At 36.5% G+C, this 72,089-nt stretch overlaps 1 protein-coding gene across 2 annotated transcripts; it reads left to right on the top strand.

Annotated features, from left to right (window-relative positions):
* Positions 1-7,874: 7,874 nt before the first annotated feature.
* Positions 7,875-54,598, top strand: PI15 (peptidase inhibitor 15). Of its 2 annotated transcripts, none has more exons than XM_072604911.1 (6): positions 7,875-8,075; positions 8,658-8,970; positions 39,316-39,434; positions 43,108-43,240; positions 43,355-43,470; positions 53,605-54,598. In XM_072604911.1, exons 1-6 carry the CDS (start codon positions 7,885-7,887, stop codon positions 53,738-53,740), a joined length of 1,008 nt encoding a protein of 335 aa, XP_072461012.1. In that variant the 5' UTR covers positions 7,875-7,884; the 3' UTR covers positions 53,741-54,598. The 2 variants fall into 2 exon arrangements, with proteins under 2 accessions (XP_072461012.1, XP_072461013.1); XM_072604912.1 differs by having other exon boundaries at positions 8,661-8,970.
* Positions 54,599-72,089: the final 17,491 nt, after the last annotated feature.

The following is a 72,089-nucleotide window of genomic DNA, read 5'->3' on the forward strand; positions in this document are numbered from 1 at the left end:
GCACAGAGTGAATGGGATCATATCTTAAAAAAAAAATGAAATCAAGCAGTGAGAGAGAAATATTGGGAGGAGAAAGGGAGAAGTTGAATGGGGCAAATTATCTCTCATAAAAGAGGCAAGCAAAAGACTTATTAGTGGAGGGATAAAGAGGGGAGGCAAGAGAAAAACATGAGGTCTACTCTCATCACATTCCACTAAAGGAAAGAATAAAATGCACACTCATTTTGATAGGAAAACCTATCTCATAATACAGGAGAGTGGGGGACAGGGGCACAAGCAGGGTGGGGGGGAGGATGGAGGGGAGGGCATGGGGAGGAGAATGCAATCCGAGGTTGACACTCATGGGGAGGGAAAGGATCATAAGAGAATAGAAGTAATGGGGGACAGGATAGGATGGAGGGAAATATAGTTAGTCCTATACAACACAACTAGTATGGAAATCATTTGCAAAACTAAACAGATATGGCCTATATTGAATTGCCTGTCTTCCAAGGGGAAGGGGTGGAGAGGGAGGGAGCTAAAGAAGTTGGAACTCAAAGTGTTAGGATCAAATGTAATGTTCTTACCACTGGGAAATAAGAAATACAGGTTAAGGGGTAAAGAAAGCTATCTGGCCCTACAGGACAAAAGAGAAGATGGAGACAAGGGCAGGGAGGGAGGATAGAGGAGAGAGCAGATTGGTCACAGGGGCAACTAGAATGCTTGGGTTTGGGGGGGGAGGGGATAAAAGGGGAGAAAATTTGTAACCCAAAATTGTGTGAAAATAAATGTTAAAAGTTCGATAAAAAACAACAACAACAACAACATGCATTTGTAAAGATATTTAAAACTTGTACAGCACTTAATATGCATTTTTAACAGGGGAACTAACCAATGGCACTCCATCTCTGAAGCATGTGCAGGGCTCTGCCTGTTGCTAGCTCAAGCAGAAAAAGCTGAGGAATTGACTGCTAGAAAGTCATGATGGCATGGCACGAAATGACTCTGCTTCCTAACTCAGAACACACACAGGTTTTCTGATGGTTTTAGGTCTTCTCACCTTTGGTGAAGAGGGAGCTTTAGTATGGTCTGTTGTACCTGAACTGAGAGGCAGGTAAAAAATTCCCATGGACTTGACTCACTCTCTGTATCCTTACTAGATTGTTTGCGTAAAGCACGCATGCTATGAGCCTCTGGTTGAGGAGAAGCCTCAGGACCTTCACACCCAGGCTAGCATGTGCCCCCTGAACATAGGCCTATATTACAGGGTTCTTCACATTCATTTCTCCTGCCCTTAAGTAAAGGTATATAGGGGATGGAAGGGATTAAGCACCAACTTTGTGAGCATCAAAAGGTTAGGAGAGCCCCAGAATCCAGGACAAAGTTTACATAGCAAGGAGGAACAACCCATGTGACCCAGCTTATCAGTAGAATGGACCCAACACCTGCAATCTTGTTTTCTGGAATGATTTCATCCATTAGGCTTGGTGCCTTTAAGTTTGATCCCATTCTCCTCAGGGATCAAGGTGGTATGGGAAATGTGTGCCTTGGTTTGGCATAATTCCTTATACTTCTGTTCTTGCTGTATCTTCTCAGTAAATATACTTTTATAAAAGCTAGTACGTGTTATTTGATTAAGTGGAACAGGTACACTAATAACTGTAAATTTATGCTGTGGAGAACTCACTGGAATGGCAATAATATTAGAGAAGTTTACCCCACCTCTCAGGGATGCTTGAGGTGAGGCATCTAGATCAGGGCTGGGGAACCTGCATCCCTAGGGTCACATGTGGCCTTCAATAAAAGGATTTGTTCTGTAAAACCTGGACTCAGTTAAAAGGCCACACCCAAGCACCTAGAGGGTCACATGCAGTCTCAAGGCTACAGGTTCCCCACCTCTGTCCTAGATTTTCTCTGACCTGATTTATCAATTGGAGTAAAATTGGAAGTAAACTCCTATTTCGTTCACTGACAAAAATCAATTTGGTCTAGTAACAAGACCCTTGAGTTTGAATTCAGAGTACCTTGGTTTGAAATCTGCCTCTGTTACTTATCTATTGTCTGACACTGGACAAGTTACTTCACCTTCCCAGCCTTCAGTGTCCATAAGAGTAAAATAAGAAAATTGAACCAGGGTGGTAGCTTGAAAGTGCTGAGGAAAGACTCTATGGTCCCTTCTCACCTGGGCTATTGAAATGGCCTCCTAGTTGGTCTTCCTTCCTCTAGTAAGTCACCTTCTCAGTGGATCCTCCTCACCTTGCCAAAGAAATTTACCCAACATACAAGTCACTCCTCTACTCAATAAACCAATATTTCCCAATTACTTACAAGATCAAAGAAACTCCAATTTGGCATTGAAAATGCTTCACATGACTTGCCCCAACCCACCTTGACACCTTATTGCATACACTTCCCTTCTCACACTTTGAGGTTCAGTTAAACTGGGACTGTACTGATCCTCATAGATGCCCCGTCTTTGCACCATGTATATTGCCCCAGTCTGCAACGCCTCCTTCTACCTTTTAGAATCTGTAATCTCTTTCCAAACCAAGTCCAAGCGCCACTTTCTAGAGGGAGTCTGTCCTGATCACCCAGCTTCGAATGTCTCTCCCCTCACAATTTGTTGCTCTTCATTCATGTCTGACTCTTCACGATCCCATATGGAATTTTCTTAGCAAAGCTACTGCACTGGCTTGCCATTTCCTTCTCCAGTGGATTGAGGCAATTAAATAACTTGCTCAGGGTCACAGCGCTAGTGAGTGTCTAAGGTTACATTTGAACTCAGGCCTTCCTGATTAGGCCCAGTGCTTTATCTGCTGAGCAATCCAGCAACCTCAACAATCCCCCAAATTACTTTGTGTTTATTTTATGTCTCCTCTGACTATACTTCTATATGTACACTTTGTTTTCCTTAATTGAAGCTACTTAAGAGGAAGCACTATTTCAGTTTTTATCTTTCCATCCCTAGCACCTTGTACAATACCTGGAATGTAATATGGACGTAATAAATATTTGTTGATTGACTGATTAAATTCTAAGATCTTAAACATTATATTAAGAGCTCTGAAATGAATCGGGCACTTTTAAAAATTCTCTCAGTCACTCACTGAGGAAAATTAACTTTGCAGCTACTTGTGGTTGACTCCTTTTCAAAGGGACACATTTTAACTGAAACCCTTGAGGTAAAACTGATTACCAAAAGGCTCATGAGCTCACTAATTCCATTCCCTCTCAGTGAAACCACTGCAAAAACTCCCTAGCAAAAGTACACTGAGGACTCGTATGAATAATCAGTTTTGAGGTAATTTTCCTTTTTTTGTTGCTGTTGAGTTGTTTTTCATTCACTTATGACACTTCGTGACCTCATTCAGGGTTCTCTTGGCAAAGATACTAGATTGGTTTGTCATTTCTTTCTCCAACTTATTTTACAGATGAGGAAACTGAGGCAAAGAGAGGTTAAGTAATTTACCCAGGGTCATTAATAGGTGTCTGAGCCTGGATCTGAACTCAGGAAGAAAGTCTTCTAGATTCTGGGCAATGCACTCTATCTACTATGCCATCTAGCTGCCCTTATGTTCAGTGGGAGTATCAGGTAACCTATAGGCATTACTATGGCTGGGACAGAAGAAGGAAGGCTGTTTCCTCTGTACCCAGGTTGCATCTATGGAGCTCTATAGATTTCTCTGACACAGACCTACAAGTAGCCAGAAACTATGGATGCTTCAAGCCAGTAGCATGAGGCTGATAGTCACTATTTCCTCAATACATCCCAGGAATTAATTAGGGCCTCTCTTTGCTTCCTAACTCCTGTCATTCCTCATCCCACCCCCAGCTCATCTGCATTTATTGAAACTCTACTCATGCTTTAGTTCCCGGATCAAAAGCAACCTCTTCTATGAAGCGTTTCCTTATTCAGCCTGACAAGAAATCATCTCTTCCTGTCTTGTGCTTCCATCTTTGTTTTATTTGTCCCTATCTCCGAATACTTCTCTGGGCACCATGGTTTGCATTCCCTACTGAATGTGAAGGTCCATTAGAGTAGGGAAAGTGCATCCAAGTGGTGGGGAAAGAGAACTGAATGGAGGCACAGAGACAAAGAACAGCTTAAAGTAGTTACACAAAGCCACAGAATGGCTTCCAACTCTAAGCCCAGAGCTGCCATATCTAACATGATTGATAGAGACAGAGACTGGAAACAGAGCTGGTTGATTCTTGGGAGACCTGACTGTGGTATTCTGTAGATTACACAGACTGAGAAAGGGAATAGCCCAGAGTAGTTTGCATGTGTGCCTAGACAGCACAACATATAGACGCAGGAGGTAGAGGCCCTGGTTTTTAGCTTATTGTATTACATGTTGTAATGCCAAGGCAATATCTGCAGCACCAACAGGGCTGTGTATATGCTGGTGCAGTTCTGAATCACAAAGTATAACAGACTCTCCATGTAGAAGGCAGAAGAAAAACATTTATTCAGACACCAGAAAGCTGAACCCCAACACCAGAAAGCCAAATTTGCCATATTAACTAAGAAGTCAATACATATTGGCACTGCAGGGAGCAAAGGCATTCCCAAGTATTTCCCCTTCCCCCGTGCTGGGGCCTTCCCACAAGCAAACAACCCTAGTAGTTTACTTGCCTGTGTCCCCTTCTCCACCCTAACTGCTCTCACTTACTTCTTCTCAGCTCTGCTCCACCCTTCCTGTTCTATCCATTCAGTAAGTGCCTCCTACCACTTGTGACTTAGGCTTCCTTGAAATTTAAGCAGGTCACATGGGTCTATTTATGGGTGGGAAAGATCTTCATATTAAGCAAAAGTACATTAGCAATACATATGTATGAGCTGTCTTAATTTAATTAATTTCTGATCATTTTTAAAGAACTTCCTTTATGCAGAGCATCAGTTTGGGCGCAGGCGAAGTTGGCATTTATATAGCTGGTATTTATGTAGCTCTGCTAAGTGCGTGATGAATGTTATTATATTTGATCCTCACAATAGCCCTGGGAAGTAGGTACTATTTTTGTCTCAATTTTACCGATGAGGAAAATGAAGAAGACAGAGATTAAATGACTTACTTTATTCGATGAAGCTATTTAATGAGTATTTGAGGCTGGATCTGAACTGAAGTCTTCCTGACCAAGTCCAGTATTCTGCCTAGTGTGCAACCTCAAAGACACCAAAGGCTATCTAGCTTAATCCCCATTTCTTAGAGATATGGAAAGTTAGGGGGATTAAGTGACTTGTCCAGTACTTAATGGTGTCCAGCGTAATACCTGGCACATAGTGAGTGTTTAATGAATGTTGATTGATTGACTGTCAATCACATAGGTAACATCACATAGGTAGTGAGCATCAGAGGTAGAATTTGGCGTAATATATAGAGTGCTAGAGCTGGAGTCAAGAACACCTGGGATTGAGTAACAGCTAAAACACAGATTAGTTATGAGATCCCAGAGAAATCAAAGCTGTGAGCCTCAGCATCCAGATGATAGTGTATAAAGTACAGGATTTGGAGTCAGGAAGACCTGAGTTCAAATCCTGCATCAGTCACTTACAATGTCTGTGACCCAGGGCCAATTACTTAACTTCTCTGTGCCTCAGTTTCCTCATCTGTAAAAAAAGGGTATAATAATAGTACCTACCCCTCAGAGTTGTTATCAGGATCACAGGAGACAATTTACATGCATATATTTTTTAAACTTTGAATGATTATGTGAATATTATTATTTAATAGCTGATGGTCATCTTTCTGGTGATGAACTTCTGATTTAGCTATCCTCCAGTATAAAGTTTGTTGCTAGGCCAATACTCAAAATCTTTTCAGCTTGGTAATGTAGCATCTTATGGGGGGCAGGGCAAATATATGCCTAAGATTAGGCAAATTCCAGAGTGGTGGCGAAGATAATTCCACCAGGCACTGAGAAAGTCAGGTCCAAGTTAAGAGAACGGGCGTAAATAGAAAAGCTAGGCCAGGTAGTACCAAAGTATGTGTGGAATGCTTATATCCAAGAGGCCAAAACAAAAACAAGGCTCAATATTACAAGAGGGATTAGAGGACTCCTAATTAAAATAGGCTGCTCCCCATTCTTCAAAGCCTTCATTCCCTGCCTCTTCCCTAGTCCTGGGCAGAATCTGCTGAACCTCTGACTCAACTGCTAAGCACACGTAGGTCCTCCAAGAACTTTTATTCCACTGGCAAAAACTTGGAGAACCTAGGACCGTCTCATAGCTACAATGATGCTAAAGAGGAAGGCTTTAGAATTAGCTTAAAAATATAAGAAATAACTTTGTTCATACTTCCCTTAACTTTTTAACCCTATAAAAGATGATTTTTAAAATATTTTTACTGCCTTTGATTTAAAGTATTTTAGTGGTATTTTGTCAATTAACCAATGAATGTTTAAAAGCATTTCTTATGTTCCATATATTGCGTATATACTTTTTTTTTTCCTTCACAGGAAATAATGATGAATTAAGAGGGTGTGGCTTGTGTCAAACATAGGGATGGCGGTACGACTGGAAATCAGCTCCTTTTCCTCCTTATCTCTAGCAGTATGGTCATTATTCCTTATGAACATAGATTCAGATATTCTGCAATTGAAATGTAGTGAAGATCGTTGCATCAGCAAACTGGATGTATGATAGTGTATCTTAAGTCAGTTTATAAACTTGCAAATAGTACCCGTTTCCCGGATTCCTTTTTCCAGCCACTGCATTAGACTATATTTTGTTGGTGACATCATAACATACATTGGCTGCATTTTTGCGGATCCACTCCTTACAGATTGCTCCAGAATTCCTATTCCTGGTTCTCTCCCAGCCTGACCCTGAATAAGTTCCAATGTGCATCCTCCTAATATGGGACTTCTGGCTGCTGGCCACCACTGCTGCTGTTGGATTCCTCCTAGCCTGTGTACTGTGCCCTCCACTCTGCTGCTCCAGTGGCTGAGCCATTCTCTGCTTTAAATAATTTCAGCTATAGGCTTCTAAACCCGAAACAGATGTTTGTCTGGCTGTTCTTCATTCTGTCATGCTGATTCTTGAGTGTCTCAAAATTAGTCAGGTACCGGACTTTAATGCTGCATTATGATCCATGTATCCTTTCTTTAGGCAGAGGTGTGCATGGGGAGGGCAGAAGAGACGTATTGCTTGTTTGGTGGGAACGTGTGTATTGGTGTGTGTGGGGGGGTGGGAAGTAAGGAGGAGGCTGAAGAAAAAAATGTATGTGGGAAAAAGGGAGTTAGGCACAGAGTGAGAGACAGAGAGACAGAGGAAAAGATAGAAATACAGAGAAACACACACAGAGGTAGATCGATGGACAGGCAGGCAAATAGAGGGGAGGATAGGAGAGAGAAAGACAGAGAAAGAGAGACACGGAGAGAGACAGAGACAGAGAGAGAGAAAGAAAAAAGACAGAGACAGAAAGAGACAGAGTCATTGCCAGACCCGCAGCAGTCACTTAAGCATCTCTGCTTATCTGCCACTACGCCTCTTTCCTTTTTTTTTTCTTCTGAATGTTCTTTCCCCCCTTCCCAATACACCTGGACATACCATTCACTAGACTCCCCTGATTCAGCTCGCAGGTCATTCATTGCCTCTGTAACACATTCTGCTTGCTACCCAAGCAGCTGCATTTCCTCCTCTAAAGCTAACGCCTCTCAAGAGCCGTCCTCTTTGTGCTCGGGAACCAGTGTTCCGTGAGCCAGCCACAGAAAAGGTGGGAAGCCCTGTCGGAAAAGGGGCTCCTCTTTTAGAGTTTGCACTTTGCAAGCTGTGGGTGTGACTTCATTTCCTCACCACCCACATGAAAAAGGTCGCCACCCAATCAGTGTGTTTTCTTTCCAAAAGCCCCTCCTCTTTCAGTTTGGCTCGGGAGAGACCCTTCGAAAGCCTGCCCTTTCTCTACTATGCAGCCTGTGGCATATAAAAGCTGTGAGCAGCTCCCGGGGCCAGCCGCGTCAAAACTACCAAGAGTTTTTGCTCTTAGACGGTTTATAATAAGACACACTCCTCCTTACAAGGGTTTATGCCACAACATAGCAAAGAACTTTTTTAAAAAATTGGAAGGACAATATATTCATTTTGGCATTGTTCAGAGGTAAGCCATTTAGCTGAATGGGTCTGTTTGCATGCATTTATACTAAAGTAACTCACATTTGTTTTTCTTGAATGAAATTGAGGTAGAGTTATAACTTTTGTATATATTTTGTCACTCTCTGTGCGTGTGTCTGTGACACAGCATCCATACATTTACTGCAGGGAGCAGAAGCTGTTTCCTGAGATGTATTTCTTCTCCTCAATGTCTAGATGAGGTTGAGTTCCTTACAGACTGCCCACTTACAACCAAGTGCCCACTTGGGGGCATGTGTAATATGTTCAGACGCCGTGAGCAAATGGTTAGCAACACATCTAAGGGTTAGGGCTTGTGATATGCTATTTTATTCATCTCCATCTCTGGAGAGTTCATCTTAGGTCTTCTTCATCCATTAAAGCAACATGGGCAGTAATACAGGCTTTCTCATAACATTGATTTGAAAAAAGTCTTTTGGACTTCAGAATATAAACAAGTCAAGGAAAGCTCTCAGAGGAGACATTGGTGTGTAAAATCATACACTGCGGCACATTTTTAAAAAATTTGCCCTTTCTAGATTGACCCTAACTCTGCCTTCCTGTTCCAAAGCAGAGTAAACCCAGTGGCTTCTCCCCTCCTCCATCCCAAGATGATAGCAATCTCTGCTGTCAGTGGTGTGCTCTTGTTTTCCCTTCTCTGTGAAACAAGTGCAGTCGTCTTACTCAACGCCACTGACTCATCCTCGCCAACCAATAACTTCACTGATACTGAAGCCGCACTAAAAGCACATCTGGACTCAGCGGATATCCCCAAAGCCAGGAGGAAGCGCTACATCTCGCAGAATGACATGATTGCCATCCTCGATTATCACAACCAAATTCGGGGCAAGGTGTTTCCACCTGCTGCCAACATGGAATATATGGTAAGAGGGGTTCTCTTGTGGGCATAGGGAGGGGATTCTTAGTAGAAATGCCCAGTTTTAATGATCGGACTCTAAGAGGACCAAAACATCAAGCCAAGGTGGTGTTTTTAAGTGGGGAAGAGAAGTGTGGGTACAGGGTGGTTCTTGGCTGGTAATGATGCCATAGAATTACAAGTGCAGATATTACTGGGGCATCCTATGATTGTTGATAATTAATGAAAATGGCTTTGAAGATAAAGAGATAGAGAATTGTCAGTAAGCTTCTTGAATTTGTCAAAGGAAGAGCTATGAAAACAAACCTGGAACTTTTACGTGAAACATTTGTAAGTGTTGTCTTCATAATGAGTTTATTTCTCTCTCAGTTGCAGTCTTAATTTGAAAAGTTTCCTTAACAACAACATTTCAGTAGATTCCAGTGTGCTTGTCTTGCCTTTCTTGGCTAAAGCTCTTTCTGGAGAGACTCTATTGCTCTGCTAACAGACCGTGCCTGATATTTCCTCATTATGGCTTAATGCTTTGTCGTTCAGATAACAGCTCAGTGAGTGAACTTGTAGATTGTTCCAACCTGCAGTGAATAAATACTTTGGTACTCTCCCGTTAAAAATAGACTGTCTATGTTTAAATTGTTTTACCTAGCAAGTAAAAAATTCAAGTTGTTTTTAAAAGGATACTCACATTTCTTTTTTTGGTTTTGAATGAATAATATTTAAAAACAATGTTTAACATCATCTTAGATGAGAGCAGCAGGGAGGCAGCTTTGGGCACTAAAGACCACCAACCTGATGACCAGAAGTTAACTATTGGGGGCAATGATAATGATAACCGTCCTCAACCTAATCCTTTGGGAGTCTTTCAGATCCGGTCTTCATCTATGCAATTTCAAATAAACTTTTATACTTGATCAACTGAAGAGGTCAGTGGGGGGGAAAATGTCACCTTTCAAATATATAGAATCTCTCTGTTCGTTTAAGTTTCTTAAGGCCAATTAAGTTTCTGTCCAAATAAACTCTCCTGTGATTTCTAAGAAAGGGTAATCTGTGGTCATATTGGTCTGGGTTACTGCCTTTTCAAAGACTTAATAGGAAAGGTACCAAAATGAGAATGATGCTAATTCAGTCAACAAGTATCTAGGGCAGATAGGTGGTGCAGTGGATAGAGCACCAGTGCAGGAGTCAGAAGAACCTGAGTTCAAATCTCATGTCAGACACTTGACACTTACTAGCTGTGTGACCTTAGGCAAGTCAATTAACCCCAATTGCCTCATCCTGGGTCACCTCCAGTCATCCTGATGAATATCTGGTCACTGGATTCAGATGGCTTTGAGGCTGGTGAGAAGTGAGGCTGGTGACCTGCACAGACCTCCCTCAATTAAAACAAAGTCAAGTGCAAGTCATGTCATTATTTCTCTGATGGCATGGTCTTCTTTGGCAATGAAGGATGAATAGACACAGAAATAAGGGAGGACAAATTAATTCATTTAATTATTTTATTTAATTGTTTTTTTTCTTTAAAGGGTGGAGTGTTTAGATTATGTTAGAGCCATAGTGGAGCTCCATTAACTTTAAAAGATTATGAGTCATCAAGTGCAATGTATTAATTTTGACGGTGAAGAAATGAAGAGCTTGAGAGGTTAAGTGACTTGCCTAAAGTCATACAGTTAGTAATAGAAGAGCCAGGATTTGAACCCAGGTCCTCTGACTCCAAGTTCAGCACTCTTTCACTGAACCATCCTACTTTTTTTCTTTCTCTAAAAGGCATGTCAACAACTTCATTTTTAATGAAGAATGGAAATTCTTGAGAACAGGTTCAACTGAAGAGATTATACATTCCATAAAGCATTTTATTATCAGACTATTTACATATAATCATATTTTACATGCATTGCCTAATTAACTCTACAATAACTCTGTTAAGTACAAAATGCTAATATTTTATTCCACTTTTACAGACAGAGAAAATAATGCTCAAGTAGATTAACTAAATTGCCCAAGTTCACACAGCGGTAAAGTATGGGACTTGAACTCAATATTTATGACTCTCAATGCAGTGTCTTTTCCAATACATCATAATTCTTCTTATCTTGTTTTAAGATAATGAAAGAATAATCTAATTTTTATTTTTATAAGATTTAGTGATACTCAGCTACCTGTGTATTTGGGGAACAATTTCAAAATTAAGAATCAGTAGACCCTCAACAAATAAGTGGTGCAGTGGATAAAATGCATATTTGGAGTCAATTAGTCCTGAGCTCAAATTCTTTATTAGATGCTTATTTAACTATGTGACCCTGGACAAGTCACTTAAGCTTTCTTAGCTTCAGTATCTGAATCTGGGAAATGAGAATGATAATAGCTCCTACCTTCCATAGCTATGGTGAGAATCAAATGAGATCACAAGTGAGAAGTTCTTTGCAAACCTTGAAGTGCCATATAAATGTTGGTATTGTTTTTATTTTATTATTATTGCTAAGGCTGTTCTTTGTTGTTCTCTATGAAAGGGGACTAAGAAAATAGCTTAACTGCCTTGAGGAAACTACTTTATGAAAGATTTAGGAGTTGTTGAGGGAAAGACCATACTCAGTTGGCTTCACTTTTTGCCCTACTGTCCCAGGATGTGGAATGTCCCTGACCTTGGGAAGCACAGTCCTTTTTCATGTAATGTACCTCAGCATCAATGGACTGATTGTTGGACTGATCAATGCCCTATTGTTTTATTCATCCTCTTTGCAACTTCCCAGACCAAACCACCTTTCCCAGACTACCACTTATCTGTATGTACTCATTCTCACAACTAGGATGTAAGCTCCTTGAGGACAAGGACTGTCTTCATTTTCTATTTTAGCATTTAGATCAGTGCTTGGAACACAGCATTACATGGATGGTTTTCATTCATTTATTTTTACATTTATGGAATTCTGGAGATCATTCAAGCTCTACGACATGGATTTTCAGTCTCTCTTGACATGATGATACTTTGAAGTGATAGGCCTTGTTTTAAATTTTCTTTGATTGCATTATAGATAGTTATTTAGGTGTAAAATTTCCATTCTAAATCCTATATCAAAAGCATAATGTCTAAAACACTGGCCTAAAAGAGGCAAGTTCTAAATCATATGATATTTAAGGTATTTGTAAAAGGAATTATAAAGTTGTGTACTGTAAATTTAAAGGAAAGTGATTCAACAATCTCTAGGACCTCTTTGCAAAATAATGCATCATATTGCACTGCTTAAACACAAAAGGCTGGTGTTAATACTACCTACAGAGAATCAAGTCACTGATGCCTATACACTTCCTTTATCAAAGCTGGTAGATAAAATCACCAAATCACAGATATAAAGATTATAAGCTGAGAATGGCCTTAGGCATCTCCTGTTATAGCTCTTCTATTTCCTAGATGAGGAAAGTGACAAATAGCTTGTCACAAAGAGCAACTGACAGAGCACCACATGTGAGAAGAGATAGGATTCAAATACACATCCTTTCAATATAAAATTTGACATGCTTTTCACTATTCTACATTGCTTCTTGAAATACTGAACTCCAGTTGGATTTTCTACCATTATTCGCTCTTGGGTAGGGAAAGGAAGGAGATGGGGGGAGTAGATTGGCCTTATGTGATCCTTATATATTTCTCAGAGCCCCAAGCACAATGTTAGTCATGCCTAGATACTCAGCAAATTATTGTGACTCACTGTTTTCTGCCAAAACTGAACAAAGCCAGAATAAGCTGAAATAGGTAAGACATGGACCTCTCCTTTAAATAATATAGGAAACACAAACTTAAGGAATCTCCCTAGATTGAAACCTTCTCTGCAAAGAGTAGCTCACTTTAAGTAAGCCTTTAAATGAATTATCCAGGGTCCTGGCCAGTATGTCTTGCTAGCTCCAGGGTCACTTCTCAATACATTACACCACGTAGTTGAGGTGATGTTATGAAGTAATACAACAGCAGCCAAGAAGACCACATGAAAGTTCAACCCGTTATAAAGATTTATACTTAAAAAGCTTTAGTAAATTGATCCAATAATTCAATCAAAACACAGACTGTTCCATTATACCCTTTTATAGATTTTGGCTTCATTTAGGCAAAGACAAAGTCTGCAGAAAGTGTAAAAGACTAATCCATCTGTAGTAGACTGGTGAGGACCAGCTCCTTTAGGATATGGATAATCTCTACCATGCTGCCTTCCAATTCAAGGGTCAACTTAAGATTCCAGTCTTTATTTCAACTCGTTAAAAAAAATAGCATACTATGAGCAATGTGATGGTCTGATCTGTTTCTAAGTACTCCAAGAGTTTACAACAAAGTCTGGCTCCCTGGGGATGCTTTATAAATATTTGTTGAATGATTCACTGACCCCTTCCTCAACTTCCTTCTACAAGAAGTAGAAGGTTCTTTTTAGTCAAGAACTTAATATATTGCCAACTAGATAAATTGAATTAGTTTGAGATTAAATGTCACCAACTTTAACCACTTTCCTCTGAAGCTTTTAGCATCATTCATGATGGACATTAAGATGCTTAAAAATATATATATAAACCCCATTTCCTTATAATGGATGTAAATCACCCTTGAGTGAATCAAAACTACATGTTAAAAAAAAAAGTGGAGCAATTCACAGGTTAAAACGAAAGCTATTATTCTCGTGTATTCTAGTGCCTTTGAAACTAAGACAGTGGGAATTTTTGTTTCTATTTATTTCTTGGCATTAAGGTACTCGTAAATTCTACTATTTATTAGCTTGATGTCAAAAGAACCTGAAGAATATAGACTCTAATCTACAGGTGAGGAACAAGTCCAGATTTTGATTTATTTGGAATCTTTTCAAGATAATTAGATCTAATATGGCTATAGCATTTCTTTCTCAGCAAGTTTTATTGGAAATTATTGAGTTTCTTCAAAAAGTGGGAATAAAACAAAATGTTTACTCAGGTGTCATGTTTTGTTTTAGCTTTCTCATCAAAATTTCATTAAAGTAAAATATTTTTAAAAATAGACTAGGTATCTACTCTTTTCCAGGTAGTGTGGGGAGGTGAAGGTAAATACAAAAAAAATAGTTATAAGGCACTTACATTGTGCTAGGGGAAAATAGATTTTGCATACAAAAACAAATAAAAATGTATACAGAATAAATATGAAGTCATATGGCTGGAAGCACTAGCAAGGATGAGGCAGAATCAGGAAGGTCATGTAAAGGAAAAGGTCCTTGAGTTGAATCCTGAATAGAGTGAGGAATCCACACAGAGATGGGGATGGAGAAATAGTGGATATTCTGTGCAAAAGCCTAGAAGGAGAAGGTAGAATATTATACGGAGAGAAGAATAAATAATTCAAGTTAGTGAGGATGTAATGTCAGTCATATGAACTGATGTTAATATTCACTATATGCTGCACATCTGCTCTCACCTCTTGTGAAGGTCTGGCTTGTGGTTTGGTTTTGTTTATTTTATGTTAGTTTAGTAAAGTGGTATCAAGAATTCAGGGATTTGACTAAAGTCTGAAATCAGTATGATATGTGCCAATGGATGGAATGACCACAATGGTCTTTCAAAATATTGAGAATTTTATTCACAGATATGGGTATAAAATCTATGCTTATGCTAACAATGTCTGACTTCTCATACCAACGTTATGGTTGGTAAGAAGGTTCAACCCCCTTCTGCCTACTTTCAAAAATTATGTGGGTGATCTATGGTTGGGATTCTTCTCAGTGTGGCAACTTGGTTCATAACCCTGTATTATCACTTGAAGAATACGAAGAAGAAGGAAGAGAAAAAAGGAAAGGGGGGACGAGGAAGAAGAAGAATTATCCACATTTTACAGAGAGAGAAAGTGAGGTTGTTTGCTTAGGGTCACACATTTATTCGTGTCACATGGAGAAGCTGAACATCAGTCCCTTCGCTCCAAATTCAGCTTTCTTTCCACTATACTACACTACCTCTACTGACCACATCCCAGTAATCTGAGACAATAGCTATTTCTCTTTCTTCTCAAGAGATGCAGTTTACACCACATATTCAACTGCAGAAATCAGACTAGTTGGGACAGTGGATAGAGTGTTAGTCTTGGAGTTGGGGAGACTTAAGTTCAAATCCTACCTCGGGCACTTCCTAGCTGTATGACATTGGACAAGTCTTAACTGCTGTTTACCTCTTGACTCAGTTTCTTCATTTGTGAAATAGAGATAATAATAACACTTACCTCCCAGGGTTGCTGTGAGTGTAAGAAATAATAATTATAAGATCCTTAGCCCAGTGCTGGGCATATGGGAAGCACTATATAAATATTAGTGGATAAAGTGCTAAACCTTTTAATGCACACCTGCAAAGTATTTAGAAATACTATCTTATTTTATCATCATAACAACCTTGGGGGAAGGTGATATTTACCTCCACACCCCCATTTTAGAGATGGAGAAAATGAGGTAGACTGTAGATAAGTGATTTCTCCAGAGATAAGTCTTCCTTATTCTAGATCCAGCACTCTATCCACTCGGCCACCCATCTTCCTGTAAGTTTCATATTCTGCTTTTGACCTTTAACTAGTTATGTACCCAAGGTCAAGACACTTATCCTCTTTGATCATCAATGTCCTCATCTATAAAATTGTAATAATGATGCTTGTAGAGTCTACTTCATAAGGTTATTGTGAGTGTTATCTGAAAAAAACTTTATGCAGACTTTAAAGCAAATTTTAAGCCAGCTACTATCTGAAAAGTCTTCATGTAAATCTGCCCATATATTTCATATAACTTATTACATAGGCATGTGCAAAAGAGACATTTGTAATTGGTCCAAGCTACCAGTTTATTTTTTGTGAATTATCACCCACACAGTCTAATTGGATCTTACTTCTCATGGCATCTTGTGAGAAAGGGAAAGGAAAAGGAAGGGGAAGAAGGCAAACCATCAATTTATATCAAATCACCTGAAAGTGTGATTTGAATGATTGAGTGAATAAATGAGTGAAAAATATTTAAAATAACCTTGGAAATAACCACTCTGATCTACTTGACAAGGATGAGTAGTAATAAGTTATAATTTATGACCAAGTAGAATTACTTACGTACTAACTTCCACCACTCCCTATATTTCCCTAGGATGGCAAGAAAGCTGTACTATCATAATAGTTCAGTCGTAGGCATCATTCATTGACACAAGGCTCATCAACTACCTTATTCCTGTGCTAGGTAAGGCAATATGGTAAAATGGAAAGGACACTAGATTATTAATTTGGAGACTGGGGTTCTAGTCCTCACTTTTTCTCTATGTGGTCAAGTCATTTCATATTTCTGGGACTAAATTTCCAGATGTATAAGAAGGTTAGACTAGAAGATTTCAGTATGTCATAGTCACATAGTTAGAATAAATGCCAAAGTCAATCTAGCCAAACCCATGAGTCCCAGACTGACGTTCATCAAGCCTCTGCTTCAAAATCACATAGAACTGACTGCCTCCTTTGAAAGCCCATTCAATTTTTTTGACAACTGTATATTACAAATGTTGATTCAACCTTTATACTGTGTCAAAATTTGCCTTGTTCAAATTGCTACCCACATATCCTTATCCTGCTCTCTGGGACCCAGTAGAGAATACCTAGTCCCTCTTCCATATGATATTTGAAATATTTGCACTCACCTTAACTCTCTTCAGTCTCTTTTCTCCAGACTAACCATCCTCAGATCTTTCAATAATTCCTAAAGAAGCATGGCTACTTTAAAATTCCATCCTGCCCTAATGACCTGTGACCCCATAGAACTGAGGAGAAATAATCCTGCCTTTATTTTAATGTGGAAGAGAATTTTGAGAGTCTTTATAGAGTGTGAAATGTTTTATAATTGATATATAAACACCAACCCAAAACAGCCCCCTTCTGGAAGATATCCATCCTTATACAAATTCAGACAAAATAATAGAATGTCCACAAACCAGGCGTTTACACTTACTTGGGTGAGAGAATGCTTAGAAATTTAAAGTGTCAACTCTGAAGTCTTTCCATAAATGTTTTCATGACCACTAGAAAGTCTCCCGAGACTTTTTGCCAAAGAGCAATGAACCCAGCGGGATCTCTGACAGGAAGGCATTTCTCCAGCACATTCAGAGCTCCACATTCCTGTTGTACATAATGAAGAACCTTTTCAATGCCTTGGCTAGAAATAGAGACAGGGCACATTTTTCAAGAATTTTCATCCAAGGTACACATTACTTTGACTAACTTGTACATGAATGGAGAAGGTAGTAACCTTGAAAACTCTGTGCTTTTAGTCAGCTTTCCACACACAAAGCCAAAAGGAGGCAAGGTTGTACTATTTTTTCCAGCTGTGAAATGGATGCTAAAAAGGTAAAAGGTGCAAGTAAATTCTAGGGATCAGTGTAAGCTCATGGTTTCACTGAAGACACAAAAAAACAGCAAATAAAAAGTGCCCCCAAATACATGAGATCCATAGCTATGAATTAATTACCTTTATGACTTTAAGTTTTAGTGGTAAATTCCACATTTGATTTCCACAAAGTTGCCAAAGTGTTTTCCTTAAGTGCAGGCCTAAACCATATCATTCCTCTCAGTAAACTCCATGGACTCCCTGTTACTTCTAAGATCAAATAGAAATTATTTTTCTTGTATTTCTATTTAAATTTATCAGTGATCTCTTAATTGCTAAATCAAATAACCTTTACTCCAATCTTATTCTTCTTGTCCCCTTTGAGCACTGCTGAATATCTTTTCCTGTACATTCTTTCTTCTCTAGACTTTCATTACAATCTTCTCTCCTAGTTCTCTCTATGTAAGAGCTTCTTTTTAGTCTCCTTTGCTGAATCTTCAGCCCTGTCACTTACCTTGAGTCTCCCCCCAAATTCTGGCCTTTTCTATTTTCCCTCTATACCATCTCACTTGGTAATCTCAACTCTCATGGGATCGATCAACTATTATTTCCATGCAGATTATTCCCACATCTATAGACCCAATCTTAATATCTCTCCTAAGCTCCAGTTTTATATTAACAATTGCCTTTTAAAATTCAAAGTCTTACATGCATCTCAACTTTGCCATGCCCAAAATGGAACGCATCTTTCCATGCAAACTCTATCCTCTTCCCAGTTTTCTTATTTCTATAGAGGGTACCACTATACTCTCACTCAGTGAGGCTCACAATCTTTGTTTCATCCTCAAATCTTCACTTACACCAACCTCAAACATCCAACCTCTTGTTAAATCTTGCCATTGTTGCTTTCACAATATTTCCTGTATAAGCCCCCTTCTTCTCCCTCATGCAACCAAATATAGACTTTAATGACATCTCTAGCCTGAAACTTTTCAGGAGCCTTGGTCTCCTTGCCTGAAGCCTCTCTCCATTCCAATTCATTCTCCATTCAGCTGCCAATGTGATATCCTATAGCAAAGATCTTACCGTGCCACACCTCTCACTCAAAAACCTTTAATAGGCTGCCTATTACCACCATGATGGAACAGAAAATCTTCTTTTTCTCATTTAAAGCCTGGCCTCTTTCCTTTCTAGTCCATGCCTTCTGACCCAACTACAGTGAGTTACTTGCTGGTTCTCTGTCTTTCAACTCCATGCATTTTTACTAACTATCCCACCTGCCTAGAATGTTCTATTTCCTCACCTCCAACTTCTGCCTTCTCTTACTTCCTTCGAAACTCAGTTCAACTCCTATCTTACAGGAGGCTTTCCCAAGTCTCTTTCTTCTGCAATTACTTTTAGTTTACACTATATATTTGTTGGATAAATTATTTCTAGCTATAATCCTATATTTTCTTTTTTGCTTTTCAGAATATCATATTCCCAAGTTGTCCATTTTTTCATAGTAGAAGCTGCTAAGTTGTGTGTGAATCTAGACTTTCACTCCATAGTACCTGAATTCATTCATTCATTCATTCATTCATTCTTCCTTCCTTCCTTGTTTCTTTCCTTTCTTTTTTTTGACTAGGTAAAAGAGGCCATTCTCTGCCTTATTTCTTACCTAGCCTTTATCACAGAATGAGGCATTACCTCAGTTAAACTGAAACACGTTAAAGACCTTAGCTTAAAAAGGCCAAAGTTTTCCCATTGCATTCAGGACTATCTCCAGTCATCCTGATCTATATCTTGCCACTGGACCCTGATAGCTCTGGAGGAAAAGATGAGGCTGGTGACTTTGCACAGCCCTGCCTCACTTAAATCCAATTCACTTGCATGTCATGGCATCACCCTTCTGATGTCATGGTCCTCTTTGAGAATGGAGGAAAAACAACAACAAAACACACATACACACATATGAATGATTTCATTATTTGTATGTTGTCTTCCCAATTAGAATGTGAGGTCATTCCAAGCAGGGATCACGTTTTTACCCTTTTCTAAATACATCTCTAGCATTTTGCACATTTGTCAGATAGTAAGGGCTTAATAAGCACACACATACACATGCACACACATATGCACACATACACATGCACACACACATGTACATATACACACACAAGATATTATATCCCAATTCTCACCCAGAACATTCCATTACCCAACTCCATGCTTTTCTACAAGCTGCCTGGAATGTATTTATTTCTCACGGCTGCCTTTTAACAAATCTAACTTTCTTCAAAGAGCACTTAGTTGGCACAAAGGATAGAGTGCCAGGCCTGCAAGCAGGATGACATCTTTCTGAGTTCAAATCAGGCCTCAGACAGTTACTAGCTGTATGACCCTGGGCAAGTCACTTAAACTCATTTGCCTTAGTTTTCTCAGTTGTAAAATGAGCTGGAGAAGAAAGTGGCAAAACACTCTAGTGTCTTTGCCAAGAAAAACCTAAATGGACTCCCAAAGAATCAGACACGAATGAAACAACTCAGCAACAACAACAAATTTCCTTCAAAGCCTAATTCAGAAAACTTTCTACATAAAGTCTTTTCTGATTCCACTAGCATTTATCTAGCCTAAAATTATTTGATTTTATATAGATATTGCATTTTACTTACGGCCATGTCACCTCACACGAAACAACAAAGACCCTCGAAGGCAAGGTCTGTTTCGTTTCCTACTTTGCATCGGGAGTGCCTAGCATGTTGCTTGGCACATATTAGACCCACAACAAATGCATGTTTGATTGGCATAAAATGTTCAATCCGAAGGTCTTTGTTTATTTATTTAGCATATTGGGGAGAAATTGCATTATATTCCAGAAAGCCCATATTGTGTTAAAGAAAAATGGGCTTGGAATCAGATTTCCTGATTGTCTATAGCAGCTAACCTTTCTGAGCCTCAATTCAGTTATCTTGAAAATTCAAATGATAATTATACATGTAAAACATGCATATATATGCTTATAGATAGGCATTTGGTAAGGTAAAGTACCCTATAAATGTAAAATACTATTATTGATATGAATAATTATCTAGAAATCCTCGTATTTGTGCAAGTAACTTTTTGGTGCTTTGGTCTAGAAATGGGCTCAGCTGATAGGTTACTATGCTGGGCAGAAAAATCATGGAAACCATCCAGTTTGTTTCACATCTTAGAATGCCTTCTACCTGGGTGTGGGAAAGCAAGCTGACTGTGTTGTGGTAATTCACTGGAGAACCTTAGTTGATGAAGCAACCTCAATCCATCATATAGAATGCTGAGTAAGGAAGGCACAAGTGAGGGTCATGAGGGAAGATACTACTCTTGGAAAGATATTATTAAAAGAGAAGGGATATTTCAGATGAGTAAACTTCACCTGAGGCCTGTGGGACTAGAGCCCTAGGATTGTAGAAAATTTTCATTTACATGTTCCGTATAATAAAGGTAGATACATGAAAAAATACATGAATCTTTTATGGTTAACCAGAATCTCAACCTGGCCCAAAGGTCATATTTTGAGATGCCATACTATGTATACCCTTAGAGACAAGAATTTTCTAGAAATAATCTTAGGATTCTACAAATAGGAACTGGCTCCATGGGGACCCTGGCCTAGGCTAGCATGAATTCTAAACTTTTTTTTAGCCATGATCAGAATGACATACATAATCCAGCATATCTAACATATATTCAATGATATTTTGTTTGTGACTCTTCCTGAAGTGTTGGAGGCAGCATGAAAGATTCAAAAACTTTGAAACTTAAAGACAATTAATGAAAATTGGCTTAGTTTTAGGGAGACAAGGTTCTTTTCTCACTGACCCAGATTGGCTCAATATTTCTAAATACATAAGCCAAAGATTTTTTTGACGTGGATGTGGCTGGTTGCCCAGCAAGTTATACGTTTAGTATTCAGACTATATTTTTTCTTTATCTTTAATTTAAGTTCATAAAATTTCATACAACATAAACCAAAGTGAAACTTTTAAAGAAGATGTCACTTGGACACAAACTTAGATGCTGAATGCAGGTATTTCCTAACCTAATTAAATGTGAATCTAGTACTAAATCTACATTCCTTTCTGCAATCTTAAGCGATCATATGTCTTCCCCAGGCGGTAGGTAGAAGTAAAGATATTTGGGCTGTATTGCCCATGGTGGTTAAATATGCTTTTGCCAAAATGTTGTTGTTATTCAGTTGTTTTAGTCTTGTCTGACTCTTGGGTTTTTCTTGGCAAAGATATTGGGGTGGTTTGCCATTTCCACCTCTAGTTCATTTTACAGATGAGGAAAGTGAGGCAAACCAGAGTCACACAGCTGGTGTGAATTTGAACTCAGGAAGATGAGTCTTCCTGACTCCAGGCCTGACACTCTATCTACTATGGCATCTAACTGACCTTTTTTCAAAATCAGTAACAGCAAGATGTGGTCTCCATTTAAAAACACAACACACACTCCAGATATATTTTAATTTTTTGTTAGATCATAACTTAGCTCATTGTAGTTTTGTAAAATTTAATATTTTTAAAAGTTTGTGGGGGAAATTAATGAAAAATTAGTCTCTCGTTCCTAGTAGCACCATTATATATTAAAACCTAATCTTCCTTAGAAAGAGGGAGCATGGCTAGGATCCATTAATGCATTAGAAATGGTCTTTCAGTGTAGAAGAGAAGGGCCTTAACCACAAATAAACAGAGGAAGGGAGAGAAAACATCTCTGTAAATGGTACCACCATTCTCATAGCCACCCTCATGACATATTTGACTCTTCCCTTTCCATTGACTTCCATAACCAATTAACTATGAAGTATAGTCAGTATGTTCACAATATCTGCCAATAGCCCTCCCTCCTTTTTATCTACTACCACTGTAGTACAACACATCCGTACCTTCTCATGGACTATTACAATTGCCTTTAGTCTCACCCCTCCCCGACTTGTCACCCTAGATCCTTTACACTGTCACCAGAGTAATCTTGTTATGTATAAATTTGGTCAGACAATCCTCAATAGTGCTTGCCTGAGATATGAAATTCAAATTGTTTAGCTGAGCATTCAAGACCCTTTTCAAAATGGCACCCACTTACCTTTATGGTCTTAGTTCACACAATTCTCTTTTATGTACTCTATTTTACAAACAAATTGAACTGGGAATTTTCCATAATTGTGCTCCTTTGCTCAAAGTATTCCCTAACCATAGGAATGAGAGGGGCAATTATCATCCTGTAAGAGAGAATTGAGGTTCAAAAAGAACTTGTCAAACAAGAACATTGGACTGAGAGAAATAATATTAAATTTAATACAGATAAACTTAAAATATTACACTTGAGATTTTAAAAATAACCTTTACAAAATGATAATGAGGGAAATGATGGCTTAGCAGTTCATCTGCAAACTATATGAAGGGTTTTAGCAGAATGAAGACTCATTATAGATCAAAACCCTATCTTAAAAACCAAGAACACTAAGGCATTAAGAGTTCTACTGTAGACTTTCTTGGTCAGAATACATCTGGACTATTATGTTCAACTCTGAGCATCACATTTTAGGAAAGACTTTGATTGATAAGCTGGAAAACATCTAGAGGAATGAAAATAATCTGGTGAAAGGCCATAAATATGTGTTGTATTAGAATCAGTGGAAGAAACTGGTCATGTCTATTTTGGAGAACAGAAGACTTATCAGGAACATGATAGCTACCTCAAAGTATTTGAAGGGCTATTACACAGAAGAATGATTTCACTTTTTCTGCTTGGGCCCAGAGAAGTAGGAGTAATGGGTAAAAGTTAGAAAGAGGGAAATTTAGGCTGAGTACAAGAAGATACTTCCTGACAATTTTATTGCTGTCCAAAAGAAGACTGGTCTGTTTCATGAGGGAGAAGTAAAAATTGGAGATCTTCAGGCAAAGGCTAGAAAAACCACTTGTTGGGTATGAGGGTTTTTCTTTCAGGTATAGGTTGATTTAGATGGCTTCTGAGAACCATTGCCTCTAGTGGCATGATGAAAGGGATATTGTCTCTGAACTCAGAAAATCTGATTCAAATCCTGGATCTGCCATTAATTGCTTGTATGACCTTTGTGCAAATCACTTCCTCTTTCCAATTCTCAGTTTGCTCATCTGTAAAATGAGAGGGTTGGACTAAAAGACCTCTATGGTCCTTTCTGGCTCTTAACCATCAATTCTGTGATCCCTTTCAACCAAGGGCATGCTGGAATTCCTTGAACTAGCTCTCCAGTACTGATCGTTCAATTTTAAGTGTTAGCATTTACATTTCTGAAGTTGGTAAATATTACAAATCAGGGATGGACTTACTGTTTTGTTGATTGTTTAGACTTAAGAAAATCATGGAGAAAATGTTAATAAGTCAAATTAAACTTAAAAGTTTGTTGTGCATTTTCAGAGAGCAAGTTGTTAAACATATAGCATGCCACTGCTTCCAGCTATCACATCCTGTGAATGTATGATATGGAATGTCATTTCTACCAGTTTTTCACAATCTAGAGGCAATAATTCATAAGTTTCTTAATTTCAGTATACTTTCTCAAGAAATTTTATCATGATAGAAAAGCTAGAGAGCTTGCTCCAAGTCAAGAAGACCTACATTCCAGTCTTATGTTTGACATTTACTAGATATGTAACCTTGGACTACTCAGTCTCTCAGTGCCCTAGGAAATGCTCTGAATTAGAAATTACAAAGGAATTGCTATATCCATTTATTGAGGTAGATATTCCACCAGGAGATCACAGCTTGGACCCAAAATATTTTTTTCTAAAATTTAAAAAATGCCATGTCCTCCACAAAGTCTCCCTTCCTATTCTCAATCTGAGAAATAATCTTTTCTTAATGAGACTTCATAGTATTTTGTACCTCCTATACTGTTATCTTAACACATTTCAAGGTGTAGATATTTCTGTATCAGAATGGATTGAAACTTCCTGAAGTCAGTGAGGATCTTTCACTCTTCATAGATCCCCCCTCAAAGATGTTCTCTACCCCTGGATTTCCAAGTGTGGATATTCCCTTCATCATATGCAAATCAGACACTCATTTGTAATCTAAAGTCTTAGAGTGTTAGCTAGGAAACTGAGAGGGTAATTCCCTTATGGGCCATATAGCTAGGATATGCCAGAGATAGAATCTGAACTCACATACCTTCCTGACTTTAAGATGATTCCTTTATCCACTATATCCACTGCCCTTTGTTCCTTGTACACATCAGGTACTTAATAAATAAATTCTGACCTAATCAATGAATCCCTTAATCACTGTTTAAATACTGCTGAAGCTCCTAAAGGAGTTTCCTTGTTGTTGCTAATTTTTGTCTTCTCCATCTGGTGCTGTTTTTCTCATTTCTAAGCACACAGTTACTAATACAAGATGTCCTGCTTATGGTTATGTAGCAGTTTACATTGTTCCAATGAAAAGGAAAAAAAATCCTCTATTTGGGTTTCTATCTGATTGCTTACTTAGCTTGGATTAGAGCTTGAAGCCACATTAATGCCAAATTGCATTACTAATGTGACCCAAACTATACACTAACATTTTTTCCATGGTTTTCTAGATACTTGCTCTATAAGTCTGCCATATGAGAGTATGCGATTACAGTAACACAGTGGGAGTTCGAGTTTCGTGCTCTTGTGTTGCCTAGGGAAATTGGGGGTTATATGACTGCTTTATCTAGTTCATGATGACAAGTGATCTTAGTTGTGCTTAGTAGATTTGTTGTGTATTTGTGTATTATCCAAAATGCACTGAATTTTCTTCAGAACTGTCTTGAACTTCTGGGTCTTTGCTGTTTCTGGAAAATGACCCTTCATCTACCACAAGGAACCTAGGAGAGGCTATCGATAGAGAACATTTGAGAGTGTCACTTCTCAGACAAAGTAGACCAATGGGGCCTGTGATAATAAAAAGATTTCCTGGGTAGTTAGAAATACATCTAGCTTCTTCACACAAAAGCTCAGTGTGATGAAGAAGTGACTTGGTGCATACCTGGCAATAGTTGTTAGAGGAGATTGGGCAAAAATGGACAACCAAATGAAATCACAAATCAATTTGGTCCACTAGAAGCATGTATTAAACAACTATCTAGTAGGTACCATGCTAAGCTCTGGGACACACTGAATGGGAACACAGTCAACTTGACTGATACCTCTAGTAAATGGTCCAATTTGGTTTTTTTGGTAAAATGTCAGTTGCCATTTAACCCTGGTATTTCTGGTTATTAGGTAAGAAAATGCCTTTCAGCCATTCATTCAATATTTAATAGCTCCAGCTCTGCGATGGTTGATATGGCCACTGTTTTAGGGCTGGATGGCACCTTAGAAGATTTCTAAGACACAAGCCCCTTAAAAGATGAGCAAATAAGGCCTTAGGTGATAATTATTGGAGCAGGAACTCAAACTCAGAGGTCAAAATCCAATACAACACATTGCTTCTTGTTTGAGGGTCCTTAGTGACAGGTCTCATGGCATAACTTGACACTTTGATAAATTTCTCAAGTGACCTGAGTGCCATTAGAGGTTGGTTTTCTGATTCAATTCCATAAGCATTTTTATATCAAATGTCTCTTATGTGAAGAACATTGTGTGAAATGCTAGGGAAACAAAGATGGGAAATGGCACTGTCAATGAACCTGCCTTCAAGGAGTTTATGTCAATTAAGGATGATATAGTGTCTACATAAATACGTGCAATACAAGGTAGGCAATGACAGAGGCAAAAACATTGACAATCTGAGAGGTTCTCATCAGGAACGTGAAAGCAAAGGATGTTATCATCAAGGCAGAATATTGTTTCTGTCAGTTCTTCTTCTTCTTTTTTTGATAGTATGTCTGAAGTCCTTCAGCTGTATGAATTCCAAAACCACATTTATAACATCCAGAGACAAATCCTGGATGCATAAACCTGGGAAGTACTTCAGAGATCATCACATCTAACCTTCCTGTTTTGCAGATGAGAAAACTGAGGCAGAAATAGGTTAAATGATTTGGCCTGTATCACACAACTGGTTAGTGGTTAAGCCAAGACCCAAACTCAGGTTTATTGGTTTATGGTGAGATACTCTACTGGCACATAGTTAGTGTAAAAATTCTCTAGAAATACTCCTAGCCTCAGGGAGGCATTTAAAATGGGATATGTGTCCTCAGCTCTCATCATTTCCTCAAATACATAGATCAATTTCCAAAATCCTTTTCGTTCTATTACTGTAATATGTTTCGCATCCATCCTCTTATTTTCATTTTCATTGCTAGTACTATAAATTGGGCCCCAATTATCTATATTATTACATAAATCCCCTAATTTTTCTCCCTGCCTTCAGTTTTCCCCCATCCAATTTATTTCCCACATCATTGCTAAATTAAAGTTTCTAAAGCACAACTCTGAATATATAACTGTCCAAATAAAAACAACTTTTAATGATGTTGTCACCTGTATAACAAAATCAAATGTCATTGAATTATATTTGGCTTTGTCAAGTGCTTTGATAAAACCTATCCTGCATTTTCTACTTCTGTGGCTTTTATTAACATTTGCTCTACTGAGATTCTCTTCTATTAAAGATCTTACCTAATCAAGAATACTGGATCTGGGATCAGAGGGCTTGCTTTCAAATCCTGGCCACACAAAGTAGAATATACTGTAGTAAGGGACAAACTCCCCACTCCTACCCCCCATATATATCTTGAAAGAACTTCAGCAGTTTCTCAGCTTTGAAAAGTATTTCTCACTGCTTTACCCAAGAGGAACCATCCTAATGGTGTGCCTCACTCCAAGGATTTTCAGTGAACACCCACATTGGAGAATGTAGTAAGATGACATTGTGAATTAAATGCTGAAGGGTTGATAAGTTATATACTGTTAATAATGTATATATATAATTATATATATAATATATAGTTGATAAGTTATATATATTGGTTGAAGGAAATTCCTATAGTGGGAGTTCCAGGGTTTTTATTATTATTGTTATTAGACTTGTGATTTCATCATTGCAAGGATTCCTAGTGAGGAAATTCTCAAGACAAGTGCAGGTCAGAACCAGCTCAGTAAGTTAGTCTTAGAGAATTCTGTGTGGCACAAACCTACTTGTCCTGGAACACACACCAGCTATCTAGACTGACTCTGAGGCTAGTCCTGTATCCACTGCAACACAACTGTCCCTTCTTCATATACTGATGAAGTCACAGATGCCGCCTACTTATTCCTGATTCCTCTAGTGGGCTATACCTTATCTGCCACTTGGCTAACTTCCTCTTCCTGTTCTTATATCACTGGGGAGGGAGCATCAATGCAGGCCCTGATGTTTTCCCTCTTGGCCTGACTTTTATTACCAAGCCTGCTTTGTAGAAGATCAGTACAAAGTCATCCACTATTTTAACAATTCCATTCTCTAGAGAACTTCATTTTGCTCCACTTCATCACGTGGATCTCCCTTTTCCCTTTCCTGCTCTCCTAAGGTTTTATCCCCTTTTCAAAGAATTTGCTCTATAGCTTTATAATAGATTCATTCAGGAATTCACAATGCACACTGACATTTTAATGATAATATCACTGTTCCTAAAGACATCCTTATTATTTTGCCCTAAACGTTTAAAAATATTAAAGACCAATTTTCAGTGTACAAGTTTGCATGTAGAAATTCAGCCTCTCCCAACTCCCTCCTCTTCTTCCTGTCTTGTTCAAGATGATCTTTTCACATATACTTCTATAACAGATATTTCTTAACTGCTTCTACATAATGGGCATAAGTCCACTAAATATTTTTATTTTGGATTGGGACCATGGTCATTGTGCTTAGAAAGTGTTTCAAAAGCTGTTGGCTATCCTTGGGGAAAATATTTTTGTCAACACTTTTAAAAAATAAAACGTTTTGTGGTCATTTCCTCTGTTAATCCCCTCTTTTTTCCAAGAAACTGACTTAAAAAAAAAAAAAGCATGCATTTCTCAGCTAAAGTAGAAAACAAGCTGAAGATTCAGGAATCATCCAATTCAACCTCCTTATTTTACAAATGAGGAAACTGAGGCCCAGTGGGATCAAGAGAGCTGTTGAAGGGCAGATATTAAATGGTAGAGATTGGATCTAAGGACAGATCCTCTGATTTCATATCTATCCTGCATTCTTTCCACTTCATCATGTACAAAATTATCTTCTTAAAATTTATCCTCCCAGTCTATTGGAATTTACTGCCTTCATTTTTACACAAAGCAATACATATAAAAATACTTTGTATTTTCTCTATAACCATTGTGGTGTTGTTCAGTCTTTTCGGACTCTTTGAGACCGCCATTTAGCGTTTTCTTTGTAAAGATACAGGAGTGGTTTGCCATTCCCCTCTCTGGTTCATTGTACAGGTGAGGAAACTTAGGCAAACAGGGTTAAATGAATTGTCCGGGGGTCACACAGCTAGTAAGTGTTTGAAGTCAGATTTTAACTGAGGTCTTCTTGACTCCAGACCTAGTGCTCTATCCATTGAGCCACCTTGCTGCCCAACTAACCATTGTAGATATTTGTTTTACTCTAGCTACAGAGGGGTATTGTAAACAGCATCACCTCCAGGAAGGCTGGAGGGGCATGGGCAGCCTTCATAATGCTAAGTAAGGGTAGACATTTACTTGCTTCTTTGTTGTCTGTAACCTCACAAACCTGCAGGTGTATAATGCATTAATTATCACCCTTTCAATTGCTATTTGGGAAATCTGGAGACAACTTTGGAGATGTAGGAAAATTTTGAAATTTGGGCACTTGAAAATATGCATAGCAATTCAGGAAAAACACATGATTTCATGTCTCTTATAGCATATGACATAGTAGGACTATGAAAGATATTTTTCCCTATTTAGGCATTTGGTTTTATCTTTTCAATGGTCATACAGTTTAGTAGATTTCAACATATTCGAATAAAATGTAAGTTCTTTGAGGTCAGGAATTGCTTCTTTTTTTTGTCATTGCATTGTTTCTTCTTAGCACAGGCTTGTACCTAGTAGGGTGCAGCTAGGTGGCACAGTGGTTACAGAACTGGACTTGGACTCAGGAATACCTGACTTTGAATTTGAAACACCAGTTGCATAACCTTGAGCAAGTCATCCAAACCAGCTGGGACTCATATCCCTCTTCTGTAAGATGTGGAAATTGGACCTGATGTTCTCTAATATCATTTCCAGTTTTAAATTTGTGATCATTTGATGTAAGTGCTTGTTGAATGAGTGAACCCTACATGTATAAAACAATGCATATTTAAAACATTTTAAAATAAGAAACTACTTTTAAGAATAACATTAGAATCATTAAACATGCTCATACTCATTTTGAACATAATCTAGATATGACCTCTCCATGGTATTGAAAAGTACAGGAGTGAAACATATTATCTAATAAAGTTCACTGGTATGAATTTGAACCTTAGCCCTACCATTTACTAACCTTGTGACCATGGGCAAACTGCCTATCCTTCCGGAGTCTTATTTTACTCTTCAAAAGGTAATAGCAGTATTTTTCTTGTATGTCTCACAGAATTGTCTTGTAGCTCAAATATTATATATGAAAGCATCTAATAAATAGAAATTATTATTCTGTGCTTGGGTACTCTCACATTCTCGTACTTTTCAGTGTTCCCTGCTGGTGATAGAGACTTTGTAAATGGCCAGAATGCCAGCACTACCCTTCAACTCTCAACTCCTTTCAAACAGAGACTCCCATTCCTCCTACACTAAAACTCACCATTCTTATCATATTCATTTTAAAGTCTGACTGTAGTTTCATCAATAAGTAAAACTAGAAACAGCTGAAAAGAACTCTTTTGAATTTTCTGTTCACTTCTGAAGTTTTTTTTCTCTATTGTAATTTATAAGTCCTATGTTTCTCATTCATTTACACTTAGGGATAGATACTTGACTTGTAATTTCATTGGTATAGGGGAGTCCAAATGAAGAGACTTTCTCTACAAGTGCAGGCTGACATCATTCTGCAACTTGTAGTCTTAAAAAGTCATCTGAGGCACTGAAAAGTTAGGGATTTGTTCAGGGGTCACGCAGATGATATACGGTAGAGACTCAGGTCTTCCTGACTCCAAGGCCAGTTCTTTATCTATTGTATTACACTACCTCTCATTTTGATGCTTGCATTCTCAAAATGTTCTTATGGAAGGGCTATTTGACACCCAAGAGTACTTTTTAAATTAGTTTTACTAGAAAGAGTTTTGCTACAATGTGACAAATGGGAACCCCAAAAGTTTTCAGTTCTGTGAAATTACAATTCTAGAACTGTATGAGTTGTGTTATATGGCATAGGGAATGGTCCTTTTCTTTACAATACTCTTATCAAATTCTTAGCGAGAACTTTAATCACAAAGAATTTTTAAGTTCTTACAATGTAGCAGTCAATGTGTGCAAAATTCTGGGGATCTATAGACAAAAATACATTAATTCTTGCTATGAAGTTAAATAGTTTCACTTTGTATATCTTTGGTTAATGTCCTCAGGAAGGAACAGAAATTCAGACATTCTATTAGTGAATCAACATGTGCATATACAGGTACACACACACACACATATATACATATATATATTTATAGATATATATATATATACATATTTTTAATTTATATATATATATATAAATTAAAAAATAAAACCAAGTACCTGAGTCAGGAAAATATTTTCCATAGTCTTCCTTTGTCATATGCTACAAGCGACATGAAATGCTGAATTTGAACTCAGAACTTCCTGACTTCAGGACTGGTGTTTTATTCACTGTGCCACTTACGTGCCCCTATGTATGTTTACATTACTGAAATATTAAATCATAAAGGTAAACAGAAGAGCAAACCCTCCAGGATATTATTTTGATTCCCAAAAGCTAAGCAATCAATATTTTAAGCACCTACACACATGTCATGTATATGGATGACATATAGATGGTACATAATTCTATCTTTAAGGAGGGGAATAAAAGTACACAATAGAATATATAGGGGATAAATGAAGAATACTTTTTGAAGAGCAATATATCAAAAACTGCTAAATGATAAATAGAAAGATATGCTACATAAAGAATCAATGAGGGCATGGTGGAGTCACTCTTGTGAAATTTCCTTTTTTCTTCAGAGTCAAAGATCTAGACCAAGACAGGAACTCAGAAGCCATCAAGTTTGATTCTCTCATTTTACTATGAGCAACGTGAGGACCAAGGATGGAGGTCACATCCTTGTGTGTAAGAGTCAGGCAAGAATTGAACCCCTCAATGAGTATGGAACATGTACCATAGAGGCAGTGTGAGGGAAGGAATTATAGGAAGCTGAGGCACAGAGAGGTACTCACCTAATGTAATACCACTAATAAATAATGGGACCATAACTAGAATGGAAGTATTTTGTTTTCTCACCTAGAACTCTTTATACTAAGCAATGTTGTCTGATTGATTAGGTTAAGATTTTGTGGAGAAGAGAATCTTCTCTGTGTTTCTATGGCTAACAAACTTCCAAGATATTCCCTGAACCACAGTTACAGTCTCTCTCTAGTATAGCGATTGTTGCTTTAGAAAATTTTCAGAGGGTTTGCAAGGAAAGTGTCAAATATTATTTTTATTCAAGGCAGAGAACCCTTTAGGACTGTATCAAAACCATGCATACAGAGGTGACACCATAAAGAAAACACTGATGCACTGGAATAAGGCAGCATCATGCCAAATTCAGGGAATGTGGTGTCTGTTGTTTGTAGTGCAGGACGATGGCATCTGTCTGCCTCTGGCCTTGGTACTGGAGGCCTCCTGTGGGTTCAAAAGCAAATAGTAAGAAGAGACTATATGATTACAAGTAGCCATTATAATATGGATTTTTATGGTTATTAATAAAATTATAGTACTTCAAAATGCATAAAGATGTCTGAAATTCAAATTTAGTTTAGCAGTTATAGCTGCACTTCTTGAGTCATTTCAGTTGTATCTGACTCTTCATGACCTCATTTGGGGTTTTCTGGGCAAAGATACTGGAGTGCTTTGTCATTTTCTTCTCTATGTAGTTGTACGACTAGTATTTAAATATTTGTTTTACTTCAGGAATATTTATTAATCTAACTCCATGTTCTTATAACAAGGAATAAAGAATGCTATAACAGGTAAAAACAAGGAGATGGAATTAGAGTAAGGGTACCTTGTCACATGAGTTTAAATCACAAGTCCCAGAGAAACCAGATCCCAGGGTACAGAAAATCTGATATGTCTTTTCCAGGCTACTGTCAATGAGCTCTCAAATATCATGGAGGACTGAAATATGAAATATGTCTGAATGAAATATGAAATATCATGTGATAATATGATATGAGAAATATCATTCACAGAACTGAAGGGCAAAAGCTGTCCCCGTTTTCAAAAAATGGAGAATAAAGTCTACAGACTCGTGAGACTGATTTCAATTTCTGCCAACATCTAGAACATATTATTAATGTGATAATTAGGAGACATCTAGAAAAGGGAGTACTGATCTTAAGGAACAGTCATTAATGGTTCGCTATCACCTTTCTAAGATATCTTCATTGGACTATTCTACATATACTTCCTCCTATGCCTGTTCACATTTTTGTCACTGTTGTAGAGAAAAGTATAGATGATATGATCATCATATTTGTATAGATGACAGAAGCTGTTTGCATACTGGGAATAAGGATAAACAAACAAATAAAATTTTTCCCTTCCATCATGCTTTCTCTTCTGTTGAACTGAAATCTTGTGCTGAAATGGACCTAGGGAGAATTTCTGCAGAGAGCAATCTACTGAAGGACTCCAGATCTCAACTTCAATCTTTATTAAGGGTCTAATGTGTTAATACATGTTATTTTACACGTACATCCCATTTCCATAGCCCTCAAGATTGCCATCATAGATGAAACAAGTGCCTTTTGGGTCCTGGAAGTAGGTTAGAATAAGCCTATGGCACAATCCCAGTCCCTTTCTTTCTAATACAATGTCATATCTGAACAGAGATAATATGCAAAGAAACTTAATATAGTATTAAAAGTTGGTTATTTCCATGTGTCCTGAAATGTTTTCCATTTATTAATCTCTAGTTCTTCATACAGCCTGTCTTGTTTTCTCTTGACTGTTAAATGAGGCTCATATTTGTGTTAGTTGCCAGAATGACATCTGAAGAAATATAGAATGATAGCACATTTGGGCTAGACCTTAGAAGTGATTTCCCATCTCTTCTTAGAAAAAGCATGCATGAAATTCTTCTCCATTGTATGCAGCTTGCCTGTTTGGCTTCCTCTGAACTTGACCCTTTGTAAATTGTACTCCCTGGAATCATTTGATACTGTATAAGCCATAAATATTCTAGCTTCCAAGGGTTCAGAAAACATCTAAAAGAAGACATACAATGTTTTAAAGGAAAACAAACACATCTAATTAATAATGTATCATTAATATAATTTCCCTAGACTTCTATAAATAAAGCAATTATTCAAATGTCATACCAAAAGATTAATTTCACCTGAACTGTCAGGATAATTAGATAATGGAAAGCTCCTTGAAGAAACCTACTTACTGTTTAATAGTTAAAAAAACCAAATAATCCAAAATCAGTCATTAAACATTACAAAATGTTATAAAATTAGAAAATAGATTTTAGTTGTAAAATATTTGCAACTATTTCTGATTTTAAAATATTCTGTTTAGTTCTGATTCTTTGATTCTTAAAAAAAATGTCCTTTATCAGCAGAAGAGATCATCTAATCTGATTGACAAACAGATGATTTCATAATTTGGATACTTCAGGTTAAAAAAAAATCATTTCTTAGAATAATTATCTGAAAAATCTTTAAAAATCACACATTAATTATGTAGGTTCAAATTTTTATCATTATACAGTTTAACTGTTTTCTCTCAATGCTATCTTAAATTTCTGTTGATGAGTATTTCTTTAAAAATCAATGCAAGAAAAAGATTGTACCCTACCTCTGAGAAGTCTCTGAACAATTCCCAAATTAATATGTTTTCAAGAAGATTATAAGGTCTTCTAACCCTATAAACAGGGTCTATTTCAGGCCTTTATTTATCACCCCATACTTAAGATATTCTATGGCATTATTAGGGCAAAGAGTTATGTAATACTTATCATTTAATAAAATGTTTTCCAGTTGGAAAAGACCTGAGTGCATTATAAATCCTATAGTTAAATAATTTTCTTTTAAAAAATTATCATAAGATCAAAGCCTAGAACTGGAAAGTAATCAATTCCTTTATTTGACAAATGAGAAAAGTAAGGTCTAGGTAGATTAAGTGACATTTGACAATTACAGAGGTAATAACATTAGAGATAAGACTGGAATCCATTCCTCTGACTCCAGAATCAGTGGCCTTTTGACTGTACCATTTAAGGCGACAATGCAATATTTAGTCATGTAACCATATAGTGTAATATTGTAAACAAGTCATTACATGCACATATTCCTGCCAATGCATGTTGGACTTCCCAACAATGCTTGACATGCTCACATGCTAATACTTACTTGTTAAGACCTGTCAGCAGATTTGACCACTTATCAGTTATAACTTGCATTTTGTGGAAAATAATGTAATCACTACAACTTTAAGTTTGTTACACAACAGATGAAACATGTATGAATGCTTTTTCAAAAGTTTCTTCTCTTCTTTCTTTATGCTTCCAACACCCCTTATTTTTATTCAATGACCCCCCCCCAATTGCATCTGAAGCTACTACTGATACCCCTTGGATATCACCGAGGGGGTGATATCACCCATTTTGGAAACCTATGGGGAACAAAATCAATATGCCTGTTTTGCAGCTGAATGATCAGGAAGTCCCAGAATTTGATATGGAGACCTAAATTATATCTCAGTTTTTATTAAATGTTATCTTAAGCACAATTTGCTTAGACAAAAATAACCAAATAATTTCCAGATGCTGTGCACTAATTTATCTCTTACTATGTCAAGAGAAGGTTTTTATTGGTTTTATTGGTTCATCATTAGACTATTTTGGGGAACTTCTGTTGACTTAAGAATTCAGAAGACTGCTCTTTATAGGGGCTTGGTAGCACACAGGCTAAAGTGACCTTTTAGAATTGAAAACTCATGCAAATTCACATATGGCCTCTAACTATCTCTGGAACCCTAAGCAAGTAACTCAATACTCAATGTGCCTCAAACAACCCCCGGTACTTATTTTATAAGCTAGTGATGGTTGATTGGGTGGAGAGAGTTTACTAAACTAGGAATTGTCTACATCAACAAAAAAAATCCTTATCTACTATTCATTTACACACAAACCACTAGGAAATGTGAAAGCAATCAGACATGTACTCTTTCGAGCATCTTTTTCTATGCCATTTTAAGTTTTGTTCTCCCTATCAAAGATTTTATTTTTTTAGATAAACTTTATGAACAAATTAATCTTTCACTCTTAATCTTTAAAATAGGGCATTTTCCATATATATATACATATATATGTAAAATATATATATCTTCTAGATTATTATTAGTACTTTAATGAAATTATCATGTAATAACCATTACAATTTAGATCATAGGATCATAGATTTAGAAGTCGAAGGGACTTTTGGGGTCACCCAATCCAACTTCCTTATCTTTTTGTAATTATTAAATTATATCTGCCTTATTTAATATTTTAAGCCCATTTTCCCATCATTTTAAGAAGAATTGTCCACTAAGGTGGGGAATGTGAGGAAAGAAGAGATAATGCAATAAATAAAAAGTTGTTTCAAGAAAGCAAGGAACAATGCTGCGATTTCCATGTACCCAGTAAAATTCCACATGCCTTGCCATCAACAGACACATAAAGCTAAGTTTCCACTGACACCAGGTGGATGATTTTGAAAAAACACTTTTCTGGGTTTAAAAGGAATATTGTTTAAATGTTTTCTATTTTCTCTACTGCCAACATAGCAGGAGTGGCGACAATTTCTAGTAACAACAATGACTTGTGTTCATGTAGTACTGTAAGGTTTGCCAACAACTTTATTATCTCATTTGATCCTCACAATCCTGAGAGGGAGTTGCTATTACTAGTCCTGTTTTAGAGAGGAGGAAACCAGGACAGACGGAGGGTAAGTGGCTCTTTCAGGGTCACACAGCTATGAAGTATGTGTGGCTGAATTTGAAACCAAGGCAGATAGAGGTTAGGTAACTTGTCTAGCATCACACAGCTACAAAGTGTGTGGAGCTGAATTTGAACTCAAGTCTTGCAAACTCCAGGTCAGTGAGTGCACTATCCAAGCTTCTACCTAGCATACCTGTTAGGAGCTAATTTACTTCTGCAATAGTGTGTTTCCTATGGGCTTCCCCCACACTTCCCCATGGAAGCATATGAAATTATATAGGAATTAAATGGTGGGGGGAGAGGAAGGGCTAACAATAAACTCTGCATAACCTTGGTCAAATCATTGAACTTCTTTTGGTTCCTATTTCCCTTGTCTATATGAGTTAGACTAGTTGTTCTCTCTCTCCCTCTCTCTCTCCCTCCCTCCTTCCCTCTCTCTCTCTCTCTCCCTCCCTCCCTTCCTCTCTCTCTCTCTCTCTCTCTCTCTCTCTCTCTCTCTCTCTCTCTCAGGGGCCTTCCAATTCTAACATAGACCAAATTTCTTGATTCTATAAATTCATTAGGGAAAATGAAAAGAAGAAATTCCCCCATATCCCTCTGTGATAAGGAGCTGAAGTATGTCCTACAGCTATTGCAGTAATTAGAACCATTTTGGAGGATGTGTCCTCTTTTTAAAAAGAAACTGTTGACTCAAATATGTCGATTTTATAGCAGCCATAGACAAACTTATTTATTTACAATTAAGAAACAGGGACTACCTATCACATTCTCCCTGCATTAAAAAATTTATACCAGGGTTCTTCAGATGATTCTTTATCATCTGCAAGGATTCATCTATGTGTATGCAGGTAAAATCCTACAAGCAACAATGAACAGCATTAAAATAAACTATTCCAAATAGTTAATCTTTTCCAACATCCAATTGGGTGGCCTGAAATAACAAAACTTTGTTGTAAACTGATTCAATACAATAAGAAATCCTGTGGAATGAATGACCTCTCTTTTCCGTTTTCATGTGACACTCACCCACTAAACAGAAGGAACTGATTATACGCTGAAGAAAGAAAAAATAAACTCTTCATGGGTCCTTTGTTCTGCTATCAATCAAAATTTCCTTTCAGTTGTCCCTAAATTTCCCAAGCAACCCACCAAAACACACACACATGCACACACACACACACACACACACACACACACATACACTCACATACATACACACAAATATCTAGAAGCATGGAGGTAGAAAGACTTTCTTCTATAACTGGGTTCAAAGAGTTTCCTTTTACTTTTCAATTCACATCTACAGACTGCCTCTGGGGTAAGGAAGGGAAATTTCAGGTGCTCTGGGGTAAGGAAGGGAAAACTCCAAGACAAGGCAGAGCCAGGGCTTCTAGTTTTGTCTCTTGTTATTAATTCACTATGTAACCTTAGATAAGTCACTGCATTCTCAGCACAAGTTTCTTCATCTATTTCCCTTGGAAATATCACAGGTTTTTATTATACTGGAACATTTTCATGTAGTTGAAAATGCATTGCAAAGGAAAGGTGCTATCACCACAATATTTTAATTTAATTCTCTACAAATATTAATTATTTTAGCAATGGAATACTTACGAGAAAATTATGTCCTTGTGGAATGTTGGAAGTCTCACAATGATGCTCAGATCAGATCTGCAGCTGGAACATTCTGGTTTGAATCCTCATTCAGTTATCTACTATCAGTATAACCATGGAGAAGTTCTGTAACCTTTCTTAAACTCAATATCTCATCTATAAAATGTGGTGCCCAAGGTCCTTTCTAGAACTAAAGCCTATAATTCAATAAGCCTCTTTTACAAATCTGTAGGTTTATTTTATAATAGTGGACTTTTGACCTCTAAAATCTGCCACTACATTAACTACAAATCTTTCATTTATTGAATATATACATATATATGTAAACATGTATATGTATATATATTAAACCTCTTACTCTTTACCTGAATTTGGGTATGCTAGATAGTTATCATTTATTTGAACAATTATATTTTTATAAGTTCTTCTTAGGATATTGGTTTAGGCAGCTGGGTAGCACAATGGATAGAATGCCAGTCAGGAAGACTCATTGGCATGGGTTCAAATCTGACCTTACATACTTACTAGATGTGTAACCTTGGGCAAACTACCTAACCTTGTTTGCCTCAGTTTTATCATCTGGAAAATGAGCTAGAGGAGGAAATGGGAAATCACTCCAGTACTCTGCCATGAAAACTTCAAAAAGGGTCACCAAGAGTCTGACGCTACTGAAAAACCACTGTACAACAACAAACACACTAGTTAGTATGCAGCATAAGTCCCTATGATTGTTCTGGTTAATTAGCACAAAATGAACAGTAGCTTGGAGATTTTGCTATTTTTACATATTAGTAACTAACAAAGAACTTAAAGTTAGGTTTCTTAGCTTCCATCTTTTGCAAAGCATTTCAGTCCTCTTGTTTTTATAGAACATTTCTTTTAGTGAAATAGAATCACTAAAACAATTATAAAATTAGAAGGATTCTTACTTATCACTAGGATCTAATCTCCTCATTTTACAGATGAAGGAATCCGGATTCAAAGACATTAACAAATTAGTTATCCCATAATACATACTAGCCATTTGCAGAGCAAGAATAGCACCACAGACCATTTGATTTCTAGTAGACTGATTTTTTTGGTTTCATGACACTGCCTTAAACTCTGGTCATCTGTGAAAAATCACAACTAGCATAATCATCCTGCATCGGGGAGATCATGTGAACAGTTGTAAACAACAGTTATTTTCCTTTGGTTAAAGAAAATTCCAAGTTTTAGAATGTGGACATCTAAAGGTAATTGCATTTCATCTAGATTTTTTCTTGGTTTTGTCACTAACAGTGCTGAGAAAGCTAAAAGCATTTTACTTTTGGCACAGGTTTGGGATGAAAACCTTGCAAAATCAGCAGAGGCTTGGGCCGCCACGTGCATTTGGGACCATGGACCTTCTTATTTACTGAGATTTTTGGGTCAAAATCTGTCTGTACGAACTGGAAGGTAGGAGGCAGTTTCAATGATATAATTCATCCACATGAATTTATTGTTTATGAAGCCCAGGCTTGAGCAATACCAGTTGTTGCTCTAATGAAGATTTTTCATTTTGTTCAACTGTCAATAAATCACTTGAATAGAGCTTAGTGAAGCCAATTTTCCTCTTCATTCTAGGAAGTTCCACACCCTTGTTAGAATAGATTGGCTAAAACATTCCCTCCACCTTAAACCACCCACTTAAATTTTTTGTAGTGATCAGCCTTATACAGCTTCCTCTTAGATGATCCAGGGAAATTCCTTAGCTGTTGCTGAATCCATACCCCTGGCTATGTAGTGCATGAGAAAAGCCCATTTTTTAAGGAGAGGAGCTGAACAATTCAGCTTTGGAAAGAACTACAACATATTACCATAGGTGTGAGTCATCAGTCCATCTTCCTCCCTTCCTCTTGCCCCTGCTCCTGCCAGTTCCTTCCCCCTGCACTGACTCTGCTTCAACAAGTTTGCTCAGCTCTGGAAATATTTGATTACAACAAGATTATTGTTTATGCACCCTTTGCAGAAAGTCATCCAAAATGCATACTTTCTTTAGCTTGAGGTAAAGGAGCATGTGAAAATAAACAACTCATTCTTAGCAGAGTTTAATTTTTCATGTGCTGAAAGAACTTCAGGATTTTAAATCTATTCATCCTCAGTTGCCTACACATCCTCAATGAAGGTTCTATTTCAGTGTCTTCTCAGACCTTGGAGGTAAGGAGCCTGGGCTCTCTCTCAAAGGTAATGTCATTAGAATGTGTATTCTGGATGATTTAATCACACGGGAAAAACTCCAAATGGAGCCCCTACTGGAGGGCCGGGCAGGAGGAGAATATTTCTAATGATTTAGAACCATCTCATCCAAGTTCGAGAAGTTCATCAACAGAAACTTGGTGTCCAGGTGATATTTTTTTATTTTGAGTTTTTTGCCGTGCATATCTAGGAAATTTTGTTAATGGATCTCATTTCTGTACACTCCCCTTCAAATTTGTCAGTGATTGTGACAAGGGACCTAAAAGGAGACAGAGGATACAAAAATATCACAGAGTTTTTAGTCAATAAGAAGTTAATTTAGTTGTTGTTTATCTTAATATTCATCTTTATGTAAAAATCTTTGAGTTAAGAGGAGTGACATATTGACACTCTAACAGAAAGCAGAAGACATAAAAAACTAAAGCTGAAACAAAGGTATTTCACAATTTCTCCTTATTAAGCATAATAAAAAGTGCTTGCTATTGATTTCACCAAGAGGCAAAAAGAAATGAGGAACTTGATCATCTTATATTATAGTGCTCACAGTGGCCATATCCAAAGAGATCATCTTGGACATAGTCTTAGGTTTTGTGGCATATTCTTTGCAATGTTGATGGAGTACAGAAACTTTATGAAGAACTTAAGATCCTCCAAACCAACCAAATAAATATATGCCTTTATACTTGACTATTTCAATATTAAAGTTGATATAGGGAAATAACTAACCTCTATAAAATACTTTAAAACTTGCAAAGCAACATAAATATATGTACAGTACATATAGTTATGTGTGCATATACGGTCTTATTTGAGCTTTATAAGAGAGGTAAGTATTTTTTAATACCCATTTTATAGATGAGAAAACTAAAACAGAAAGCCAAGAGTAAACTTCCCAAGATCATATAGCAAGTGTGCCATATTTGCAGCAAGATTCAGACCCTGGTTTTCCTAATTTCTATCCCAGCCCTTTATCTTCAGTGAACCTCATTCACCCTGCTGCCTCCATCCACTACACCACCTCAGGATAGTAAAAGCCAAAATGTTACAAAATATGTCTCGTTATCAAAAAATGAAAGAGGATGAAAATGTTCAGATTCCTCTGAAGCCCCATATACAAAATGAAGATCTGAAGTGAGAATTAAAAAAAATAAAAACAGAGAGGAAACTACAGATTAAAGACATAGCAGCCATTCCAGAATAAGCTGCTTGCATGTTGTCGAACCAGAATTTGTTTGGAACAAAGGTAAAAATTCATATCAAATTTGAATAAAACTTAAGGAGTTGTATATAATTGCAACTGTTCTAACCTAACCTGTTCAAACAAGTTGTTGACTAAAAAAAGAGACATTCATTCTATTAATAATTTGTTAGAGAAACAGTTGCTACAATCAGAATGTTGAAAAAGCCCTAAAACTACTTCAGTAAGCAAACCATTCATCTCATTGTCAATTGAAGAGACATGGAAGCCAAAACTTTTCAGAGGACAAGCTCTTTTTTGTTTTTGGTGAATTCACCACAGAGATAATGAAATATATGAAAAAAAACTAGCCTTCAGGAAAATAAATGTGATATTCATCTAAGCTAAATCATCTTGTGAACATTCATAGTTGAAAGGAAATATATGTAAAAGTAGTTCAATTTTATTATTTATGTACCATTATGTGCCATTTATGTACTCAAGGATGCCTTGATCATGAGAAGCAGCATGAAAGATATTTCATAGGAACATAGACTTAGAAGCAGAAGGAACCAGAAAGCATTGAGTCCAAAATCTTCATTTTACTGATTAGAAAACTGGGGCTGGGAGAGGTTAAAATGATGTTCCCAGGGTCTAAGAGTTCATGTCAGAGGCAGGATTTGAACCCATGGTTTCCTGACTCCAAGCCCAGTTCTCTATTCTTTGTGCCATTTAGAGTTGGAAAGGGTTGTAGTGGTCATGTAATTCAACTGAATTACTGAGACCCAAAAGTAATATCTACTATAAAACTCTTGACAAGCAGTCAGCCAGTCTCCTGTTTGAAGACCTCCAATGAAGGATAGTCCATCATCTTTCTAGACAGTCCATTTTATTATCAAAGACCTGAATGTCTAGGAAAGAAGATACCAGTCATATAGACAGAATGAGGTAAAAGATACTCCAAGTGATATATTAGTACTGCTGAGATCGTAAAAGAACAAAAGGGAGATAAATAGAGCATTTTGGTGAATTCTCAACAGAAACACATAGACAAAATTTCACAAAGGATAAGATGTTGAGAGACTGTGATCTATATCAGTGGAGGAAATAGGCACACTATTGTGATCATTGTCTAAGTCCATGTAGGCAATTTTTTATTACTAAAGGAAAAAATAACAACAAAAACAATATAATAGCAAGTTGAAAAAATTTGTCTTTGAAAGACAATCAACTACATGTCTGGAAAATATGAATGAACTATCCTTTAGGCCTGAGCTTCTCCTTCTTTTACTATTGATAGTGATCTAGAAACCCACTAAGCAATGGTAATGGTATGGGAAAGGATTTAGTTCATCATAAGTAATTTTCAAGGTCCCTAATCTTTTCACAGATGATCTCAAATTGACTATATATGCCTCTCAAGGAAACTGATCTGTGACAAATTCACAGTTTGTTTTGACAGTGAACCAAAGGTGGGGTCTCTGGGTGCATCCTTTTAAATGAGTCCAAATTTTACAGAACAAATCCTCTTATTAAGGGGAAGTTTAGGACAACCCTTAAGGTCCTGGAGGGCCACATGTGGCCTAGAGGTCACTGGTTCCTCACTCCTGGTAGTTCCACCCCCTCTCTGTTTCCCATTCTCCTCTCTCTCCTCAATCTCTCTCCCTCTCTCCTTTCCTCCACCTCCATTTCTTTTTTTTTTATTTTTACATCTAGGTATCGATCCATTCTCCAGTTGGTTAAACCATGGTATGATGAAGTGAAAGACTATGCTTTTCCATATCCTCAAGACTGCAATCCCAGATGCCCTATGAGATGTTATGGACCAATGTGTACACATTATACACAGGTAATCAGAGTTGTCTTCATATTTAATCTAAATTTAAAATATACTTCCTATTTTCATGGTATTGTATATTTTATTGGATCTTGGACTTCAACAAAAGAATAATTATTTATTTAGATGGTCTGGGCTACTTCCAATCGAATTGGCTGTGCAATCCATACCTGTCAGAACATGAACGTTTGGGGAGCTGTGTGGCAGCGCGCAATTTACTTGGTATGCAACTATGCCCCCAAGTAAGTGTTTAACTTTTATTTAATAGACACTTTATAGAATCGTCATTTATTGTCAGTTATCTATTCTAATTCGGTTATACCCAGGCTTCCTTTGGCTATTACACAAGACATATGATTCATGTGCCTATATTTAATGAAAAAGGAGTGATTTTCCATTGACAATGAATGTAAATCCTTTGAATTTAAACCTATCTTGCCTCATACGAGAAATAGAGTAGGAGTACAGAGTTTGGGGTTATGTGGGTCGACTTGGAGAAGATGAGACGAATGTATGTTTTTTGTATCCTTTTCAGTCCTGAGGCCTAAAGTGATTCAGTTATGTTTGTTGGGATGTGGGGTTGGAGGAGGCATTAATTTGGCAGAATAGAAACTCTTAGATTTCTCTCATACAAATCACCTATGGCAAAGAAGGATTTCTCCACCACCTCCACCCCCTCAGGATCAGGAATTCCAGGATCTAAACTAGGCAAACTGGTTTGTAATAGGAATATTTGCATTGCATTCTCATCAATTTATTTCTTTAAAAAATTTAGACGTAGTTTTATTGGTATAGGGAATTTCTAACATGGAAACTCTCTCTACTAATAGAGGTCTACATGTCTTGAAGCACTGAAAGGTTAAGTGTCATGTCAAGTCATATTGTCAGAGATGAGACTCAACTTTGTTGACAGTTATGTGCAGGGACCCCAGAACAGAGCCATCCAGGGAATTTTTATGTATCTTTCATCCTGGTGTGGATTATGAAAACTAAAAGTTCCCTTGTAAAACTGGGATGTCTGGTGATTATAGCTGTTAAATTCTTCCCTGGGATTTATGAGGAAGTATCTCCACAAATAATTTTTAATTTTTATCAGCAATAAAATCATTTCCACAGAAGTAAAGTACATTGGAAAGGTAACTCCTTCATTTATTTTCTTAAACTGGATTTCAGAATCATATGGTACCCTATGGGCCTATAAATAAAGAGATTTGATTAAGAGGTAGATTTTAAATATGGATAGTTTATCTTTTCAAAACTTTGCTGTCCTTTCAATTTATATGCAAATAAACCCTGTCTCTTCTCTCCTGAACTCTCCCAACAATGCTTTGTTGATCTCCCTATATCTAGCGACTTCCCTCTCCAGTCAATCTTTCACATCGTTATTAAATTAATATGCCTTATATGCATATTTGATCATATTTCTCCCTTGCTCAAGGAACTTAACAAGCTCCCTGTTATAGCTAGTATAAAATACCAATTCTTCTCTTTGGCTTGCTCTTTCTTATCTCTTTCTCCTCATCTCACATCACTCAGTTTCCTTCTACCTCTATCTCCTCCTTCACCCCATCTCACAAGAGTAGGTGGCCTTTGACCAAACTGAGGCTAACCTCTCTGCATAAACAAATGGCTCCATAACTTCTCTTCTCCAGCAGATTGCCCCCTCTATCATCCCACTCTCATTAATTTTCAGCCTCTAACTTTCTGCTGGTGACTTTTCTACCAACTACAAACAATCCCATGTCTTCTCCATCTTCAAAAAAATTGTTCCCTTGATGCATCCATCCCCACGAGTTATCATATTCTGTCTGTTTTCTCTTTGGTGTCTCAAATTTTTAAGAAGGCAATCTACAATTAGTGCCTTCACTTTCATCTAGTACTCTTAGTTCTTTGCAGTCTGGTTTCTGACCTCATCATTCAGCTGAGATTATTCTCTCTAAAGTTATCAATGATATCAATGATCTCTTATTCACCAAATTTCATGACCTTTTCTCAATCCTCATCCTTCTTAAGTTCTCTGCAACCTCTAATACTGTTGATCACCTTGATAATTTCTTCTGTTTAGGCTTTCATGACACTATTTCTATCCTGGTTTTCCTCCTATCTATCTAACCACTCCTCAGTATGCTTTTCTGGTTCTCATCCAAGTTGTACCCACTAACTGGATGTACCCCAAGGCTCTTTCTAATCCTAACTCTCTTGTCATCTCTACACCATTTCCATTGTTTATCTCATCCACTCTCATGAATTCAATTAGCATTTCTATGCTGATGATTACCAAACCTAATTATCCAAATCTAATCTCTCCCATGACCTATCTGATCTCTGAATGCTAAATGCCTATTGGATGTCTCAAACTGGATATCCTATAGCTATGGAGAACCCATTATGTAGAAAGCTGAACTCATTTTTTACCCCAAATTCTTTTCTTCTAAACTTCTTTAATACTGCAGAAGACACTGTCTGTCTGTATTTCCCCTTCATTTTTGAAGAAGACCATGATATCAGAGAAATCATGACATGACTTGTACTTGTCTTTGTTTTGAGTGAGGGAGAGTTGTGCAAGGTCACCAACCTCACTTTCTCCTCCTGAGCCATCTGGGTCCAGTGACCAGATATTCATCAGGATGACTACCATCTTCCCAACTACCCATGTTTGCAGCCAAAATATCATCTTTGACTTTTCATTCTCTCTTATCCACCATATCTATTCTGTTGTCAAATTCTATCAGTTTTATCTTCATAACATTTCTTTTATATGCCTACTTTTCTCCTTTGAAACATCCACTTCTTGTGCAGGTCCTCACCATCTCATGATGATAGTCTTCTGGTTGGTCTCCCTGCCTCAAATCTCTCCCTTATGTATACCATTGTTCACTTAATTATAAAACTGACCTTCCTAAAGTGCAAGTTTAATAAAGTTCACTGCCCAGTTCAATGAATTATAGTGGCTCCTTTTCACCTCCGGGATAAAATATAAAATTCTCAATTTGTTATTCAGAGTCTTTTGTAATGGCCCCAGAGGTGTGCTAAAGTCAGGTCCTACTGGCTCACTGTTGCCTTTTTTCTCCTTAATGTGAGAATTTACACCTTGGGAACTGTGAAATGATATAAATGAGGACTTGATTTATTGGTTTAATGATTATCTAGGCTTAAGAAAGTGATGAAGAAAATATTAATGAAAATAGCATGTTCTTCATACATTTTTTTTCCTTTGAAGTTTTAACATTTAACCAGTATACTCCTGCCTGGCCTCTTCCAGTTTTCTTCCACTTGATTCCATCCCACATTCTGTTCTGACCCGGTAACAATGACCTGCTTTCCTTGAATAAGATGCTCTATCTCCAGCCTAGGTCTTTTCACTGGCTGTCCCCTTTGCCTTGAATAATCTCTCATCTCCATCTCCTTGATTCCCTGGCTTCCTTCAAGTTTCAGCTAAAATTCCATCTTTTGTGAGAAGCTTTTGCCACTCCTCCTTGATAGTAAGCCCTTCATTCTGTTGTTATTTTAAATTTATTTTGTATATGTCTTGATTGTACGCAGTTGTTTGCATGTAGTCTCTTCCTTTGTACCAGAAGTGCCTTGAAAGCAGCACTTTTTGTGTCTGTTTCTTTTAATTCCCAATGCTTAGTACCATCCTTGCCACATTAAACATTTGATGACTGTTACTGATTTTCCAATCTGTTTCTGACCTTTATTTTTTAAAGTTCATCTTGCTCTTTTAAATTCATTTTGATTTTTCATGGAAGAAACCCCTAAATTTGAAAGGAACACTCCCTGAAAACAATTAAACATCAAAAAAACAATAAAGAGTATGTAAAACTGCTGGTAAATGCAAATGCTGATGTAGTACCAATTTGTGGCATATTACATTTAACCTGAATTTTGTTGCTCTTTAATGTTATCTTTTTAAACTAAAGTTTGATTTTTTTTAATTTAATAATATCTGTTTCTTGCTCTCTTCTTTATTAAAGACCAAGCCTTGAACTGAAATTGATTAGTCATGGGGTTTTCTTCTATCAATAGATCTGATAGATAATTTTTCCATGTTTCTCTAATTTGTTTATTGTGTGACCTTTAATATCCAGGTCATATGTCCATTTGGGGCTTATTTTGTCATAGGGCATAAAGTATTCCATTTTCCAAATGGTTTTTATTTGGTAAGGGGTCCTTATCCCATTGTTGTTTATAAAACACTAGGCTACTGGATTTGTTTGCTTCTACATATCGCATACTAATCTGTACTACAGATCAACTTCTCAATTTTTGATCAATATCAAATCATTTTGAAATTTACTAATTTATAACAAAATTTGAGATCTGATACTCCTTCCTTCCCATGGGTTTTAAAAATTATTTTCCTTGAGTTTATGGATTTTCCCCTCCTTCTGGACAATCTTTGTAATATGTTGTTTTAGTCTCTGTGCTCATATTTTATTTAAAATCTTTGAATTGGTGTCCATTAAGGATATGAGCCTGTAGTTTCCTTTGTCTATTCTCTTCAACTTATCTTTCCAGGCTTTTTGCATATTACCCTCCTTTATATACTTGATACTCCAGGGGAAAAAAAAAACTGACTTGCTCTTTTTGTTTTCACACAGCATTTCATCTTATAAATCTTTGCCATTGTAATGGATGTCCAGTGTTCTACCTCCTTGTCTCCGTTTCTTAGAATCACTAATTCCTTCAAGGCCAAGTCAAATCATACTCAAATGTGATTTTTCCTCACTCCACCACTGTTTATATCCCTCCTGAATCAATGGGTACTTATTTTGTAGATGTCCTGTATTTACTCATTTGTGATGATGCTGTATCCCCCTGATATAATGCAAGGTCATTTAGGATATTATCATTTTCACTTTGTCTATGTATCCATATCATTAAGTACAGTGCTTGGCACATAGAAGGCACTTAGTAATATTTCATTAATTAAATGAAAGAAGAAATAATCTATGTGATACTCTTCATACTATACCTCTAAAAATCATTTTAAAGTTAATTTTTGAAATTTGTCAAAGATTCTATCATATGATCATTTTCAGTTACTTCCTCCGGACTAGCAAATCAGTTAACACTCATCAATATTTTATTTATACTAGTCCCACTCAATAACAGAAAAAGAATACATGATAACAAGCTCCCCTAGTTTCATTTTTTATTTAGACTGAAGAAAAATAATGTTTAAAGGATTTATGACACTGTTAGTGTCTTCCAAAGGATGGCCCAAACAAGTCCATGCTTTCCATCCCTTCCATACAGGAGAGAAAATGATAATATATAACTGAATTACTCATCATTATTGTACATACCAATTACTGTGCTTAAGGAAAGGCTATAAAATAAAAAAAATAGAATTTTACTGATTGATGGAGATCAGTGGAGTTCAATGATTTCTATCAGTAATTTATATCAGGCAAGTTACAAAAATAAAACTTAGAAAAGCTGCAAATTAAACATCAAAATTACTCAAGCCATTTTAGGTGGATAGACTGATATTTAGTGATAATGCCTTTCCTACCATTTAGTATTTATAATAATACACATACAGTACCCAAAAGTTCAGAGAGGTCCTTAACTGGGGAAGAATGGTGACTATGGGATCCTTAAGAGAAGATATACATGAGGGATCATAGTATCACAAATTTAGGACTGGAAAGACTTCAGAGAAAATTTAGTCCAACCTTTTCATAAGTGAGAAAATTAATATCCATATATATGAGATGCCTTATCCAAGGTCACAGAGGTAGTACTTGTCAGAAGCAAGAGTTGAATTTAGGTTCTCTGACCCAAAGGCATCATTCTATCCACTGTATCATGCTGCCTCTTATCAATGGTATCAAAGTTGGAAATCTGGGAGACTGGAAGGGTGGTGGTGCTCTCAGAACTAATGTGGGAAGTCAGCACAGGGGAAAGGTTTGTTTTTCTGAGAACTGACATAATAAGTTTTGTTTTTGATGGTTTCAGATGCATATGGATGAGTTGGTTCAAAATATTCAATAAGCATTTGGAGATGCAAAATTTAACATTAAATACATATTAAATATATCCATCAAAAGATGTATATATAAGTCAGAAAATCATCTGAATAAGTGAACACATGGAAGCAAATTTTATCAAGTGAGGTTATATAGAAAGTGAAGAGAAGAGGGCCCAATGGCCTGATAAGAATCACAATCCAGAAAAGGAGATGAAATAATGAGGCAATAAGTTGGCTCAGTGGATAGAGTATTGGACCTAGAATCAGTGAGATGTGAGTTCACATCCTGCTTTCGCTACTTATTGACTGTGTGACTCTAGACTAGTCATTTAACTTCTATTTGCCTCATTTTTCTCAATAAAAAACATGAATAATAATAGCTTCAACCCCTCACAGTTGTGAGGAACCAATAAGAAAGCATCTAGCATAGATGCCAGCGTCAAGTATTATTTATTTGGTCATTTCAGTTGTGCCTGACTCTTCATGAATCCATTTGGGGTTCTCTTGGCAAAGATACGTTTTCTTTGGAGTGGTTTTCTCTAGTTCATATTCAGAAAATGAAACTGAGGCAAACAAGGTTAAGTGACTTACCCAGGGCCACATAGCTAGTAAGAGTCTGAGACCAGATTTGAACTCAAGAAGATGAGTCTTTCTGACTCCAGCCCTGGCACTCTATCCACTGTACCACCTACCTACTACTCATGTATATAGTAAAAAGTATTATAAATGCTAGTTATTATTATAAAGTTATCAGTGATAAACAAAAGGTTAATATAAGTACATTAGCATGACTTCCCAATTTGTCATTTCTTTCTTATCCTTCGTCCATCTTATCCTTCATCCTTTCTTATACTTTATCAAGAGCATCCAATAAGTGCTCTTGGTATGATCTGACTTCTTTGGGTCACGCACTAAGTTTTCTGCAGATTTGTTTTCCCTGACAACCTTTTTTGCTATTTTGTGGGAGAATGCTCCTTTTATTCTTTCATTTCTACCCATGATATTTTGCAAATGAGTTTACATTCTATTGTCATAAGTGACTGTATCTTTCCTTTTAGCAGAAGACCAATTACATGTTGACTAAGGCAATTTCTAGGTTCTTTTAGCCCCCTTTATATGCTGGCCAAATTTCTGTAGTAAATGGTGATATTGAAATCAGTTATCTCCTCTCACTGCTTTAATTTCATCTCTTCTCACTCATTTCTTGTAATCTGGCTTCAGACTTCACTCAACTCAAACTGTTCACTTCACAGTTGCCAATGATCTTTTAACTGCTAAATCCTATGGCCTTTTCAGTTCTCATACTTTTTGGTCTGTCTTGGCTAAATGGCTCATGAAGTGATGTCTGTCATTGTCTTTTGGCACACAGAGAAATGTACCCTTTCAACTCTTGTTTTCTTCTCTGAGGAAAAACTACAGGTTATCCTTCCACTTAGCTGTAATTATAATACCTTTATAAAACCTTTTGTTTTCGCATTTAAGAAGGATGTCAATGTAAACATGATTCATTTCATTCACTGACAGTTCAGTCTGATAGTCATTGGATGAAGATTCTACTTTAAGAGTATGAATAGTTTAACTAATATTTTGGATTACATAAGAATAATATGATTGTCACCTCTAAGTATTATAGTTTCAAAAATATTATTTATTATTTTTAATGTATAAGATACCAGGTATATTTCATCATTGCCAAGAAGAATTTTCCTTCCCTCCCCCTTTTTTTGCTTTGTGTGTTTGCTTTAAACATGCAAAGGAGTGTAGTATAGCCTTGTTCTGCATTACTTAATCCTAGATTAAGTAATACTGAATGTAAGCTTTGAATGAAAAGAAGTCCTTGTGGACATACAGTGGGAATGTCCAATCTACTCTGAACATTTTAAATAGAGGTGAAAGAGGGATAAGAGAAGGTTCCTTCATTTGAAGTGGTAAGCATAAAGAGAAGAATACAAGATTATTTTGCATTGACTTCAAGGAAGTTTTGACATTACCTACTTCAATGCCTTAATTTTAAAGATCAGAAAATGGTGAGTCAGAGACTGAGCCAAGATCAGGAAGAGATTCTGACAAATTCCAAACTAGAACCCAAGTCACTTTAATCTTTATTTAGTGTCCCTTTCTCCATACTACATAGTTGGTCATGGCCAAAAAAATGGATAAGCTTCATTTTTTTAATGATTATATAAATATACAAAAGAAAATTTGGGACTTAATGTCAACTAAGATTCTATACTTAAAGGTGTAGGGAAATTAAGCATAACAGAATGTGACCATATTTACAGTAGGAGGGATATCAAGAGAATTATGTGGCATTCCATATTTGGTTTATATTAATTAGCATGTTCCATATTTAGAATAGCCAACTTTTCATTCAAGTGATACATAAAAAATCAATCCAGTCAGTCAAGCTCTGTGATTAGTAAGTTCCCCATTAATGCAAATGCTATTTGATACTGTATCTCGATGAAATATTTCTTTATACTTAGGGACCAGACGTTTTACTAATATGTAGACAAATTAAATGTTATTTCAGAAAAGAATAAGAATACTTTGTTAAAACAAAATTACAGCCATATGACATTATAACATTATTTCCCAGGAATTTCACTGGAATCTACAATTAATGCCTTCCATTCTTCTATTTCTGTCTGTCTGTCTGTCTGTCTGTCTCTCTCTCTCTCTCTCTCTCTCTTTCCCTCTCTTTATTTCTCTCTATTCTCTAAACTCTCTGCACTCTGGCTTTCTACCTAAAAACTCAAAGGAAACTTCTTTTCAAAGTTACCAGTGATTTCTTGGCTGCCAAACTAATGGCTATTCTTGATCCTCCTTCTTGACCTTTGACAGAATTTGACACTTGTCAACAGTCTCTTCCTGGATACTCTCTTTTCTTTGGGTTTTTGTAACATGAATCTCTCCTTGTTCTCCTACTTTCATGAGTATCCCTTTTGAACTTTCATTGATAGATGTTTATCCAGGTCATAATTTTTAATCCCCAGTGGATCCCAAAACTGTGTCTTTTGCCCTCTTTTCTCTATATAATATTTCCTTTGGTAATATTATCAGTTCACATTGATTCAGTTATACCACTGTGTTCATTATTCTCAAATCTACTTATCCAATCCAAACCTTTTCTCATGACCTGGCTCATCTCCCATCACCAAATGACTATTGGACATCTAAAAATTTATGCTCTATAGACATCTTAAACTCCACATGTACAAAACTAAACTCACTATCTTTCCTTCCAAACCTCCTCTTCCAAACTTCTTATTTCTGTCTAGGACATTACCATCTTTCCATGTCATCCAGGTTTGCAAATTAAGTGTTATTCTCAACTCCTCAAACTCTCTTAACCACCATATTTAATTTTTTGCCAGGTCCTTCCAATTCTACTTTCACATCTCTCCTGTTCCTCATTTTCTCTTTTTTTGACACAACTGCCATTCTAGTATAGACTATCATCTTATACCTAGACTATTGCAACAGTCTTCTAATTGGTTTCTCTATTTCATCTCTTCCTATTCCAGTCTATCCTCCATTCAGTTATCAAACTGACAGTCCTTATATATTGGTCTAACCTTATCACTCTTCCATTTAGTAAACTCCAGTGATTCCCTGTTTTTTCTAGGATTAAATTTAAAATCAAGGTTATGGTCTCTCCTGCCCTGCCAGTGTAGTGGTACTTTATTACCTAATGTATACTCTACAATTTAGTGGAATGGGCCTCCTTTCTGTTCATACAGGATACTCCATCTCACAAATTCCTGCCTTTTCATTTACTGTCCTCCATCTCTGGCACTTACCCCTTCTTGTCTTTGCCTCCCGACTCCTTTGGCTTCCCTCTAGCCTCATTCCAAACCCTACAATCTGCAAGGAGTTTCTCCGCCTCCCCCCCCCCCATAGTAATACTTTCCTTCTAAGATCTTTAGTTTACATGCATAAAACTTGTGTGCCCATAATTATCTTGTTTATTGTGAGCTATGAGTTGAGGACAGAGATTGTTTTTGCCTGTCTTCCTATTCTAAGCCCTTATCACAGTACCTAGCACATAGTAAATGCTTAATAAATGCTTGTTGTTGAATGCGCACAATCTAAATGATTACCAAAGCAAAGCTGATTTAAGTTCATTGTCTGATCTTATATATATACATATATATAGTATATATGTATATATGTATATATATACATATACACACACACATACACAACAGGAAAGTGTATATGTATATATGTATATATATATATATACATATACACACACACACACATACACAACAGGAAAGTGTCCATGTTCTTTCACAGAGTGGCTTTTTTTTTTTTTGCATTTATGTAGGAGCAACTTAATTTTCAAACTACATTTTAAATACTAAAATTTTGTCTTTTTTTCCGTTTCTCCTAGGGGAAACTGGATTGGAGAAGCACCATACAAAGTAGGAGTGCCATGCTCAGCTTGTCCTCCCAGTTATGGAGGATCTTGTACCGATAATCTTTGTTTTCCAGGAGTAACATCAAACTACTTATACTGGTTTAAGTAAATTAAACTTTGACCACTTTCTTATTCAGTAGGATGGCTTTCTGGGAGATCAAAGCTTATAAACTGAATTTTGCACATATTATGCAAAATTTTATAGTAATCGTTTTATCTTTTGGTATTCATTTGTATAAATTAGCTTTTGTATAATATAAATTCATTTGACCCTTTGGGAAGTACAAAGTGTTCATTGATAATCCCCATTATTAAGAAAGAATAAGTATAAATTATTTGAAAAGAAAACAACATGATTCCTAATGTGAATATTCTAATTGTTTTTTTAAAAAGGAGTTGAGTAATAATTTATTCATTTCCAAAATGTATTTTTCTTAGGCAACAATTTCTTTAAGAATAAGGTTGATCTTTTACCAACAATGAAAACTAATTTATGGTGTGGTGTGACATATGAAAGAATATGACTTAATATGAAAGTAGAGAAATAAGTTTCCATTCAATTGTAAAATGTGTGAGATGAAGGAAATTTTCAGAAGTATTTTATTATGGTAGCCTATTAGGAAATCTCACAATGGCATTCAACAATATCTGGAACAAGCTCATTTCTGTCAGAAAGATGAAAAAGTTATATCCTCAGGGGATTTGGCTTGTTTTGGTTCATAAAAGAGGTTTTTCCCAATTACTTCTTAGCAGAAATTAACTCAGACTTTTAAAAGAAATTCAAAAAGCAATGTGATATAGTTTGTATTGGCACTGACTTCCTGTGGGGTCCTGGGCAAGTTAATTTCTACCGTGGTTTCCTGTAGTACTCCATAGATTCATGAACCTGGTATGTAATGGCTGAAACAATGTGATTTGAGAGATGCTGAAATTTGCCAATTATTAAAAAAAAATTATAAAATGGAAAGGGAAGGAAGGAGAGAAACATTAGGTGCTATTAATGTATTATTAGTAGGTAATTTATCAGATCATGTGACTAACCCCTTAGAAAGAAGGAAGGACTCTAAGGGGTTTGGGACACAGAATAGTAGGATTTTATGAAAGATCTAAGGAAGAGATGAATAATCTCTCAAGCACAGGAGTCTGACCACAGAGAATGAGGTCACTTGGGAAATTTCAGTGGGAAACCATGAGTTGTTGGGGACATTCTGAATATAAAAACCATATTTACTGAACATTTCCAAAAGGAGAAAAATGACCTTATCAACTTTATAATTGTACCTGGGGTGAATGAATCAACCTATTTTGTGAATTAACGATAGAGTACATCAGTATTACTACATTAAAATGTCAACACACTTTTCATGGGAGCAGTTATTCTACATATTTGATTGGTGAAAGACATATACTCTTTCCATATTTTATTTCTAGTTTGTAAAGCAGAAATGATGATCTTTAGTGACTCACAGTTTCCTGTGAGGGTAAATAGTACTATATTAATGGAGATTTTGTTAACTAAGAGGTAACAATAGAGACTATAACTTTAATGCCTATAAAAATTAAAATGTTCCTCTTAAATATTAATGAACAAACATTCAAAAATTAAGAAACCAACAGTAATCATTAGGATCATTGAATCTCCAAAGCCTTTGTAAAGACCAAGAAAAGGTTATAAATATCAAACTATATGTCCATTAAAACAATTACATTAATTGTCAGACCTATTAGGCTAATGATTGCGGGCTATGCATTTCTGAATTGCACTCACAGAGTGATGTTTTCCAAAAACAACTAGAACTATACACTAATTTATAATTTAGCAACTTGGCTGAAAATAGTATAACGGGTATATTTGTTAATGTAGCTGTTAACTTTAAAGAAATTAGTAATATAAAATGCCCATGTGAAATATTTTATTTTCCAGGGCTAAAGCTAATGAAAGTATGCTAGTAGCAACTAAATGTATATATCTATTTTTTTTTTTTTGCAACACACAACAATGGTGCTGTAATAAGTATATCAGCATATTATATCACACTGGGTATAAGCTATTTCATAAAAACAGCTTTCTATTAAATCTGTAGCAAGCATTAAGGTTTTCATTTGAAAATATTTCACTCAAAAGATAGAGTGATGGGGTGTTCATTGTTTATTGAACATTGTTTCCCATCTCAGAATTATAGATTATATCTCCCGAATAGCATATCCAACAAAAACAAAAAGAGTTTTAAAAAGTTATTCAATCAATAGGTTCTTTTAACTTCAAAGAATCAGTATGACTTCACTGTTTTTTGTTGTTATCATTTACATGGTAAATTTCCTCAAAGATGGACAGTTGCTTGGGCACTGTGTAGACAGAACCACAGTGTTTCAGGTGGTATAGATAATCTTGCCTTAATAAGCATTGCAGAGTATCCTTGTTTAGTGGTAGTAAGTGAAATTTATTCCATGGCCAGTTTGCCCAACTCTGCAAGCTAACTGATATACAATTATTGAAGTTTAGGCACAGAATACCCTTGGAGACCCCATCCAGCTATGTAATAGAATGTATGATAGGTTTCATGCTCATAAGTGACTCAGATGATTAGGTTCAAAGCAATATATTTTGATTTCAAGTACTCTACTGTACTGAACTAGCCTTGCTATTGGGTTGAGCATCCAGATTACTGAATTCAATCTATATTCTGAGTCCTAATTTTGAGCAATTTGCATGTGGACACTGCTTACCATGTCATGTTTATTACTTAAATGAACTAACCAGATATTTTGCATGGATATGCCTAACTGGTCCATTTTGAATTGTAATTGCATTAGGAAGGGACTCATGCTTAGAATGTGGTCTAATGTCTTACACTGTGTGATAAACCCTTATTTCTACAGATTTTTAGGAGGCAAGTCTTGAATCAAATAAGAGCCTTTATGTACTAAACTGTTCAGGGAGAAGGAAGTTGGATTCATGAAAATTTTGAATAGGTTTGAAAATCTGTTAGTGGAATCTAAGCACTGATCTGTAAAGGGTCAGGTACAGATGCTGAATCCCTAACAGTTTGGTGGAAAATGGTGCTAAAGATCATTTCAACCAGTACAGCGTTTCTGTTATATTTTGGTTCCTTTACAATGAAGATTGTTACTAATTGTAAACAATCAGACTACATTTTGGTGCTAAATATCCTGGTGCTAAACTAATTGTTAATGCTAGGAGCTTATCTGGGGATATTTTCTTTCACTGTCTTATTATTGGCTTTTTTTAAAAAAAAATGCAATACCTAATTAAGGAATTTGACAACAGTAACAACCAAAACAATTCCATATTAATTCATCATCATTACAAAATCATTACAAAATGAATAATGTCATAACAGTAGCATTTTTAAGTATGTTACTTTAAGGAGAAGTCAAGTAGATGACTTTCATTAATATAAAGGGAAGTTCTCCAGAAAGATTTCATAGTAAAAACAAAGTTTACTTAATAGTTCTGATTTCCTTCTCAATAAGTAATAGTAAAATATTAAACCAATGTCAAGGTCAAGGCATCCTAATACTCCTGCTCCCCAAATATCATACTTTTGCCACTATTCAGATTTGAGTTTGTCTTCCCATAGAATATTCATTGTCTATCTCAATTCTGTGTTATTTACGCAATAAATGTGAGCACCAAAGTCCTCTTATTGAAGCTATAGGAAATTGCTTATTTCAAGAGAAAGAAAAAAATAAAAACCATTATTATATACAACTAGTTTTAACTGTATTCAGTTATGCTTCCTTCCTCCCCCAAAGCTATGTCCCTGACAAGAGAAGGGAATGTGTTTTCCTAAATGCCATTTACCTAATGGCTATCTCTGATTTGCTAACTGTTGTGAGTATTCAGTTTATATGACTAATTAGTAAAATGAGAAGACTTAGTTTACAAAATCCTAAAGGATGACAGCTAAAGAATCAACATCAGCCATACATAAAAGAAATACAAAGGATTGTTTTACTTTGCATATTTATAAGGGATAATTAACACATATTAGAAAGTTCATTTTTTTCCCTCCATCCCTACCCTACTCCCTTTTTTGAATGGATGGTCTTTCAATATAACTGCTAGGAAAGGTCTTATCAAGTTCCATAGGAACTATTCACAAATACCTAGTTACTGAGTAAGGAAAAGTAACATATATTTGAATTGCAGCTTTATCTTACAAATCAGCTTTGGTTTACCTTCATTTTTTGCTACTGCAAATTGATCCAGGTTCTCCAAAAAAAGTATGTTAATTACTATGTGTTCATATATTGAAAAATTATCAAAAGTTTATTTATAACATTATGTTCCCCATTAGGCAATCCTTAGCCTACCATTACTTCTTGTGAGATTTCTTGTAAATATTAACAGAGGCTAGCTAACTTTATAATTTGTATATTGGGAGAAAATGCACTCAAGAAAAGGAGACATAGTATGGAGAAGAGAACCCTAGTTTCTGACTTTGAGAACGTGCTTTCAAATCCCACCTATTATGCTTACTGCCTGTGTAACCTTGGGCAAGTCACCTATCAGCTTTGATTTCCATTTTCTTATCTGGAAATTGGAGTAGAAGATCACTCAGGGCCCTTCCAACTCTAGGTCTGCAATCCAGTAAGACATTTTGAGAAGCTCACCCCAGATTTCTTCATAGTCATGAAGAAATATTATCATTTTCAAGGTTACTCAAGTGACAAGTTTTTTGGTTCCAAATCCAAGCACCTATTCCCAGCTTCCGGTTTACCAAAAGACTGCAAAATGGAAGAGCCATAATACTCAAAAAGTTCAATATTATTTCATTATTTAAAAAAAAAATACTCATAAAAATATACAATGAATTTCCTTTAATTATAAAATCAGATATCTTAATACAAAAAAATCTTAATTCCACCAAAATAATATTTCAAATGTTAATACCTGATTCACCTCTCTTCCTTTGATAGATAACCTAAGTATATCACTAATGGGTAAAGTTAAATTCTTCCTGCCTTTATGAACTTCTATTAACTTGGTGATATATGAATAAGAGGTTAGAAGACAAGTGATGAGATAGTTTACTTTTGGATTATTGTTTAAGGAGACAAAACAATTTTGTCTTGTTTAACAATTAAATACACAATTTGGTTTTATAGATTTAAAACAAAAACCTAGCGGTAAGAAATGTTCTAAAATGTTACATATGCACACATGCATGTACACATATGTGAATATGTATATATGTAGTGTGTATTTATATGTTTTTGTATATGTATACACACATATGGCATGACATGAGATGAAAGCTGTTTCCTGAAGTAGAGAAATACACCTCCCTAAATTTGCTCTATTGCAGGCACTAGTGCCCTCTAGTGGTCATTAAAATGCACATGACAAGGTACCTTCTAGTAAAAAAGACATACAATCTTAAGGCACCAAAATATTAGTACTCAAACCAATATCCACAAATGCCTTAGTCTCAAATAGTTTATTGTAGGGTCTGCTGAATGATTAAAAGCAAGAACCTTCAAATTCAACTAAACATTGGCAGTTTTCATTATTTTCACATTTAGTGTGTTTTTAAGAGTTATATTCCCCCCTCCCCCTCTTTAAGCTTTATATTACTAGAACTGCTGTAAGGAAACTATTAGGACTTTATGTTTGAGGAGTGTGTTTTATTATCCATTACGCACTTATGTCCTACAATGCAGGAAAAGTAATTAAGTCAATCACTCTGCCTTTTCATGTCTGAAGAAAATTTCTGGCGATATTCAGATATTTGGTCTACCAAATTACTTAATCATGTTTTAACCTAATATTCAGTAACTCTCTTTCACTATTGTAATCTATAAGATATAATGAACAAATGACACTATCCTTAAATTCTGATAATCTCTTTTTAATAGAGTGATAAAATTAGAATTTCACTATTGGTTAGCATTAATGCTGAGTGTTTTGTTTTTTTAATTCTCCTAAACTAGAAATAATTTTCAATGCAATGCCCCATTGATTTTTTTAAAGAACTCACATGGAGGTATGAGAATATTTTAGCTATAACAAACAGCTGCTCAAATTGCATCATAATTTCGCTACTTTGAACATAGAACTCAATATCCTTTACCTTTATTGCCAAAATTGTGAATTACGTGTGTGACCTTGGACAAGACATTTACTTGCCTTGATCTCTATATCCTCATCGAGAAACTGAAGGAGTTGGAATAGAGGCCAACTCAGGTGCCTTCTATAGATCTGCGCTCCAGTAAGTCATTGTAAGAAGCTCACTCCAGATTTCTTCATAGTTGTGAAGAAATACTATAATTGTTGAGGAGTGTTAGACTCAGGAAACAGATATTTTTGGTCCCAAATCCAAGCACCTTTTCCTAGCTTCCAAAGGACCAGAAAGACTGTCAGGAGGCAATTTACCTATTTTTTTTTTCTAGAGGGAAGGAAAGGATTGTGATTACTACTCAATAACTTATCTGACAAAACGTTTTTGGCTCAAACAATTGGCTATTGAAGCAGATGCTTTAGGGGGTTCAGTTTTCTGGCTAATTGCCTACATAAGCAGAGCTCTGGTATCATGAAGTGTTCAAGGGCTGAGCCCATGAGGCATGGTTTTACTTACACAGTGAAATCTAATTTTAAATGATTTCTTAGTGCTTGTATATTTACTCTTATCACATACAGTGTTTTGGAATTGAAATCTTGTGAATCAGAATGTTGTGAAGTCCATATACACACAATATAATTCTTGATACATAAACCAATATTTTTATGTATTTATATGCTTTTGAAGTTCCTGTATCTGTTTTCAAATAGTTTTTTTTTAAAGAAAAGTTCTTTGCCTAACATGGATGTTGCTATGGATTATAAAACATACCATTTTCATGTGGTGATATGATCCTTAAAGTGTGTATGTATGTATATATACACACCTATATGCACATATACATACATATGTAAACATTGTGGTATGTCAGTTCCCTTTTTTTCTTCCACCTTAGCTGTTCCCAAACATAAAAATGTAATTCATTGTGAACCCCTTTTTATTATCTTGTCATTTCAATAAAATTTTTAAAATTACTTGTGGCTTTGGTTCCAAGTGTGTTTAGCATTTCTTCTTAAATAGACTTCCAGATAAAAAAGATAGACTATAATGATTGTATCATTTTATTAAGACATATTTTAAAATTACATTGAAAGCATACTATACTACACTATTCTGAAATGCAGCTTAGGATTTTGAGTCAGAGAACCTAAGTTTAAATTTCTCTTCTGTCACTACTTGTGTGACTTTGGATAAGTCACTCAACTTCTCAAGGTCTGTATTGTTAATATATTTTTGCTTTATTTGAAGATCTTTCCTACCCATTAATAGGCCCATGTGACCTGCTTAAATCACATGGAAGCCTAAATCACATGTGGAGGGAGGAGCTTGCTAAAGGGGTGGAACAAGAAGGGTGGAACAGAGCTGGGAGGAAGTTGATGAGAGCAGTGAGAGCAAAGGAGAGAGAAGACACAGGCAGGCAAGCAGCTGGGATTATGAGTGTTTGCTTGTGGGAAGCATTGGAAATGTCTTTTTCCCCTGAAGTGCTAATGTGTACTGACTTCTTAGTTGTTATGACTGATTTGGCTTTCTGATGTTGGGATTTGACTCTCTGGTGTCTGAAAAAATGGTTTCCTTCTTACTTCTATATAGAGAGGCTGTTATACTTTGTGATTCAGAACTACACTGGCATATTCACAGCTGCAGTCCGTGCTGTGAATATTGCCTTGGCAATACAAGTGCTCAATTTCTTCATTTGTACAAATGAAGATTTTGAACTAGATTATCTTGGATGTCCCTTCAAGCTCTAAATCTAAGAATCTCTTAAACACACTAAATCATTAGTCACAATCAACTTTTTAGCAACCAGATACATGAGTGTAATCAGCCAATCAGTAATGATTAATTAGCACTTGCCAGGAACTGTGCTAAGTATGGGGCATACAATAAATCCTGCCCTCAAAGAGTTCATGTTCTAATGGTACAATTAGCATGTTAATAGCAAGGTAGTATCAGAGGGAATGGTACTAGCAGTTACCAAATGATGTATTCAGCCTGTGATGACATGTACAAATTTGTAGCCAAGCTTTTATTCAACATCCTCAAAATAATAACTCATTCAAATAATATAATAATAAAATAAACTATTTTAGGAGTACCAGTGCCATACTAATGCTTTCCATTTATTATATCTCATACCACTACGTGAATGACCAACTTCCATTTCTAATCATCCCTGTTCTTAACAATGCCTTTTAGGCCACTATCAGAAACAAGCTGATATTGGTAACATCTGTCTGTTTCATCATCTGTCATTCTATTGTTGCCTTTTGGGCTCCGTGAATTTTTATTTTTACAAGATTTTGACACTTCATTATTTTCAACTAAACAGCTTCAAAAAATATTGGTGATAAACAGATGGACTTTTGCACAGTTGGCAATCACTGAATATGTTTTCTAACTTCCCAAATACAATTCAGTTCAACCTCATTCCTACTACTAATATCTATAAGCACCTCAGTGCATATTTTAAAGCTCATGCACAAAATGTAGGGAAATTAAGGTGATTAAGTCAGTGGACTATCTTTAAAGGGGTTTGCTACAGTCTTGCCAATTTATTAAAAACTCACAGTTACATGTTTAAAGTTTTCAAGGTGTTTTCTACACAACAACCCTGAGAAGGGGGTTATGAAACTGTTATCCCTATTTTAGACATATTGACACCAGCCTGCCAAAGAATGTACAATATTTGTACCAGATCAGTGGAATAGATTTAGGCCTTTCTGATTTCAAGATCCATGTTCTTTTTTTATTTGTCACCCTACATTTTTCCATTCACTTGATTTTTCTAGTGTGAATGATCAGACCATTTTTTCAGTGCTGCTGAATTTCACTAAAGATGCTTTGTAGGTTTTAGGGACTTGATAAACTTAAAACAATATTATTATACTAATTAGATTTTAGATACCTTTTTAAGTTTTATAGAAGTCTTTACATAGATTATTTTATTTGAGGCTCAAAAGCTCTATGAGGTAGTTACTATAGATATTATTATGCCCATTTCACAGATGGGGTAACTGAGCCTGAAAGATGTGAAATGATGTGCCATGATCACATATTTCTTCATATAAGAAACAGGATTCAAATCGAGGCTTATAGCTCCATCACTATTTCAAACAGTTCAAACTGAGGTGTCTAGATCCATCACTATTTCCAACAAACCCACATGCCTTTAGCATTTTATCTGGAGATATGAGAATTTGCAGAACCTTGACATCAATTTAAAAAAAAAAAATCCTACCGGGATGTTGTCCTTAGTGAGCATAAATCTATGTGCTTTAAGTGTGCTTCTTATAAACAACAAATGATTAGGCTTTTCTTGCAACTTTCTGCATTTTAAAAATGAGTGTATCCCATTTATATACATGGGGATGATGTTTAAGTTTGCTTTTCCCTCCATCAAATCCTACTAAAATCATTCACTTTCCCCATTATCGCTTATGTTTATATCTGTCTTGACTATATTCACCACTTAAGTCCAATTCTCCACCTTACTATTCCTTTCTAGTTCTGTTCATTTCACCATATTTCTACTGAAATATTTTATTATTTTCATTTTTTTAAGATCTTTACTTGCCTATCTAGTTAATATTTAGGCTAATGAGATACCGTGTTCTCCTCACTTAAATCTAAGGGGTAGGACTTGGAATCAGGAAGACTTAAGTTCACATGAAGCCTCAGATAGTTACTAGCTCTGAGAAGCTGGGTATATCACTCAACCCTCTGGCTGCCTCATCCTTCTCATCTATAAAAGGGGGCCAATAATAGGACTTACCTCCTAGAATTGTTGTGAGATTAAAATTATATATTCATGAAGCTCTTTCCCAATCTTAAAGTGTTATATATATATATATATGTTAGATATTGCTATTATTAAATTTGAATAGTCTTCTCCAGTAGCACCCTATTATAAGAAACATGAAGTTCTTGACAGGTCCTTCATTTTCCTTCCCTGTTGAATATGTAATTTTTTAAGACCTGCAATCTTTTAGTATGGTTTCCTCACTGGCATTTAAATATAATAGGACTGAAAAGAAAACAGTATCTTCTCTTTTTAGAATGACAGCCCTTTTGAAGATTTTCCACATTTTTTTCAGAAGCATCCAACTTGGAGAACAAATAAGATGAGTTATTCAGACAATATGTATACTGTGGGAAGGTGCTTAATTGTTTAGTAGTCTTAAATGTATATTTAAGATTTGAGGAAAATCTAAATCACATGGTAATACAATGAGTTTTGGCAGTAGGAGGTAGAGGGTTCTAACTGTGCAAGACACTATGGCCCTTCCAAAGGCTTGCCCCAATGGCCTTGCCCTTTTCATTTATTTTCTCAGAGTAGTTGGTGAGTTATTTGAGCAGATATTTCTTTTTCCTATTTCTAATTATGGGTTCTTTTGGAATCTTTAATTGCTTTGAAGTGGTGAAATAAAGAAGACCTCAGGGAGAATCCCAGACACAGATTTATTTCAAAGATTTTTTGAATAATCTTAGTTGGAGATGTTGATTCAAAGAGAGAAAAAGAGCCTTTTGGAATCAGCCTCATGATCAGATCCAGTTCATGTGCATCCAGAGATTTGTAGAGCACTGGGATGTATCCTTAGTGATTTCTCCCACCCAAAAGTCATTTTTTTCTCCTTGACTAATCAGGAATATTGTGAACAGCCTTCATTTCTCTAAGTAACTTAATGAATCATGAAATCCTCTCACTCTGGACATTGGAATTCACAAATTCTTGAGTTTGGGTTAAGCCATGAAGCAACTCACAAAGATGCTCAGGAAATCAACCTTCTCTGGATCAAGATAGATTCTGGGATCAGGGTACATAGAGAATTCATAACCTACCTCCTCTACAAAGGAATAGCTGGTTCAGAAACATTTCCTATGAATTACTTTCTTGGACAGCATATCAGCATGTGGACTTCTGCCATGAACTTCAAGCTGCCATGAACTGCTCAACTTCTCCCAACCAAGGGTGGAGTGAGGGAGGGACAACAGGGTCTTAGTGGAGGAGGGGGATAGACCTGTGTAGGTCTGCTCTACTGCACTGTTATGTCACTGGAAGACAAAAAGAACATCAGTATTTCTATCAGTTAATCATGAGTTCCCAGCTTCTTTTAACAAGGTTCCAGGGGACACTAGAAGTGTCATGAAATGGCTCCGAGTAAAATCCCAAGCCCTGCAATATCCTCAGTTTGATTGGAGAACTCATCAAATTGCTCAGGGATTCTCCTGATTAATCCATTTTATGGTATTTCTTCATTATTTTTTTGGATTTTCATTTTCTTATTCTTTTTCTCAGTCTCTTAACTGTCTTTTCACACCAGGCTTTCCTTCTGAACTTCCTCCACTGAGGACTAGAGGACTGTAAATGGCTCTTGATGGATTACTCCTATGAGAAGGGATAGAGGAAGGTTCTTGGTGATTGCCCACTTTCCTTAGTTAATTAATTTCAAACTCTTTTTGCCTCAATAGCCATTGTAACTAATATAATGAGCAAGAATATTGCAATAATATATATTCCATGTGGTGTCTATGGTGGATGGGAGGATGGGCCATGAGAATCTGAAAATGGAGATGCATTCTGGAATGGTCATTGAGGACTGTGACTGAGGAAGGAGTGGGAGGTCAATAATGAAGCTGCCAGGGAAGCCTGTTCTGGTATGTGTTTGTGCTCACTTTTTACTTTACTATGGGGATTATCTGGCAAAAAATTATTTTCTTTTGATTTTATTTATTACATTTGGGATATTTCTCACTATTTTTAAGGGGGAAAGGTGGCAAAATCTAGCTTGGGTAGCATCTTTTCCTAGGTCATTTTGAAAGTCTGTACTTGTCCACTGGCACCTTCTCTATTACCTATGTGCATTTGGATTTCCCTCATACTTAAATATGAATCTGATGTGTAAGTGTAATCACTTAATCTAGTCATACTCTTAAATTATCATCATTTTCTTCTTCTCCATTTCATAGCTAAACTCCAATAAAGAAAAAAAAAAACCTATACTTTGTTGTTTTTAGTCATATCCAATGCTTTGTGACCCCATTTGGACTTTTCTTGGCAGAGATACTAAAGTGGTCTGCTATTTCCTTCTCCAGCTCATTTTAACTAAGCCAAATGGGGATAAGTGACTTGACCAGAGTCACACAGTTATGAAGTGTTTGAGGCCAGATTTGAACTAGGAAGATGTGTCTTCCTGACCGCAAAACCAGTACTCTATCTAATATGCCACCTAACTGCCCTCTAATTCATCACCACCTCTCTCTCCTCTCTGTGTCTCTGTCTCTGTCTCTGTCTCTCTCTCTCTGTCTCTCTTTGTCTCTCTGTCTCTCTGTGTCTCTGTCTCTGTGTCTCTGTCTCTCTCTCTCCCTCTCTCTCTCTTTCTCTCTCTCTCCCAACAAACCAAACATTCCTTAAGTACATACTATGTCTAAAATTGTACTGGACTCTTGAAACACAAAGAAAACAATGGGAAAAAGTGACTATATAGTCTGGTAGGGTGAAATTGAGTTTACAAACCTATCAGTCAAGTAAAAGTGCTCATTCCAAGATTAAAAGTTATCTCTTAAATGCTGAATCAAATAACCTTTTCTCAGTATTTATCCTACCTCAGAGTATCAAAGAATTTCAGTACTGGAAGTGACCTAAATGGCCTTACAATTCAATCCATACCTAAAAAACAATCCCCTTTACCACATACTCAACAAGTGCATTCTCCGCCAATTCAACTTTTTCTTGAAAAATCCAAAGAATCCCCTGTATCTAGAAACAACTCATTTAATTTTTTTTTACTTACATCTGATAATAAAGTAAATTTTGCTTAACACAGTTCTAAATTTATCTCCTTGAAATGCTTGCCCATTTTTTCTATTTCTGACCCTGAGAAGAGAATAAAAATTCTAGTAGGGGTTATCTGTAGACTTCCAGGACACACCCCTTTATTAATGAGTTTACTCCCTGACTCCTTTCTTTGCTCTCCAAGTACTGCCTTCATGTGAGAGTACATCAATATACAAATTGATACTCCCTCAACCTATTCATTTCCTTCATGACTTACTCCTTCACCCCAACTCAGCCGACATAAAGATGGTCCAACAACTAAAAAAATTCCTTTATTTAAACACAGCCTACGGGCTTTCCACTTCTCCCTCTGCCTCCCCATACCAAAACTTACTCTTTATACACAGTGTGACCTCCAATTCCTTGATGCTTCAGTTGTTTCCCAGGCTACTACCTGTGCAATGCCCACACTTTCCTCCTTTTCCTCTTTTGAGCCCTTGACCCACTGTCCTCTTCTCTTGAATCCCTTATTCCCTTATCACATTGATGATTATACCCAGTCAAACATCAGTCTTAGATTATTCCCACTGTCCTTTGCCTTCACTACTACCTACATGCTGTTGAATGGAAAATGAGTGGAAAAAATCACAACTGTGCTTACTGACCTCATCTCAAATTTGTGTCATATAGCCACAGATGGGACCTCACTGCTGTTAGGTAGTCTTTTTACACCTTCCTAAGTAGCTCACTCTCCCCCTCACCACAGAGGATCTTCCAAACCTTTTTATTTTTCCTCAAATCTCTATGCTTCTTCCTCCTTCAATTCCTTGAACTAAGAACTTTGTCATATATTTTACTGAAAAAAAATTGAGGTCATTTACCAAGAGCTCCTTTCCTCTGCTTTCTATCTTATCTTACATCACCCAGATGCCTTCTACAATTAAATACTTTTTCACCTCTCTCTTACATGATGAGGTGACACTTCTCTGCCAAGGGGAAACTACATGCAAAAGTGATTCCCTTCCATCTCTTCTCCAGCAGACTGAGTCCCCTATTATCCTCCCTCTCTCCCTTATCTTCCATCTCTCTCTAGTCACTGGCAACCTATAAACATGCGTGTTTGTCTCCCTTCCTAGAAAACCTCTCACTCAATCCGTGATTCCATTATCATCCCATTTCTGTCCTACCTTTTCTGTCTTCTTAACTCTCTACATTCTGGCTTCCACCCTCATTGATCAACCAACAATATTCTTTCCAACTACTAAAGATCTCTTAATTGCCAAAGCCAATGGTCTTTTCTCAATCTTTATCCTTCTTGGCCTCTATGCGGCTTTTGACAGTCAATCATATTCTTTTCATTCTAGTTTTTAGGACACTATTCTCTCCTGTTCTCCTACTGACCACTTATTCTCCTTGGCTGGATTTTTGCATGCCATCTATGTTAAATGTCAGTGTCCCACAGAGCTCTATTCTGGGCCCTCTTTTCCCTCTGTACTATTTCCTTTTGTGATTTCATCAGTTCCCATGGATTTTATGGTCATTTCTATGCTGATGATTCTCAAATCTAACTATCCAACCCTAATATCAGTGCTCCTCTCCAATCTTGCATCTCCAACTACTTGTAGACATTTTAACTGGATGTTCTATAAACGTCTTAAACTCAACATGCACAAAACTAAACTCATAATCTTTCTCCCCAAACTCTCCCCTCTTCAAAACTCATTGTTGTCAAGGGAACCACCCTCCTCCTACTCCCTCAGACTCAAATCATTTACTCCTGTAATCCCTCTTCCCCCATACACAATATGTTGTTGAAGTCTGATGATTTCACCTTTGGAATGATTCCTACATATAGACTTTTCTCTGATACTGCCACAATCCCAGAGTAGAGATAGTCATGTCCTCATTCTTAGACTATGGTAATAGACTGCTGATTAGTCTTCTTGCCACAAATCTCTTTCCACTCCAGTCCATCCTCCACTCAGTCAGCCACCACAATGATTTTCCAAATGTACTGGTTCAGTTATGTCACCGACTACTGCTCAATAGCCTCCAGTGCCTCCGTCTTATCTCCAGAATCTAATATAAAATCCTCTATTAACCATAGAAAGTCCTTGATAACCTACCCATCCATAACTTTCCAAACTTCTAACACCTTACACTTCTCTTCTTCCATGTGTCCCTTCAATCAAGTGACACTGGTTTCCTTGCTGTTTCTCCTGCAAGACACCCCATCTCCCAACTCTGGGCATTTTCACTGTATATTCCCCAAGCCTGGAATGCTGTCCCTCCTCATTTCAGCTTCCTAGATTCCCCAAGTCCTAGCTAAAATCTCACTGACTACAAGAAGCCTTTCCCAAGGTTTTCCCTTTTCTCTTAATTCCAGTGCCATGCTTTTGATAATTATTTCCTTTTTCACCTGTATATAGTGTGTGTGCATGTATTTGTCTGTTGTCTCCTTCATCAGATCAGGAGCTCCTCAATGAAGGATTGTCTTTTGCCTTTCTATCTCAAAAACCTAACAAAGTACCTGGTATTTAGTAAGCAAGTGTATATGCTTATTGACTGCAGAAGATGTTTATGACTGACTGACTCTTACTTAGAATAAATCTAAGCATTATTCCATGTTACAGCCTTTCAAATACTTGAGCACATCTATCTTACTCCACTACCCACACCCTACCCCGAGCCTTCTCTAAGCATCCTCAGTTCCTTCAGTCAATATTCATAGAAATTGAGACTGCCCTCTTCTAGATTTTATCCTGCTTTTCAATGTTTTTTTTTTTCCCTAAACCATGGCAACCAGAAAAAAAAATATTGCAGATATGGCCAATAATGACAGAGTATAGCAGAACTGTTGTCCCATTTTAACTGGTGGTTGGGCTGCTCTTCACATAATTCAAAATCTCATTAGCTTTCAGCTATATATCATACTCGACTCCTATTGAGCTAGTGGTCTCCTAAAAAGAAAAATAAACCCTCCTTTTTTTTCAAAGAAATCATTGTCTAACAATAACTATTCCTGTCTTTTACTTGTGAAATAAATTCCATAATCCCAAGTGTAAGATTTTGAATTTAACCATCTTAAATTTCATTTTTTAATATTCTATATAGTGTTCAAGCTTAGAAATATTGAGGGAAGGTAGTCTCTGATTCAGTTATCCAGTGTTTTAATTATTTCTTCTAATTATCTGTCATCTGAAAATTTGATAAGGATGCCACTCCTGCCTTTATCCATATTATGAAAAAAAAAATTAAACAGAGGGCCAGGCAACCTACTGGGTCATTCTACTTGAAATCCCTTCAAAGTTGACATGAAATTATTAATTACTATTTTTTCAAGTTCAGTCAATTAATTACATCTGAATCTATCTAGTTGTATCATCATTTAGCCAACATGTCTTCATCTTTTCGTTAAGACTAGGAGAATAAACTTTATCAAATACATTGCTAAAAATCTACTTAAATTATATATAGAATTTTCTTTGATGATACTAGATTGGTACAGTTATAATAAAAGGAAATAAATAAGGCCTTGTTCGTGACAAAGTCATACCGGTTCTTTGTGATCATTACTTTCTTTTATAGATGTTCACTATCTCCTTAAAATATTCTAGAATTTCCTTAGTAATCTCTCTATCAGATTCAAATTAATGCCTCATCTCTCACTTAGTTGTAGTTTCCTAAGGCATGAAAAGATTGTCACTTTTTTATCATCCTGTAGCTATGACATCTCAGAGGCAAGACTCTTTATCTAGTATGATATTACATAAAAGCCATATACTATTACTGTTTCAATGTGTTGATGCTTTGATGCTTGCTGAGTCACTGCAATAAAAATGATTTTATCTAAATAAACAAAACAATATCTTCATAATATTGGTATTTGCATATATATAAACGCATATCTATGTATAACATAGAAACTAGCATTCATATAGCACCTTAACAAGTATCTCATTTAGTCCTTACAACAAGCCTATGAAAGAAGTACTACTTTTTCCCCCATTTTTCAGATGATTAAACTGAGACAAGCAGAGTTTAAGGAACTTGCCCAGGTGCTATGGTTATGGCATAGCTTACCGAGAGGAGCAAGTCTTATGCCTGGCCAGCAGGCTGCTCGTCCTCCTGTGGAGCTCGCGAGTAAGAGAATGAGGCGGGAGAGCGGGTCAGTAAGCAACTCCGATTTATTCAAGCAAGCACTCTGATTATATAGTCTTTGCCCAGCTAGCCCAGTGAACCATGGTAACACACCTAAACAAACCCGAAACTATAGAAATGAACACAAGCTGGAACCATAGTGACAACAACAAACCAGGGGTGGGGCCATCCCTTCCAGCGCCATCTTGTTCACCCTTCCCTGTTCTGGACTCAGTTTACCTGATGTCCGTCAGTGTGGCGTCCCAGATGGTGTGGCGGTCAGCGCCCCTTACACCCAGGGTCACATGGTAAGCATCTAAGATCATATTTTAATTTAAGTCTTATGGACTCCTGGTTCAACACTCTAACCATTCACTGTGCCAACTAGTTATATGAATAAGTATGTGAATAAATACATACGTATATGTATGTATGAACACACACATGTATATGCATATATACATATATATGCATACTAATATATATGTGTGTCTATTACTAAAATTATGATTTTTATTTGCATAGAGAGCTCTTGGTGAGAACATTTTTCTTACACAGACCAGCACCTTCTTTTCAATTTAGAGTGTTAGAGAATTACTTGGGCCACTGAGAATTTAAGTGATTTGCTCAGGATCACATAGCCCATGTACGGAAGAGGCAGGACCTGAATGTAGGTCTTCCTAACTTTGAGGCCCTTTCATTATGCTGTGCTGCTTCCTAGAGATAGAAAGACAGAAAAAAAATAGAGAGCTTGATGGAGATAGAGAGATAGATGGAGATATGCACAGTCAATCCCACCTTGGATACACAAATATAAAAACCTATATGTGCATATATCTAAAATAGACATATGCATATCTTGTCTTCTCTAGGATACAGGATAACTTTCTGATTTTCCTAGTATCCATCAGACAAAAGGCACAGTTTTTAACCTTCTTACATACCAAGAAGATTTTCAGCTAAAAGTACCTTGAATGAAGCAATATTATAATAATAAAAGCTAGCATTTAGATGGTGTTTGAGGGATTACAAAGCAAACTCATAAAATGATTTAATATTTGTAAAATGATTTGAATGTATCAAAGTGCCACATAAATCCCAGACATTAGTATTATTATACAATAGTATTTAATTATTATGTTATTTCATTTGATCCTCACAACAATCCTGGGAGGTGGGTACTATTATTATCCCTTTTTTTGAAATGAGGAAACTGAGACAAACAGAAGTTAAATGACTTGCCTAGGGTCATACATCTAGGAAGTGTATGAGTCCAAATTTGAATTCAGGTCTTTCCAACTCCAAATGAAATACTCCATCCACTGCACTACCTAGCTGCTTCATTATTGTTATTATGTTCACAGTCATTCTCTTACATTCCCTTCCAGACTTTTAGTGAGTCTAGGATTTTAAGTTTTCCTTTTGAAAAGTTCTCAGTCCCTTTAATAGTCTTGTCA

This window comes from Notamacropus eugenii, chromosome 4, assembly GCF_028372415.1.
Source record: "Notamacropus eugenii isolate mMacEug1 chromosome 4, mMacEug1.pri_v2, whole genome shotgun sequence".
In the NCBI taxonomy this organism is placed as follows: domain Eukaryota; kingdom Metazoa; phylum Chordata; class Mammalia; order Diprotodontia; family Macropodidae; genus Notamacropus; species Notamacropus eugenii.

Bases quoted from the DNA above. Each gene is read 5' to 3' on its own strand.
- PI15 (XM_072604911.1), top strand. From the start codon at position 7,885: ATGCAGCCTGTGGCATATAAAAGCTGTGAGCAGCTCCCGGGGCCAGCC. The intron at 8,076-8,657 runs GTAAGCCATTTA...CCTGTTCCAAAG, and splicing joins CATTTTGGCATTGTTCAGAG to CAGAGTAAACCCAGTGGCTT. The intron at 43,471-53,604 runs GTAAGTGTTTAA...CGTTTCTCCTAG, and splicing joins GTATGCAACTATGCCCCCAA to GGGAAACTGGATTGGAGAAG.